Raw genomic sequence first — 72,089 nt, 5'->3', positions numbered from 1 at the left:
GATTTTATTTTTCCTTACAGATAAGTAGAACTACATTGTATACATATATCACACTCATTATCCAGTCATCAGTTAGAGACCATTTATATTGTTGCCATTTTCTCGCTGTCATCTATAGAGCATCAATAAACATAAACCACACAGATGTGTGTGGTGTAGGAGGTCACGTCCTTTAGGCACCTGCCAAAGAGTGATATAGCTTGTTCACATAAAAGATCTACTCGAAGCATTTTGGAAAATCTTTACACAGGTTCCGGTAATGGTTCCACCAGTATACAATCATGCCAGCAGCAAGCAGGGATTCCTTTTCACAGCATCATCACCACCATTTGTTGGTATTTATTTACTTGAGGATAATTATTCTGACTGAGGTAAAATGGTATCTCAAACTAGTTTTAATTTGCATTTTCATAATTGCTAAGAATGCTGAATACCTTGAAAGATACTATTCACTTGTATTTCTTCTTTTGAGAATTCTCAGTTTAAATTCATAGGCAATTTTAAATAGGTTTCTTGTTTTCTTGATGCTTTCCTTTTTGAGTTCTTTACATATTTGTAGATGTTACTCACTCATCAGACGAAAAGCTGGATAAGACACTCTTCCACTCTGTGAGTTTCCTCTTCATTCAATTGACCATTTGCTTTCTTTTTTTGTACAGAAGCTTTTGAGCTTAATGAGGTAATTTTCAGCTGTTGCCCTTCATTCCTGAATAGAAGGAATCATTTTAAGACAGTTCTTTTCTATACCTGTATCTTATGTGATGCTTTCTATGGTTTCTTCTAGTAGTTACCATATTTGTTCCTCATTGAGGTCTTTGGTTCATTTGAACTTGACTTTTTCCCCACAAGTACCAACAATTTTATTTTTCCTAGTCTTCTTAGACAATCTAAGACCAAAATTCCCAATGCAAGAAAAAGATTATCTCATAGCCATAAGTTACATATTCTCCAAAAACAATCACCGCATTGACATATTCTTCAAGAACAGATTAAAATCATTACACAAAATGATATTACAACAGGATGATTGATTATGTCTTCTTCTTTTTAAACATTCGTAACTAAACATTTTCCATTTATCTTTCTCTCCATAAGTTCATTTTAATGCCAAAGCAATAACTCTTTTGTCAATGATTAACAATGTTTAAGCAGCTCAAGTCTGTAGTAGAATGTTGTTGCCTAGGTTTATCTGACAACAATTTGTATGTACTAAGAAATATCATCATCTATCTTGTGTTTTATTTTTGAAATCTTGTTAAGGTAAACTGGCTAAAGACCTATTCTCTCTTCTTATACTCATAATAGAATTATTTATGCTTTATTCATAACTCTTGTCTTTTCATGGTGCACACAGAAATGTGTGACCACATCCTGAGACCACAAGATCAAGCAACTCAGAACCAATATAAAATGAATCTTTTCTTTGATCATTAACTTGTCCTAAACCTATTTTTTCTCTTCCAAGTACAATTACAGCTTGAAACACATAAAACCTCACTGTACTCCAGTCCTAACTTATGCATCCCTCAGTATTCAACAATGGAGAGGGTATATTCTACTCAGTTCCAACATTGTTATATTTTCTGACAAAAAACTATCTCCTTAAACTTTCTATCTACTACTCTAAATTCCTAAAACTATTTAAATCAAAGCATGAATTCTATAAAATCATGTTCAGTACCATAATCCTAGCTAACTTCTTTGGTTGAAGAGGCCATGGAATCTAAAAAGAACCTACTGTTTGTCTCTTTCACATGCCAGCATAATTTCTTGCTGAGTGATAAATACTTATCATACCTACAGAGAAGTGTAGCTCTCATCCTTCATGAAAAATGTTTCTTTTTGCAACAGGTAGAGACCATTACAGAAAACCACACTGGTCAAACTCTAGAGAAATAACTTTAGGTCACCCATCCCTAGTCAATACCTCTACAATACAACCCCTACCCTTAAGGCCTGGAGAATATCATAGACAAGGGTATAGAAATCTTAAAAGAGGAGAGACACATCATTTACTGTGAGATTATGACATTTATATATGAAAGGAAAATTACATCCATGAAATCTCATTAGTATGGTTGTCTAAAGAAGACCCAAACAGTGACAACATCAGTTGACCTGAAAATACTGATGAAGATATCACTATCTACCACACTTGACTCCTGTAAGAGGGAGAATCAGTCTTTCTCAGGGACAAGGTCCTTAATTGATTGTCTAATACCGCATTGTTAACCGTACAACACATACATGCAAGAAATACTAGCTGGACTCTTCAGGTTGTATTTACACACAAATACACAGACATATACATATGAGTCATGAATTTGAGAGGTTGTGGAGGAGACTACAGAAAGCTTGGAAAAAGTAGAGGGAAGGGTGGAGATTATGTAAATACAGTATTTATATAAGTTTCAAAAGTTATATGTAATAGTGAACAATTTACTATATATTATGATTTTTATTATATAAGAGAATATAATAAGTAAATCTATTTTATATAAAATATATACAATCGAGTTTATGGCATAGGGCTGTATAGTAGTTAAATGTAAGTGCGATTCTATTTTTTAAATTTATTTAAATTTTTTTTACTTAATTCACTTTACATTTTGTTTACTGACCCCCCTCCTGATCACTCCCTCCCACAATCCTTCTCCCATACCCCCCTTCCCCTATCCTCTGAGTGGGTGGGACCCTCCTACAGTAAGTGCTATTCTTGCTAAAGCTGCAAGTTTGGTTCCAGCCCACTTTGGGTGGCATACAACCAATTGTATCTCTAATTCCAGGTGATCCAACACCAACACCTGGCCTAGGAGGTCTCTGTACTCTGTCAGTGTCCAACCTCCACACATGATCAGAGTTTTCAACTGGAAGCAGGGATATCTGGAAGGTGCATAATAAATATATGCAGACTAGTTTTTGGGTACAAACTGACAGGCAATTTCAAGACTTAAAGTTGCTCTCTCTTCTCTCTTCTAGTCTCTCTCTCTCTCTCTCTCTCTCTCTCTCTCTCTCTATATATATATATATATATATATATATATATATATATATATATATATCTTTCTCTCCTTCCAGTTTGAGGCTGCACACACTCTACATTCTCTTGCACACTCTCAAATTCTAGCTAAAAATTTTCTTAATTCTCTATCAGCTGTGTTGGCACCAATTAGTAGGAGTTCATGAAAGTGTTTTTATTTGCGTTTCTATGTGATTATTTTGGGGTAAGAAGTCTATTTGATTTTGCCATCTTGGGACCCTGTCTTCTCACTAACCTTAATCGCTAGAGTTCTTTTGTTTCTAACTTCCAAAGGCACAGCAGAGTTAGATAAAGAAAATAACTTGATCTAGACTCGTTTTTAGGCAACTAATTGCCTAAGTACTCAGCAATGTTCTTTCCTACTTTCTATTTTACTTTTTAAAATTTTACTTTATTTTAATTTTACAGTCCAGTCTTTGCCCTCCTCCCGGTCTGCCCTCCAATAGTTCCTCAGCCCATTCCCCTCCCCTCTGTCTCCAAGAGGATGTTCTTCTCACAACACTTACCCAAGTCTCTGCACTCCTTGGGGTCACTAGCCTCTCAAGGGTCAAGAACCCCTTCTCCTCCCACTGAGGCCAAACTAGGCAGTCCTTTGCTGGTCCAGGCAGGGGCTTCAGATCAGCTAGTGTATTCTGCCTGATCGGTAGCTCAGAGTCTGATAGATCTCAGGGGTTTGGGTTCATTGAGATTGCTGGCCTTAATATGGGGTCTCCCTCTTCTTCAGCTTCTCCCAGCCTTTCTTAATTCAACTACAGGGGTCTCTGACTTCAGCCCAATAGTTGGGTGTAAGTATCTACATATGTCAGCTGTTTGTGGGGCCTCTAAGAGGAGAGACATGCTAGCTCCTGTCTGTAAGCCCATTATAGCCTCAGTAATAATGTCAGGCCTTGGAGCATCCCCTTGAGATAGATCCCAAGTTGGGGGTGTCACTGGACTACCTTTCCCTCAATCTCTTCTCTCTATTTTTGTCCCTGCAGTTCTTTCAGACAAGAACAATTCTGGGTCAGAGTTTTTGACTGTGGGATGGCAACCCCATCTCTCCACTTGAAGCCCTGTCTTTCTACTGGAGGTAGCCTCTAGTGGAGTTCCCTTTCCTCATTGCTGGAAATTTCATGTAAAGTCCCTCCTTTTGGGTCCTGAGAGTATCTCACCTCCCAGGTCTCTGATACTTTCTTATGGGTCCTCCCACCTCTCACCACCCCCAAGATTGTATATTTGCATTCATTCTGGTGACCCTCAGGGCTTCTCTCCTGTCTCTTCTCCCATGCCTGATCATGTTCCTCTTTTCTCTCCCCCTCCCCTTTCCCACCCAGGTCCCCCCTCCCTCTGCCTCCAGTGATTGTTTTCGTCTCCCTCCCAAGTGGGATTTAAGCACCTTCCCTTAGGCCCTTCTTGTTAACCTTCTTGAGTTCTGTGTATTGTATCATAGATATTCTGTACAATTTTGTCTAATACCCACTTATTAGTGAGTACATAACATGCATGTCCTTTTGGGTCTGAGTTACCTCACTCAGTATGATATTTTCTAGTTCCATTCATTTCCTGCAAAACTCATAATGTCCTCATTTTTAATAGCTAAGTAGTATTCTATTGTGTAAGTGGGCCACATTTTCTATATCCATTCTTTTGTTGTGGGACATCTGACTTGTTTCTAGCTTCTGGCTATCACAGATAAGGGTGTTATGAACATAGTGACTTCACAAATAATACACAGGTCTCCCCCACGGAGCCACCTGCCAGCTGTGCTATACTCTCTTTGCACTCTTCAGATTCTGCAGGGATTAAGAAATTCATTTCCACAGAGACACATTATGGTATAAAACACTAGTCTTCCCAGGCTGAATTACCACAAACATCCTATCCATGAGTTCTGTGTCCATCTCATTACATGGCTCCAGGTAAGCCTATGGGCTTAGGATTTTGTACTGCCAGTTGGAGGAGCAGGGTTGTATCACGGAAACATGCATTTAATACCCTGGGATGGTAGTGGATCAAATACAGTTGATCATTTTAGCTTTAGAAATATTTTCAGTCATAGGATTCTGTGTGCCTTGGAATCTTTCAGAAACTGTTTATAAAGCATGAGATAACAAAATTAAAGCAGTATTTTGCCAACCAGAGGAGCCTGAGAGAGCACAAGTACGTGGTTAAAAGAGCTTTATCATGTTTAGACCTGAGAAGAATTGTGAGAAGTTACAGGGTCGCCAGGAGCACTACTTCTGCAAATATCTGCTATTTACTGATGCAGCAATGTGTTTTAAAATCATTTCTAAGTATATTTGTGACCTTTGTTCAATGTGTTTGTGGATACTATTCATATTTTGCCTGCTTTGCAAATGAATAATTTATTAACTAGATCCAGAATTTGAAGAATAATTTAGATGGTCTGGTCCAGCTACAGATTTTAAGCAGTTCACTCTTTGCCTTACGGGAAATGTCTGTGATGGGAATGTGGATTTACAATGTTCGTGAGGAATAAAGAGGACATAATTTGAAACTAATTATAAAGAGTATTCATGTGACTTGAGAGTGGTCTTGCAATGAAGAAGATTGCACCAATAAACAAAGGTTTACTGAGGTTGGCAGATATCACATGGTGAATATCAGAGGGGTAGGTTTAGGGCAAAGAGATCCTTGAGGTAGTATGGAATGAAAATTAGGCTTCATAGGAGTTTGAATTTTGATTCTTAAATTTTTATAACCTTGGGCACTGGAAAAATACAGATTTAAGACAGGAGCTCTAAGGAACACTGTGTTTTAGTATATTTCTACAATAAAGAGCCAAATTGTATTGCATATACAGGTTCAGGTGTATCAATGTGTATCATTCAAAGAAAGGCTTTTCTTTCTTCCTTTAAATGTGTGTAATTTGTCACCACACAGTTATTTTCTAGATTGCCCTTTTTCACCTTGTCCAGTTACTCTTAACCGGAGACCATCTCTTCTCCTCATCTTTCTGTTTCCCCTGCAGTAGTCTGCAGCTCTCACTGACTTGTTTCCCAGTCTACCATCCAATCCTATGCAATATTGCATTATTCCATCACATCCCCTGTGCAGTAAACAACTGTCAAGTGTTATTTCCATTGATACCACATTGTAGCTATGTATATTGGCCCACATCTAGGCTAGCACTTGACAGGGACAGGAGGGTTAATACAATTTCTAATTAGTCTTATTTGCATAGCAAGTTTAGACCAACCATAGCTATAGAGCTAGAAACTGTGACTTGCCCCTCACTCTCCTCACCCTCACATTTCAGAGGAAATTGGTACTAATACCACAATCTGAATAAAGAAAGCAATTTAAAACATACACCATATATGCAGAGTAATAACATTTAAAATATCTTTATTGAGTTGTATATGATATTGTATGAATTCCAAACAACAAACCTAACATTGATCTATTTAAAGATAGAATAAATGAACTCTTTTTTTTCAAACATTTCAAAGAATATTTGGATTTTATGGAGAATGCCTGTTAATAAAATGTATTAGTAGTACATACAATTACAACTTAAGTGTATTGACACTGCCTTCTACAGTTTAAAATATTGAATAAAGAAAACATTCTGTGTAAGAAGATTCAGAACGAAGAGTCTCTGTGAGAGTTAGATAAACATGAAAGAAAGGGATGCAGTCTGTTTTCTTTCGGATGATCTGAGAAGGAGGCCACCTTTCTTTATAATGTAAGAAAAGAGCAACAGCTAACATATTTGCAGAATGGAAGGTAGAGCGTATTTACCTGATGTGTCTTCTTATTGATTTGCTGTATTAGTCCATCCTAATAGCATTTAATACTTAAAACCATCTCAGGAAACAAGTGTGTGAATTACTGACAAGGAAATAAACATCCTTTCTAAATCATTTAATACATTACATCTTGTAAAGTGGAATTATTTCCTGCAGATCTTATAAATACAGGATTCAAGTAACCGTGAGGTAAGACACCCACACCTCTGGGTACATGGCAGATAAAGGCCTTCTGCACAGAATTATGTCTTTAAGCCTGACATAGTGTCCTAAGTGAGAATTATTAAAGTAAAGAAGGAGAATAAGGGCCAGAAAACTAGTATGAAAATTGTCTCCCAGGAAAGAATGGAAAGGCAAAAAAAAGTCATTTCCATAGAAATGTTTTCTCCTGTAGATAAAGGATATATTAAAACTTTAGAAATTCCTCTACATAGAGCTTTTAGTATTAGTCAAACACCTAGGCAAAAATGTATGGTAGACTTAGGTAGGTGAATTCGTGACTGAAAAACAAGATGGATAGCAGAGGTTGCAGGTGGGGATTTGTTAAATATAAATGATGGGCAAACGCAGAAAACAAAAGATGAGTACCACCTGTGGCCAAAATAGAAAAGACAGATGAAAACACCAATGGCTCATGCTGTAAGATTGACAATCTACAAATGGGACCTCAAAATTACAAAGTTTCTATAAGGCAAAGGACACTGTCAATAGCACAGTGGAAACATCATCCAACAGACTGGGAAAAGATCTTCACCAATCCTACATCCAATAGAGAACTAATATTCAAAATAGACAAAAAACTCAAGAAGTTAGACTCCAGAGAATCAAATAACCCTATTAAAAATGAGGTACAAAGCTAAACAAAGAATTCTCAATTGAGGAATATCAAATGGCTGAGAATCACCCAAAGAAATGTTTAACACCTGTAGTCATCAGGGAAATGCAAATCAAAACAACCATGAGATTCCACCTCACAATAATCAGAATGGTTAAGATCAAAAACTCAGGTGCCAGCAGATGATGGTGAGGAGGTGGAGAAAGAGGAACACTCCTCCAATGTTGGTGGTTTGTAAGTTGGTACAACCACTGTGGAAATCAGTCTGACTGTTCCTCAGAAAATTGGACCTAATATTACCAGAGGACACAGCTATACCACTCCTGGGCATATACCCAAAAGATGCTCCAACATATAATAAGGACACATGCTCCACTATGTTCATAGTAGCCAGAAGCTGGAAAGAGTGGATACAGAAAATATGGTACAATTACACAATGGAGTACTATTCAGCTATTAAAAAACAATGACTTCATGAAATTCATAGGCAAATGGATGGAACTAGAAAATATCATCCTGAGTGAGGTAACCCAGTCACAAAAGAACACACATGATATGGACGTACTGGTAAGTGGATATTAGCCCAAAAGCTCGGAATACTCAGGATACAATTTACATACCGTATGAGGCTCAAGAAGAAGAAAGACTAAAGTGCAAATGCTTCAGTCCTTCTTAGAAGGGGGAACAAAATACAGGAAGAAGTAAGAAGACAAAGTGTAGAGCAAAGACTGTAGGAAAGGATCCAGAGACTGCCCAACCTGGGGATCCATCCCATATACAGTCACTAAACCCAGACATTATTGCAGATGCCAAGAAGTGCTTGCTGACAGGACCCTGATCTAGCTGTCTCCTGAGAGGCTCTGACAGATCCTGACAAATACAGAAGTGGAGGATCCAAATCACCCATTGGACTGAGAATGGAGTCCCCAATGGAAGAATTAGAGAAAGGACTGTAGGAGCTAAAGGGGTTTGCAACCCCAGAGGAAGAACAACAATATCAACCACCCAGACACGCCAGAGCTCACAGGGAACAAACCACCAACCAAAGAGTTGACATATGGGGGGACCCACGGCTCCAGCCACATATATAGCAAAGGATAGCCTTATCAGGCAACAATGGGAGGCGAGACCCTTGGTCCTGTGATAATTTGATGCCCCAGTGTAGAGGAATGGCAGGGTGGGGAGGCAGGAGGGAGTGGGTGGGTGGTCAAGCATCCTCATAGAAGTAGGGGAGAGAGGATGGGATAGAGGGTTTCAGAAGGGGAAATGGGAAAAGGGGATTACATTTGAAATGTAAATTTAAAAAAATATAATAAAATTAAAAATATAATGGATAGGTTCTCAGAGAATGGGAAGAAGAAATGTAAATAAACAGTTGAGCTTGAGGAAAATAATGAATGTCTAAAAGAATAATTTGCATAAGATGTAGTAGATCCTTTTAGAGAAGGACCAGACTATAAAAGACCCCTAACACCAGTTGCTGAGTGAGAAACACAGAAGATCTTCCTGACAAACCTGCCCCAAGAAAGCTGAGTAACTTCCCACACTGGTGGATTATTCATGTCCAGATATTGATAAGTTCAAGATCTTATACTATCTTCATTCTGTGAATTCCAATTGCAGAAACACAAGAGCACATAGAGGACCAGTATCAAGCAAAATGCATTTTTGATCAAAGACTTTTGGTTCTGGAGCAGAATTAAGCTATCTACTGAACTTAACTTTCAGAGATGATCTAGGTAAGGAAAAAGTGTTATTAATATTTAATTCCCTTTGGGGAAAAGAATGGTTGGGGGTGAAGAAAAGATGATATGCTCCTAAGCTACATAGAGTTTATTTTGCTAATGAATTAATTTCTCTTATATTTAATGCATCTAGTTTTAGTATGGAACTGAATTTGAAGCAGCAATATCGCTACAACTTTCTACTGGCAGGTTCACCATGATCAAGTTCAATGGCTCAGTCTTCATGCCTTCTGTACTAACATTAGTGGGGATCCCTGGCCTGGAGTCAGTGCAGTGCTGGATTGGGATTCCATTCTGTGTCATGTACATCATTGCTATGATTGGGAACTCTCTAATTTTAGTTATAATCAAAAGCGAAAAGAGCCTCCACATACCCATGTATATTTTCTTGGCCATTTTGGCAGTCACGGATATTGTCCTTAGCACGTGCATTCTTCCCAAAATGTTGGGCATCTTTTGGTTTCACATGCCACAGATATCCTTTGATGCTTGCCTGCTGCAGATGGAACTCATCCACTCATTCCAGGCCACAGAGTCAGGCATTCTCCTGGCCATGGCTCTGGATCGCTATGTGGCCATCTGCAACCCCCTGAGACATGCTACTATCTTCTCTCCACAACTCACGACTTGCCTTGGAGCTGGTGTCCTACTCAGGTCTCTCATTCTCACATTCCCAATGATATTGCTCATCAAATGTCGCCTCGAATACTACAGAACTACCGTTATCTCCCACTCTTACTGTGAACACATGGCTATTGTGAAATTGGCAGCTCAAGATATCAGAATCAACAAGATATGTGGCCTCCTTGTTGCCTTTGCTATCTTGGGGTTTGACATAGTCTTCATTACCTTCTCCTATGTGCGAATCTTCATCACCGTCTTCCAGCTGCCCCAGAAGGAGGCTCGATTGAAAGCTTTCAATACCTGCATTGCTCACATCTGTGTCTTCCTACAGTTCTACCTTCTGGGTTTCTTCTCTTTCTTCACACACAGGTTTGGGGCTCACATACCCTCCTATGTGCATATCCTCCTGTCAGATCTTTACCTGTTAGTGCCACCTTTTCTGAATCCCATTGTTTATGGTGTTAAAACTAAACAAATCCGTGACCAAGTCTTTAAAATGCTTTTCTCCAAGAAACCTCTGTGAACATTAGTGACTCCCTATGCTTCAGTGTTGTGTTGTTTCTAATTAGAACTTGAATGAGTTAAACTCTAAGTCTTCTACAGATAGGAAAGTGTGTGCAAGCATGTGGATTTCACATACTGTAAATTTAAGGAAGTATGAGTTAAATAGAACAGCCTTGTTTATCTCTGTTTAATTTCAAATGTTTAATGCACTTTTCTGGTTGGAACTATGCATATAGTCCTGTGTGTTCTTTCCTCATACCATGTAATCATATTTAAAAACAGGATTCAAAGTTAGCATTTTCCTCAGGTAAATTTCAGAGTAAGTGCTATAAATCACCATTCTGAACCTTCTTTTACCCAACAAAGACTCATAAATTTGGGTATGTTTTCCTTTTTGGTATTTCCTTTTAAATTGTAGATTGCAATGGCTAATCAATTATACATACTTTCTATGAGTAACAATGTAGTGATAATATATAATAAAGAATTGATAAAAAGTTATTCAGTGAAATTCAAAATCTATTAAAGATACCAAGGAACACAAATAAAGAAATTCCAAAAAATGAATAATTAGTATATTCTCAAATGAACTTTTAGAAAACTGAAGTAATGATATAATCGTATATATTTATTAAACCCTCATATGTAATTATTTCAATGTACATTTGACTTTTACATGTTCTTCACTAAAATTTAGAGGTTAAAGAGTAATAGAATACTGAGGTAAAAGTGCTGTATTTAAAAATTGCCTACTGCCAGCATCATCAGAAATTTGTCCTACCCACCTTTGTGTCACAAATTTTAGAACACACTGCCTGGATCTTATTAGAATACAAATAAATTTGCATGTATGGTGTTAATATAATATGCAAATCAACAATACACAAATATCTATGCATTCAGGAGTTTATTCTACTACTATTAAGACAATGGAAGAACTCAGATCTGAAAGGATAATTCTATTATTCTGAGGTTTATAAGATCTACACTGGTTATGAGCAAGGACTCTGCACTTATCTTTACAATGTTCACATCCTCTTTATATCTTCATGTAAAAGTAACTGTTATTCTCCTGATGTAATTGTTGTCTCTGAGGGTTACTGCTGAATAAGCTCACCCTTTCTAGTTGTTTTTCAATTCTGGCTGGCTGACTCAACTGAGCTGTTCAGGCTCAAAGGCCTCTATAAACTGACTGATTTAATCTGGCTTCTCTCAGCTTCTCATTGAGTTGCTCTGCTTGGCCTCAAACTAATTCTGGAAATTTGATTTAATCGTCTAGCACCTGCTTATTCTCTACCTTTGACTGCCTTTGCTGACCTGCAATGAACTGTGTGAATTCACAAATGAACTAAACTCTGCTGCACTGCACTCACTACACTGAGTCCCAAGTCACTGCCTCTCTCTCACTGTGCTATTCTTAAAAAGCTTTTGACTCCTGTGCTGTTCCTGTGAGACTATCTCTGACTATCTTGTAAGACTTGTGAGACTATCTCTGACTTTTGCTGTCAAATCTTTCTCTGACTTGTCATTTTCTTTACTCTTAAATTAGACATCACTCTCAAATATGGCTGCTTCTTTCTATAAACTAATTTTACATTAAAGGCTTATTGTAAAAATGTGTCTGTTTTCCAAAAAGAGGGATTAAAGACGTGTGGCCTGTCTACATTCTGGCCAGATCACACAGACCTAGGTCCTTGGCTATGATCCCTAGTCAGAGAAACCATGTTGCTGGATTAAAATTCCTTAAAATTTCTCTATGTTATCAATTTATTATTTTGATGTATCTATGTATATCATGTCTAAATTTTATTCAACAAAAGAACAAATCTTAGAATTAATTAGTTGATTATAAGCACACACTAAAAGGAGCATTGTGGAATGGGAAGTCTCATGGATTTCTTATTTTGGAGAAACAAGTGTTTTAATAAATAGGAGAGAAAGACAGAGAAAGATACAGAAAAAGACAGAGACAGAAAGACATATGCAATCACACAGAGATTGTTAGACACAAATAGACATATGTGGAGGAAATCAATCAATAGGTAGATTAAACATTAATTTTTGAGAATTTTTCTTTTTTAAAATTTAATTTATTTTTTTTAATTTATTCACTTTATATGACACTCACAGTTCACATCTTGTTCCTCCCATAATCCTTCCCTCATCTCCCCTTCCCTTCTTCTCTGTGTAGGTGGGGCTCCCCCTGGGCATTCCCCCTTCCCTGGCACTTCAAGTCTTGATGAGGCTAGGTGCTTTCTCTCTCACTGAGGCCAGACAAGGCAGCCCAGCTAGAAGAACATATCCCAACTACAGGCAACAGCACAGCTGCTACATATGTGTGGGGAATCCTAGGTCCAGTGTGTGTATGTTCTTTGATTGGTGGTTCAGACTCTGGGAGCCCCAAGAATCTAGGTTAGCTTACTCTGTTGATCTTCCTGTGGAGTTCCTATCTCTTTCTGGTCCTGTAATTTGTCCTCCTATTCTCACATAAGAGTTCCCAAGCTTATTCACTGTTTGGTTGTGTGTATCTGTACTTGTCTGTTAGTGGCTGGCTGAAACCTCTCGGAGGACAACATGCTCTTGTCTACAAACATAAGAAAGTATCATTAATAGAGTTAGGGGTTGGTGCTTGCCCATGGGAAGGATTCAGGATCAGGTGTGGGGAAGGACAGGAGGGATGGCTAGATGATCATGAAAATGAAGGATTTTTCACAGAAACAAATAGAAACAAATTATTAAGAGATTTTAAAATAAAATTTCGTAGGTCAGAAGAAATGACTCAATAGTTTAGCATTTGCTATTCAAGTCCAGAATTCAGATTTCCAGAAACCCATATAAAATGCCAAGTGGTCATGACAGACTGTGTGTAATTTTCACTTGAGGAAGATGACAACAGGACTTCCCAGAATATGTTGGCTAAGAAAGATAAGCCACTTAGGCAAGCTCTGGTTGCGGTTGACCTATCCTGTTTCAGTGAGTAAGGTGGCAGAAGAACTAAAAGTGATTTTTGTTCTCAAAGTCAGGCCTTCATCTTGCATATGCACATGTGCATATGATGCACATCAGCTCATTTAAGATCTTGTAAATGCACACTCATGCATCCACCATACACATGAAATATAAAAAATATGAAATCCATTTATTATGTAATAACTAAAACAGTGATAAAGTCAGAAAACAGTGTTTTAGTTTTGATAGACAATGCAAAAAAGGTGTTAAATAAGATAATAGAAGTGACTATTTTAATCCTGACTTGGAGACACATGTTTGTGACAGGTACTTCAGAGCAATTAAGCAATATGAAATTCACTTAAAATAAATACAATGAAGGCAGAAATTCCACTAGAGATATAAATTAACAAATATATAGTATAGATTATGTATTCCTAAATATAGAACCAAAATCTAATAAGACATGAATTAAGTAACTTAAAATTTAGGTAGTAGATATAAAAATGTACTAAGTACACATATTGAATTAGACTAGCATTTGTTGTTAACATAAGCAAATGAAAATGGAAAAACGTAGCCTAATTGTTCCAGAAAAAAGTTAATGTCATTTCTCTTTATGATATTATGGATTCACTCATTATAATCCAAAGAATAATAAACAATAAAAACGTTACAGTACACACCAAAAACAATTTTTAGTTGTATTTTGATAGTCAGGATCAAGGCCTTTGTGGATATAATTAAGCACAATTGCAGGGGGTAGTTTAGGAAGAATTTTCTGTGTATAAAGTGGGTTTGGCAAAGGAAAATTATTAAGGGAGCAAACAGTTCAGAGGGCATAGTCCTCTTACATGACTTGTGTGAGTTTAGTCTTTGATGTTGGTGATCTGAAACAGGCAAGGAGTAATACAGCCTTTCATCATTATTTCATATATATAGTTCATAATAGGGAAGCTGTCAGAAAGCCCACCAGCTAGAGAAATGAGCCACTCCTGACTCCCCAGAGTTCCTGTAAGGCTCCAGTTATTACCATACATGTCTCCTTTTCCCCATGGAAAACCTCACTGAAACATTTACTATAATTGCCTGCATTTTTCTTTTTCTCTTTATCTACAGTATGTGCAAAGTGTTAGTCCTACATTGCTCTTTTGATTGCTTAACATTTTGTGCAAATTGCATCACACAATATATAATTTATATAGTGGACAAAAGTGGATTTCCCCCAGGTTGATGATTGTGAATCTCTTCTAATTTCTCTCTTGAATAAGATACATACCACAGTTTGCTTACTATCCTATGTTGATGTGCTCTAAAAGTAGTGAATTTCATATGATCAATGCTTCTACACGTGTATTCATGTACTCAGAATATTGATGTCCAGGTATAAGAATCAAATTATTAATTCATGGGACACTAAAATTCTTCAACATTGGTAGATGTTTTAAGAATTTGATATGCACTTCTATCAACTAAAATCATCAGCAAGACACAAGGTGCTTCCATTGGTTGATTACTAATGCTTGAAGGCATAAATTGTTATTTTGATCATGTGGTTCATAAATAGTGTTGGAACTCTGTTATCTTATTCAGCATTTCAATGAAATCAGAAATACATGATTCTATGTATATATTCTAATTGGCTAGTATTTTTTTGAAATTAAAGACTATTCTTCACTGGTCACTTACTCATCTGTACGAGTTTCTACTAACACGTATATTAAGTGTAATCCTTTCTCATATTGTACATATTGTGGATGTATTCAACTTTTCAAAAATATGCTGGTGCACATTATAACAACAAATACCTTTATTTTGAAAGACCTAGTATTATCTAACTCAAAATAGAGCCTCGCATTTTCATACCTATCCAAAATTGCCTAATGTGTGTTTATTAATATATTTCCCATGAGTATTGTTTTTTTCTACACCCATTGAGAATTAGGGCAGGAAAGTGAGCATAGATAAGTCTGTATGTCTTCTAGCTGTGTGTAGAACCAGAAAAATATGATACTTCGTGGATTCAAGAGTTTCAGCTTCCAACAAACAAACACTATACCATCTTGGGTGACAGCCCGTAATTCTTGGCCAAGATAGTCAGAATTTACCTGGCCTACATCATATATATTGCCTTGCTGCTTTCCTTTCTAGTGCCCACTCTATTTCTCCCCTAAAACACAAACATTACAATACAGAGAAAACATTGTCTATTTTATTTTGTGAAGGGGCTATCAAGTCATTGCATATCTAGGGCTGATTCTTTCCTAGTGGGCATAGAACCTGTGGCCTATGAGAAGAGATCAATTACTATGGACAAGAATTCAGGTTATGTCTTTTTAAAATTTTATTTATTTTCTTTCTTTAATCCCTTTTTACAATCCAGACCTCATCCCCCTCCAGGTCAGGCTCTCTGACTGCTCCCCATTCCATACCCTCCTCCCACCCTGTCTCTAAGAGGATGTCCTCATGTCTCCCTAAACCCCTGAACCTCCATCAGGCCTCTGCACTCCCTGAGGCCTCAAGCATTTTTTGGTGCATTGTCTCTCACTGAGGCCAGACCAGGCAGTCCTCTGCTATATATGCGTCAGGGCCTCATGTGTATGCTGCCTGATTGGTGACCTAATGTCAGAGAGGTCTTAGGGGTTCAGGTCAGTTGAGACTGCTGGTCTTCTCAGGAGACTGCCCTCCTCCTCAGTTTCTTCCAGCTTTTACCCAATTCGACCACAGGGGTCACCGGTTTTTTTTTTTTTATTCACTGGGTGCTGCACTCTTTCAGCTGCTTGTTGGGCCTCTTCGAGGGCAGCCATGCTAGGCTCCTGTCTGCAAGCACACCACAGCATCAGTAACAGTGGCTGGACCCCAGGCCTCACCTTGAGCTAGCTGCATCCCAATTTGCAACTGACACTGGACCTCCTTCCTCTGTCTGTTTTGCATTTTTGAGCCTGCAGTTCCTTCAGACAGGAACAATTCTGTCAGAACGTTTGACTGTGAGATGACAACCTGAAACCTCCACTTGATCCCTTGTCCCTCCACTGGAGGTGGACTCTACAATTCACTTTGCATTGTAGAGCACTTTATCCAAGGTCCGTCCCTTTGAGTCCTGAGAGTTTCTCATCTTCCAGGTCTTTGGTACATTCTAGAGTGTCCTCCTACATCCTATCTCCCAAGTTTGCCTGTTTCCATTCTTATGCTTGCCATCAGGGCTTTAGACCCGTTCCTGTGCAATATCCTCCTCCCACAATGTTCCCTGTTCCCGAAATGTTCGCCATTCCCCCTCCTGTCCCATCTTCCACCCAGATCCCTCCCTCCATCTGCCCCTGTGACTGCTTTCTTCTTCCTCCCAAGTGGGATTGAGACCTCATCACTTGGTGCCTTTGGCTTGTAAACATTCTTGAGTCCTGTAGGTTGTGTCCTGGGTATTCTGTACTGTTTTTGGCTAATATTCACTTATTAATGAGTACGTACTATGCATGCCCTTTTGGGTCCAAATTACCTCAATCAGGATGGACCTCAATGTAAAACCAGATATACTGAGTCTAATAGAAGAGAAAGTGGGAAAGAGTGTTGAACTCATTGGCACAGGGGGAAATTTTCTAAATAAAACTCCAATGGCTCAGGGTCTAAGATGTAGAATTGATAAATGGGACCTTATAAAACTGGAAATCTTCTGAAAGCCAAAGGACATAGTCAATAGAACAAATAGGCAACCTACAAATTGAGAAATAATCTTTACTAACCCCACATTCGATAGAGGGTTAATATCCAAAATATATAAAAATCTCAAGAAGCTAACCTCTAAAAAAAAAAAAAAAAACCCAAAACAAACAACCCAATCAAAAATGGGATATAGAACTAAAACAGAGAATTCACAACAAAGGAATCTTGAAAGACTGAGAAGCAATTAAAGAAATCTTCAAAGTCCTTAGTGATTAGGGAAATGCAAATCAAATGACCCTGAGATTCCACCTTACACTGATCAGAATAGCCAAGATCAAAAACTCAGGTGACAGCACATGCTAGCAAGGATGTGGAGAAAGAACACTCTTCCACTGCTGGTGGGATTGCAAACTGGTACAATCACTCTGGAAATAAATCTGGAGGTTCTTCAGAAAATTGGAAATAGATATACCTGAAGACACAGCTATCTCAGTCTTGGGCATATATCTAAAAATTGCCACACCAAGTCACAGGGGCACATGTTCTACTATGTTCATAGCGGCCTTATTTGTGATAGCCAGAAGCTGGAAACACCAGATACCCCAGGATGGAAGAAGACTGGGTAAAAACCATGTGGTTCATTTACACAGCAGAATACTACTCAGCTATGAAGAAGGAGGACATCACTTCACCTTGGGAAATACTCTCTCAGATCCCTGTGGATCATCACAACTGATTTGCAACAATTCTAGGCTTGCAGCACCCTCTAGAGATAGAAGAACTACATATCAATAGTAGACTCATTGAAAACATGACTTAGAATGTTACATAGGCTAGGGAAAAATAAACTGTTTTACAGTTTCAAGTCATTGGAAGGATACAGCAATAAGAAAGGCAAATTATGAAAATTAAGATAAACATCTTGATCATCAATAAACCTACAATCAACATATGCCAACAAGTACCAAGCACTTTCATGCAACTAAGATGTCATTTAAAGAGTAAGTTGACATAGTGGTGACAATAAGGGAAAAAACATAGTATTTTCCCCATTCACATCGGTATGTCTACCATTGTTTTCATATTCACGTATATATAAAACAGTTAATAACAATGTGGCCATGAATTTGAGAAAGAGCAAGGATGGATATATGGGAGGGTTTGGATGGAGGAAAAGAAAGGGAGAAATAATGCAATTATAGTATAATATCAAAAATGAAAAAATAAGAACAAATAAAATTACAGAATATGACTACATAGAAACTCAATTCAAAAAGAAAGTTAAGCTGATTGTTTAAAGAAAGTTCAACAAATTTCAAGAATACACATAACAACAATTTAATATTTTCTCTTTAAAAATGAAAGAGATAATTCATGAAAGTAAAGAGATACTCTCAAGTCGACAATCATACTAAGTAAAATTAAAATTAGAAAGGGGGCATTGAATGTTGTAAATGTTCTAGACAGATAAAGAATTAGTGAGGTCAGATACTTAAAATGGAAATTTTTGAGCAGACAAAAATTAAGAATGTTTTGGGGGCAGTATGATTAGGGTATATTTTCAATTGTTAATTTTTTAAGAACTTGAGAATGACAAAAAGAGATAGCAACAAAAAATTCTGTAGTCTTAGCATCAGACACAGATATCCATGTCAGTCAGTCAAATCCATGTCAGTCAGTCAGTCAGTCAGTACATCAAGTTTGCCTCAAGATACAATCTTTCCAAATTCTTCAAGGTTAGAGATAAATGAGTTAATCTCAAGCAAACAGGAGAAAAATGAATAAATAAGACACATGAGCATCTTATTTTGTCTGTGACTTCTTAGAAGAAACCTTATAGTTAAAAATATATACTGAAGAGAATAACACATTCAAAGTCATCCAACAAAATCTCCAATCAAGAATACAAAGTGAATTTAGCTGTCAAGCTAAGTGAACTTAATACCATCAGGTTGGTTTTCTCTTCTTCTTCTTCTTCTTCTTCTTCTTCTTCTTCTTCTTCTTCTTCTTCTTCTTCTTCTTCTTCTTCTTCTTCTTCTTCTTCTTCTTCTTCTTCTTCTTCTCTTCTTCTTCTTCTTCTTCTTCTTCTTCTTCTTCTTCTTCTTCTTCTTCTTCTTCTTCTTCTTCTTCTTCTTCTTCTTCTTCTCCTTCCTCCTTCCTCCTCCTCTTCCTCCTCCTCCTTCTTTCTTTTTTTTGAGCAATATGTCCAGAGGAGTTCTTAAAACCTGTTTGAAGAAATACAAGTCATAAAGATGAAAATATTCAGTGGTAAACAAAATAAACTCACCCCAAAGAATAACATCATAGAAAAATTTAATTATGAGTGTACTGTCTTCAGACACACCAGAAGAAGGCATCAGATCCAATTACAAATGGTTGTGAGCCATCATGTGGTTGCTGGGAATTGAACTCAGGACATCTGGAAGAGCAATCAGTGCTCTTAAGTACTGGGACATCTCGCCAGGCCATTCCCCATGTAGGGGAATGCCAGGGTGTTGAGGTAGGAGTGGGTGGGAGTAGATGGGTGGGAGTGGGAGTAGGAGCATCTTAATAAAAGAAGGGGGAGGGCCATGGGAGGGGGAGAAAAGGAGATAACATTTGAAATGTAAGTACATAAAATATCCAATAAAAACAAATAAATAAAAAAGGAAAATTTAGAGTCCTCTAACTTGTGGGTTTTTTTTAAATTATTATTCTATTTATTTACATTTCCCTGTTTCCCCTCTGCAATTCCTCTGTTCCTTCTCTCCCCCCCCTTATTTCTACGAGCATGCTCCACCCACTCACCCACCCACTCCCCTATACTGGGTATAGATTCCTCACAGAGCCAATGGCGTCCCCTCCCATTGATTTCAGAAAAGGCCATCCTTAGCTACATATGAAGCTGATCCATAGGTCCCTCCATGTGTACTCTTTGGATGGTGGTTTAGTCCTTGGGAGTTTCAGGGAGGGTCTGGTTGGTTGATATTGTTGTTCTTCCTATGGGGTACAAACCCCTTCAGCTCTGTCAGTCCTTCCTCCAACTCCTCCATTGGGGTCCCTGTTCTCTGTCTGATAGCTGCAAGCATCCACATCTAACTTGAACACGGTAAATAAACTATTAACATAAGGAGTGTGAAAAGCAAAATACTTTCAAACGATAGCCATTAATATGAGGTGTAAAATACAAAGAGATGTAAAGTTGGAGATAAAAAATTAAAAATGTGTGGGGAAACTGAAGACAAGTCAAGATTTTACTGGATTTTAAAAAATGTATTTTGAGTTTCTTTGCTAAATTGCTATTATTTCAAAACACCTTGTCATCATCTAAAAGTATTATTATTTTCAGTCTTCATGATTAATCAAAAAATAAATCCATAAAAGATGTAATAAAATATTATAAAAGGCACCATAAACACACTATTAGAATAAAACTTTAAACCAGAAAAATAAAGATTGAATTAAAATTCCTAGTTAAAAGATACAGTAATGAAATAGATTTAAAAGAAGAAAGCCACATACTGATTATGAGAAACAATTTTATTCCGAAGGGCACGTATATATTGAACGTGACTAAGATGAAGTAAGATATTCCCAGAAAATGGAATCTAGCACAAAGCAGAAATAACTACATATTTATGAGAAAAATAATGTGTAAATAAAAAGCAGTAAAAAGAGACAAGAATTTCACTATATAATGATAAGGAGATTATACAGAAGATTAAATTTAAATGTGTTACACTCAATATCATAGCACAAAATACATATAATGAACATTAAGAGACCTAAAGTGACTGACAAAATACAAAGTAGTAGTTAATAGAAGACATCAATACCTTCCTTTTGAAATAATAATATCATAATATCAGAATGATGTCAGTCAGTTAAGCACTCAACAACAAAATGGAGTTAACACTTCACTTTGGACCAGTGGTACCCGATAGGCATGTGAAAGACTATATTCAGCAACTTCAGAACACATATTCTTAACAGAAGATCTAATGAAGAAGATTCTGCAGGATGGATCATGTGGTAGATTCAAAACAAGTCATAGTGTATTTTTAAAAATATTAAATTATGTCAAGCAGCATGTCTGATTAGAATTCCATAAAACCCCAAATTAAGAACAAGGATAAAACACTCTGAGAACTATACAGAGATGCAAAACCAATGAGCGACCACACAAACAAGGAATATGTATGTATATATCTATATCTATATCTATCTATAATATATACATATATTTAAATGGCAATGCATAAAGAACATAACCAATACATTCTTATGGAACTACATCACACACAATTCTAAGAGGCTAAGAGAGAAGATTATAAAATCAATGGTCACATTAAAATAAACAAAATTCTATTAAAGAGCCAACATATTAATCTATCTTAAGAAGCTAGATTAGAAGGACTAACCAAACTCCAAATTAATAGAAGGTAAAAAAAAACTGCATATTGTTTATTTTAAATCAAATAGAGAATAGAAAGTAAAAGTATCAGGTATTGCCCAATTGAAGTATTTGATGTAAGGGTCAGAGCAAGTTGTGTGTGTGTGCGCGCATGTGAATGTGTGTGTGTATGTCTCTGTGTATACACACACATATTTTATATACATATAGCATGTGCATATTTATATACACACATATATTTGTATACAAATTTGTATATGTATTTGATAGTCTGGACAGAGAGGATAAATAACTGTTATTTCTTTTTTGTAATATAGTCATAAATGAGTTATTCATTGAGCAAATGTGTTATATATTGTTAGAATAAAACACTTAATCTATTTTCTTGGGTAGAAATAAGTAATATATATTTATATATGTTTATATACATTTGCCTGCTTATCAGACATATACACAAACACACATAAATATGTAGATCTATCATATATCTATTTAGCTATCTTTCTAGCCATCTATTTTTAGATGAAAATTTAATTGCAATTGCTTGTCTTGATGGATGTTAGCAACAGTAAGACTATACAAGAGGTCTGAAAGACTCCATGTGGAGAAGGTTACATAATAGATCCATTCCCTTTTTTGGAGGGAAATGAAGACACCATGAGCTAAAGTGTGGAGTGGATGGCATCTCAGGACATTAAGTACTTCAATATACGTTTTTCTGTGCTCTCTTTGTTTTCCATCATTGACTTTCTCAGGCCAAACCCTAGAGATCAACATATTCCATTATGGTCAGTTATACAGTGATGAATTTCAGAGCTGAATCAATCCTGCTGTTCACATGTGTATCCCCTTTTCTTCGGTGTGGTCTAGTTACTATCCTACTGTACTACTGTAAGCAGACACTACTATATTCAACCACCTAGCGGGACATTCAAAGCTGAGCTTATGGGCTGAAATTACCAGACAATTTGGCAGAGATAGGATAAAGAACTGTTATTTCTTTTTGGTAATATTCATGGATGAGTTATTCATTGAGTGAATGTATTGTGTAATGTTAGATTAAATAGACTCCATCTGTTTTCTTGGTTAGAGATAAGTGGAATATTAAGAAAAGTGGCACTTTGAAAAATCAGATTTCAGGCATGAAATTGGGTTTATTGCTAAATGATTTTGGAGAAGGAATTCCAAATAACTGAATCATATTATACCTGCTATCACATAGAACTTAATTTAGGAAGCTTTAGCTCTCAGATATAAGCTCTGTGCTTTTCCACAACCTAGACCACATCTAAAACTTTTCACTGTTCTCATGTTCTTGGGGTAAACCCATATCTCATTACAGGTTGCATCACATCAGCTTTTCCAGACACAGAGACAATACATATTTAAAAATCTCGAGAGAATTCATTATCCATTACACTTAAATTGTGACATCCTGCCACAATCCTGATCTGGTTGGTAGTAGTACAAAAAATTGAAATGTAGGCACTGACAGGGTTACAGCCTCTCCTGCATGTATGCTGGATCCTCTGTAAGGACTACAGGGGGCCTTATTAATTCATTCTGCTTTCTTTCAGAGTAGAATGGTCCTTCATAGGGAGAAGAACTCTTCTACAAAGTATGTGAGGTTGGGAGACATATAAATGGGAGGATACAAGAAAACACAGAAAGGGTGTTGAAAAGCAAAAGGGAGGAGGGAAGGTAATAGAAATGAAGACTGCCAAGAGGAAATATTAGATAATTTTAGTGATTTATTCTCTCTCTCTCTCTCTCTCTCTCTCTCTCTCTCTCTCTCTCTCTCTCTCTGTGTGTGTGTGTATGTATGTATGTACTATGCAAAGTGATTAATTTCATCAAGGAATCTTCATTAAAACTTTTCTGTCATTCACTTTCCTTCTCAGTTGCTTTCCTTCAGTCAGTATCCAAGCTCATTCACATTCTTCCTCAGTTAATACCAACATCTACTTTCATATTGTTGTATTCTGCTGTTTTTTAAGGTTCCCTCTTCTCCTAAGATCTCTTCTCTCACCCTCAAGATCAGAGGGTCTTTAATAGGCTTGCATTTGGGAAGTTGAGTGGAAGGAAGGCCTCGATGGCAGCAAAGTACAGATATTGTACTTTGATGTTAACTAACAATGAAATGAAGATGATGAAGTAGAAATGAAGAATGGATAGAGGAGTAAGTATATATAAGCACTGAAGTCTTTTTAAAATTATTGCTCTTCTCACTGGCTGTCCTCTCCCTTTACTCCCTGACACAGATCTACACATTAGAGAATAGCCGTGGAATTGGATTGTGCTCTAACAATCAGCCCAATGGCAACCTCAAACTCCAGCACAATTGTGTCCTCTACATTCTACCTCACAGGCATCCCTGGCTATGAGGAATTTCACCACTGGATTTCCATTCCATTTTGCTTTCTTTACCTTATTGGAATAACAGGCAACTGTATGATTCTGCATATCGTGCGCACAGATCCCAGGCTCCATGAGCCCATGTATTACTTCCTTGCTATGCTTTCACTCACTGACATGGCCATGTCCCTGCCCACGATGATTTCACTTTTTAGGGTCTTGTGGTCTATTTCTCGAGAGATCCAGTTTAATATTTGTGTGGTCCAAATGTTTCTGATTCATACTTTTTCCTTCACTGAATCCTCTGTGCTCTTAGCCATGGCCCTTGACCATTATGTGGCTATCTGCCATCCCCTGCGATATGCTACCATTCTCACGCCAAAACTTATCGCCAAGATTGGAACTGCTGCTCTGCTCAGAAGTTCTATTTTGATAATTCCACTGGTGGCCCGTCTCGCCTTCTTTCCCTTCTGTGGCTCCCATGTCCTTTCTCATTCCTATTGTTTGCATCAGGACATGATCCGCCTGGCTTGTGCTGACATCAGATTTAATGTCATATATGGACTAGTACTCATCACATTGCTGTGGGGCATGGACTCCCTGGGCATTTTTGTATCTTATGTTTTAATCCTTCAGTCAGTGTTAAAAATTGCATCCCGTGAGGGTAGACTTAAGGCCCTCAACACATGTGCATCCCATATTTGTGCTGTGCTCATTCTATATGTGCCCATGATAGGATTATCTATTGTTCATCGTTTTGCCAAACATTCCTCTCCCCTCATTCACATCTTCATGGCTCATATCTACTTATTGGTGCCACCAGTGCTCAACCCAATCATCTATAGTGTGAAGACCAAACAGATCCGACAAGGAATCCTCCATTTGATTTGTTCGCCCAAAATCAACTCTATTACAATGTAAGCAAGTCATCAAGACAAGACAGGCATTGGCACTTGCGATGTGAATCATGGTAAGTTGTTTGTTCTAGCTATACTGCATATAGAAATGTCAACAAAAGCAGAAACAAGTCAACAAATCATCACAACAAGGTTCTGGAGGAATATGCTCTGTCTACTGTGTTTGGAAAGCTTGTTTCTACATATGCTTCATAAATCTCCCTCAGTTATGGATATCTTAGAGGGCAAGTGTGCTGGAAATCAGTGCCAATTATTCTCTCCCACTTCCATGCCCAAACTTTGTTCCAGATGATTTATCTATGAACATCATGACTTGATGTTCCTTTGCCTCTTGATACAATATCTTCTACAATTATTATGTATGTAAATATGTCTATAGTGAATTGTTATCTAGAATATCACAGTAGCTTAGAGTAGGCATTAATCAATACTCATGGAATTAAAATATACACACACACACACACACACACACACACACACACACACACACACACACATATATATATATATATATATATATATATATGTATATGTCTCTTCCCTATCTGACTTTCAGTTTCTTAAGGAATATACAGGGCAGCCTCAAATTTTCATCATTTAACCTTTGTTTTCTTTCTTTCTTTATTTCTTTCTTTTTTTCTTTCTTTTTTCTTTTTTATTTATTTTTTTTTTTTTGATGCTTGAGACCAAGCCTAGGTCCTGGTACATGCAAAGAAACACTATTAACAGTAACCTAAATTGCTAGCCAGTAAGTTCAATTTTAAAGAAAGCTGAGAGTGACTTTTGACAATTTTCAAGTTGTCATGTGACTATGTGAAATGAATATGGTAGTCCATTGAATTAAATATGTCTTAATAATAATTTAGAGTAACTATTAAAACATATGTAAGCTCTTACAAGGTTTTCTTAAAACAGGAAACAGATAGCATGGGTCTTTAAATATTCATCTAGACCTCTCTGCAATGTTCAAAGCCATTACTTTTTATAATTTTGAAGTTGTTTAGTCTGTGTTGATGTATAGATTAGGATAATAGTACTTTCAAAGTTTATTTGGGATTTCTTAGGTCATTACCCTAACAAAAAAGAGGCATACAAGCAAGCAAACAAGACAGAAAGGTAAGTTAAAACTCAAGTCCTATGAATCACAATTCATAATGTGACAATGTATTTTCATATACATTTTCTAGCTATTAAATAGGAATCATTGCAATTGGATTATGCTTGTTAACGAGGACCTAAAGTTACTGTATGTAAAATATTGTGAAATAAATTAGTACTTGAAAAAATACTCGTTTTTATATTCATTTTATTATCTATAGTTGTCAAGTAGCCACATTTTATATAATAAAATCTACTTTAATAATTTAAAATTAAAATCTTCAAATTTAAGCACCTGATGTTACCCTGAAATACCCCAAAATTTTGTTTGCACCTTAATTTTGGTGTGTTTGCCTCTGTTTACCCTATTTGTTCTTATCTTAGTCTTGCTTACTAGCCCATCCTAAAAATATTGATCTTGACAACTGGAATATAAAATAAAGCAAGAGATACAAATTTCAAAATGTAATGATTCACTTTGTAATCTGATACATCTTTAAAATCAAATTGACTTCATGAAGACATTTTAAAAATTCTATTTAGTTTTATTTGATGTGTATGAATGCTTGCCTGCCTGCATGAATATACATCACATGAGAGGCTTGTGCCCACTGAGGCCAAAAGAGGATATAGATTTCCCTGGAACTGTATTTACAGATAGTCATGAGCCACCATCTGCAGTCAGGGAATCTAACCTTGGTCCTCTGCAGAAAAGTTAGCATTCTTAACTGCCGTGCCTTCTCTCCAGCTCCTTTAAGAATATTATTTACAAAGAATATGAGCATTATATATGGGATCAATAATATTTTATAATAGTCATGACAAAAGTAATGCTTTCAAAGGCAAATTTTATTTTTAAATTGTGTATGTTGAACAGGTAGAATAGAGGAAGACGAAGCAAGATATGACCGTACACATTGAAATTACTTCATAGTAGTATGCTATAAGGCCAAAGTAACAATAAATACAAACATTAAAATACTCTGAGTTTCATAACCTTGATGAAATTATTTTCTTTCATGGACATCAGAACTAAATGTTGCTGACCCTGTATAAAATCTGGGATATCCTGTAAATTTTAGGATTTATATTTCTACCAAATTTATCTGTTAGCATCCATATAACATTGTATATAGTTTTAGTCTTTAATTTATACTCCACTACCGTTGAGCAGCGTGGTACTCTCTCTAGAGAGTGAGCATACGTTGTGAAATGGAAGCAGATTAGTTCAATTTTCATACCAGCATTGGGGAATCTATAGGGCCACATGTGTGCTTTTATATCCAGATGTTTCCACATAACTGCAACTGGTTTTTTTATCTCCATGTGTTTAGACATGGAATCTCTGTGTCTTCCAAACAGCAGTAACACAACTACCCATCAGTTTAACTAACTGTGGAGCTACCATGACCACCAACTTTTCTACCGAGGATTTGGTGTTCCAAAGCCACAGTTCTTGTATATTTCAACAATTCCTAGGCCAATGACGTTGTGTCAACACTGTAGCAATCCTTTAAAGATTTATGTGGAATACAATTTATTTTAGTTACTATGCATTATGTATGACAACATAGTTGAAAGAGAAGTGAGAAGAACATTTGTAGATAAATATCACAACTATATGCTTTAAAAGTATTTAGTGTTCATCAGATTTAAGAAACTAATTTAATAAAGTTGTTAATTAATTCACTGTGGTAGAGCTCTATATCTGTATTTAGCACAATAGGATTTATTAAAATTATGGAGACTCTTAGCACTAACTAAAAGCCGGTATTTGAAAACTATCACTTACAATAGTAGCAAACACTGTCTAGGTGCTTACTTCCTGCTATATGCCCCACAAAACGTTTTGTAGCAAGAAACTCTGTAGGTGTTTGAAAAAAGTATTTTTTGAGGTTTCCTCATTTTTTTATTATCTTTAATCTTTCCTCACAGTCCAGTTAATATGAACCTTTTGTTCTGACCTCCAACAGTTCCTTATCTCATTCCTCCCTGCCCCGTGGCACCTTCCCACTGTCTCCAAGATGTCCTCGTAACCCCATTCATTCTGCTGACCCTTCAAGCTTCACAGCTGATCCCCCCAATAACTGACCATGTTCCCTTTTGCTCCTTCCCCTGCCCCTCCCCTTTCCACTCAGTTCCCTCCCTACCTCTGCCCTCTGGTTTCTTCTCCTTCCTAAGTGGAATGGAAGTAATGGAAGGATCCTCACTTGGGCCCTTTGGCTTGTTAACCTTCTTGAGTTCTGTGGATTGAGTCCTGAGTATTCTGTACTTTTGGGGCTAATACACTTTTACTGAGTACATACTATGTTTGTCCTTTAAAGTTTGAGTTACCTCACTCAGGATATTTTCTAGTTTAATCCATTTGCCTGCAAAACTCATGATGTCCTTGTTCTTAACAGCTGAATAGTATTCCATTGTGTAAATGAGCCACGTTTTCTGTATCCATTCTTCTGTCGTGGGACATCTGGGTTGTTTCCAGTTTCTGGCTATCACAAATAAGGCTGCTGTGAACATAATGGCGCTCTTGTGGCATGGGGAGGCATATTTTCAAATATTTGCCCAGGAGTTGTATAGCTGGGTCTTTAGGTAGATCTGTTTCCAACTTTCTGAGGAACCTCCAGATTGATTTCCAGAATGGTTGTACAGTTTGCAATCCCATCGGCAATGGAGGAGTGTTCCTCTTTCTCCATGTCCTCACCAACATGTGCTGTCACCTGAGTTTTTGATCTTGGCCATTCTGATTGGAGTAAGGTGGAATCTTAGGGTCTTCTTGATTTGCATTTCCCTAATCACTACGGAGTTCCAACACTTCTTTAAGTGCTTCTCAGATCTTCGCGATTCCTCTGTTGTGAATTCTCAGTTTAATTTTATATCCCAGTTTTGATTGGGTTGTTTGTTAGTTAGTTAGTTTGTTTGTTTGTTTTGGTGGTTAGCTTCCTGAGTTTTTTATATATTTTGGATATCTGCCCTCAATCAGATGTGGTGTTAGTGAGGATTTTTTTCCAAATCTTTCCATTTTCTGAGGTCTTCTATTTTTTTCTTCTGAGACTTGAAGTTCTTGTCATACAGGTCTTTCACTTGCTTAGTTAGAGTTACCCCCAAGATATTTTATATTATTTGTGACTATTGTGAATCGTGTTATTTCCCTATTTTTGTTCTCAGCCTGTTTATCATTTGTATAATGGGAGGCTACTGATTTATTTGAGCTCATTTTCTATCCAGCCACTTTGCTGAAGTTGTTTAACAGCTGTAGAAATTCTCTCATTGAATTTTGCTTATGTAAAATATCATATCATCTGCTAATAGTGATTCCTTGAGTTCTTTGCCAATTTGTATCTCCTTGATCTCCTTTTGTTGTCTCTTGCTCTAGCTAGAACTCCCAGTACTATATTGAATAGATAAGGGGAGTGTGGGCAGCCCTTTCATGTCCCTGAAGGTTTTAAATGTAAAATCTTGTTCTCTGCTATTTTGTTTTTTAAATTTAATTAAATAATTATCATTACATCTCAACCACATTTTCTCTCCCTCTGTTTCTCCCAGTCTTTCCTCTGCCTTCCCTCCCCCCATGTACTTCTTCTCCCTTTCTCTTCAGAAAAGGGCAGGCCTCCCACAGCATATCAAGTTGCAGTAAGACTAGGCACACCCTCTTACTGAGGCAGCACAGTAGGAGGAAAGGGTCCCAAAGGCACATAACAGAGTCAGAGAAGACTCCTGCTCTGACTGTTAGGAGTCCTACTTAAAGACCAAGAGACACAACGTAACATATGTGCAGAAGGCCTAGGTAAAACTCATACTCTGTTATTCTAATGTTGGTGAATTTTAATTCATTACATTTGGCAGTCATCGATAAAAGCAAATCTTGAAGCAATGATTTCAGTTCCCTTTGGTATTTGTACATGCAGGTTTACACGCACATGCACATGTGTGTGCACGCACACGCACACACACACAGAGACACAGACACACACAGAGATATGGACACACAGAGAGACACATACACACACACACAGACACACACACACAGACACAGACACAGATACAGACACAGACCCACATACACACAGAGAGACACAGACACAGACACAGACACAGACACAGACACAGACACAGACACACACACACACACACACACACACACCATAATTTAAAAGTCCCCTAAAAAATAAAAAATAAAAGAAGCAAAGAGATAAGTATGAAACAATGACCAGAGTGCAAACCTCAAAGTTTGGTGGCACACATCAACTGCAAGGCTCCAGTTCTGTAGCCCCTCCGAATAGTGACAGTCTCTGAATAATCTCTCAGACAAGGCAGCGGGTGACATATTGCATCCAAGTCATAATATACTTATAAAGGCAAAATTAAACAAAAGTTTATAATTTATAGGATTAAAGAAACATGAATGAATCTGAATTGTCATAAAAACATAATTTTTTCTAATAAAAACTATAATGAACAAAAAAACAATTTGCATGATATTTTGATGATTATGGTATAAAATGGATATAGAAAATCTAATCTTTTCACACACCAAATCTTTAATCTCCACTTTTATGATTTTTACTCATGTATTTGAGTGTATGCCACACGTATGCAGTGCTTTTACAGGCCAGAAGAGGGTATTGGATCCCTTAGTGCTGGAGTTATAGATGGTCGTGAGCCTCTCTATGTGAGTGCTGGGAATCAAATGCCAGTATTCTGGAATAGCAGTAAGAGCTCTTAACTTTTTGAGAATTTTCCAGGCTTCAGATTATATTTAGTTAAAATGAATGCATAAAGAGTCAAGAAATAAACTAAAAGTTGAGGTTTGGGGGCTTGAATTTAAAGACTGAAGAGGTATCTGGTACATAAAGCAATTATTGAGTCTCATTATAGATTTATTCAGATTATTGTTCAGCCTCATTGACTGAACAACCTCTTAAACCTATAGTCTCTAAAGAAAAAGGACGTAAACATCCCCATGCCCCCCATCAGAGTTCTGAGGAGATTACAAAGTTATTATAGCTATGCCTAAAGATGGCCTCTACCTATGTCACCTCTGTCCCAAGTATCCATTTCTTTGGTCCCAGAACACGCAAGAGAAAGAGCAGCTGAAGAAGCCAACAAAAGAGCCAACATATATAACCATATTCACGGCATAGTCAACACTTCTACATCTTGTGACAACCTAGGATAATCACCATCTTTTTCCTTCTAAACTGAAACTGCTGGCTTGGTTCCTCTACTTGATGTGTGGACCTTTTCTTCCCAAGACTTTCTATTCTGTTCCACTTAACTCAGTCTCACCATATCTGTCTTACATTAGTTGCTTACAGGTAGTATAAGAATGAAAGTAAACGATGAATAGAATTAAAATTTTATTTTTATTATTTAATCCTGTTTTACAGTCCAGACTGCACCTACCTCCTGGTCTACCTCCCGACTACTCCTCATCCCATAAGTCACCACCCCTCCAAGAGGATGTCCCCACTCCCAACCCCTTCACTACCAGGCCTCGCTACACCCTGGGACTTCAAGTCTCTTGAGAGTTATTGCATCTTCTCTTACAGTCCTCTGCTGTCTGTATCAAGGGCCTCATATGCTGGTGTATGCTACCTGGTTGGGAGCTCAGTGTCTGAGAGCTCAGGGATCGAGGTCAGCTGAGAATGCTAGTCTTCTCATGGGGCCTCCCTTCTCCTTAGCTTCTTCCAGCCTTTTCCCAGTTCAACCACATGGGTACCTAGCTTCTGTCCATCGTTGGGTGCTACTATCTCCCTCTGACCCTTTCAGATGTGTGTTAGGCTTCTCATAGGGCAGCCGTGCTAGACTCCTGTCTGCAAGCACACTACAGCATCAGTAATTGTGTCAGGACCTGGGGCCTCCTTTTGAGCTGGATCCCAATTTCGGTCTGTCATTGGACCTTTCTTTCATACTTTTCTCTATTAATGTCACTGCAGTTCCTTCAGACAGGAACAATTCTGGATCAGAGATTTTAACTGTGCGAAGAATGTCCTTTCTCTCCACTGGAGGTGGAATTTACAAGTTCCCCCTCCCCACTGTAGAGTACTCCATCCAATGTATCTCCTTTGAATACTGGTAGTTTCTCACCTCCCAGGTCTCCAGGACATTCTAGAAGGTCCCCCCACCTCCTACCTCCCTAGGTTGCCTGTTTCCATTCTTTTTGCTGGCCATCAGGGATTCAGTACTCTTTGCCCCAATACCTGAGTATTTTCCCTCTTCTCCTCCCTGTCCTTTCTCCCACACAGTTCCTTTTCTCCCTCTGTCTCCCATGACTGTTTCTTCTCCCTCCCAGGTAGGATTGAGACATCCCCACTTGGGTCATTCAGGCTTGTTAACCTTGAGTTTTGTGAATTGTGTCCTGGATATTCTGCACCTTTATCGCTAAAATCCACTTATTAGTGAGTACATATCATGTATGGCCTTCTGGGTGTGAATTATATCACTAAGGATGATATTTTCTGATTCCATCAGTTTGCTTGCAAAACTCATGATATATTCCTTCTTAATAGCTAAATAGTATTCCATTGCGTAAATGAACCACATTTTCTATATCCATTCTTCCTTTGTGGGACATCTGGGTTGTTTTCAGCTTCTGGCTACCATAAATAAGGCAGCTATGAACATAGTCGAGCATGTGCCCTTGTGGTATGGTGTGTCATCTTTTGGATATATGCCTGATTTCTATAGCTGGGTCTTCAAGTAGATCCATTTCCAATTTTCTGAGGAACCTCCAGATTGATTTCCAGAGTGGCCGTACCAGTTTGCAGTGCCACTGGCAATGAAGAAGTGTTCCTCTTTCTTTTCATCCTTGCCAACTTGGGCTGTTACCTAAATTTTTGATCTTAGCCATTCTGAATGGTATAAGGTAGAATCTCAGAGTTGTTTTAGTTTGCATTTCCCTAATCACTAAGTAGTTTGAACACTTGTTTAAGTGCTTCTCAGCCCTTTGAGATTCCATTATTGTGAATTCTCAGTTTAATTTTATACCCCATTTAAAAAAACTGGGTTTTTTGGTTTTTTGGAAGTTAGCTTCTGTATAATAGACCTCTGCTGGATGTAGGGTTAGTGAAGATTTTCTCCCAATCCGTTGGTTGCCAACATGTCCTATTGAATATCCCCTTTGCCTTACAGAAGCTTTCCAGTTTTGTGAGGTCCCATTTAACACTTCTTGATCTCAAAGCCTGAGCCATTGGAGTTCTGTTTAGGAAATTTCCCCCTGTGCCAATGAGTTCCAGGCCCTTTAGTACTTCCTCTTCTATTAGAGTCAGTGTATCTGGCTTTATGTTGAGATCCTTGATCCACTTGGAATTGAGCTTTGGGCAAGGTGACAAATATGGATCTATTTTTATTTTGCTACATACAGACAGTCAAACCAGCACCATTTATTGAAAATTTGCTCTTTTTTCCATTGTATATTTTTGACTTCTTTGTCAAAGATCAAGTGTTTGTAAGTGTGTAGTTTTATTTCTCTGTCTTCAATTCTATTCCATTGATCAACCTGTCTGTCTCTGTATCAATATCATGCAGTTTTTATCACTATTGCTCTGTAGTGGAACTTGAGGTCAGGGATGGTGGTTCCCCTAGGAGTTCTTTCATTGTTAAGAATTGTTTTCACTATTCTGGGGGTTTTGTTTTTCCAGATATATTTGAGAATTGCTCTTTCCATATTTTTGAAGAATTGTGTTGGGATTTTGATGTGGATTGTGTTGAATCTGTAGATTGCTTTTTTGTATTATGATAATTCTATCCATGCACAAGCATGGGAGATCTCTTGATTTACCGAGGTCTTTTTCAATTTCTTTCTTGAGAGACTTGAAGTTCTTATACAGATATTTCATTTGTTTGGTTAGAGTTTCCCCAAGTTATTTTATATTATATATTTATATTATCAATTGTTGTGAAGGGTAATGCTTCTCTAATTTCTTTCTCAGCCCATTTACCTTTTGTATAAATGAAGGCTACTGATTTATTTGAGTTAATTTTATATCCAGCCACCTTGCTAAAGTTGTTCAGCTGCAGAAGTCCTCTGATAGAATTTTTAAGCTGCTTATGTGTACTATCATTTATACTTTAACTTCTTTGTCAATTCATATCCCTTTGATCTCCTTTTGTTGTCTTATTACTTTGGTGAGAACTTATGAGTACCATATTGAATAGATATGGGGAAAGTGAACATCCTTGTCTTGTCCCTGATTTTATTGGGATTGCTTCAAGTATCTCTCCATTTACTTTGATATTGGTTATTGGTTTGCTATGTATTGCTTTTATTATGTTTAGGTATTGGCTTTTATTTCTTGCTCTCTCCAATACTTTTAAAATGGAGGGGTGTTGTTTATTGTCTAATGATTTTTCAGCATTTATTGATCATGTAATTTTTTCCTTTGAGTTTGTTTATATAGTGGATTACGTTAATGGATTTTTCAAATGTTGAACCAACCTTGAATCCCTGGAATGAAGCCTACTTGGTTGTAGTGAATGATAGTTTTGATGTATTCTTGGATTCTGTTTGCCAAAAATTTGAGTATTTTTGTATTAATATTCATATATATAATTGGCCTGAAGCTTTCTTTCCTTTTTTTCTTTTCTGTTGTGTCCTTGTGTGATTTAGGTATGAAAGTAATCGTGGCTTCATAGAATGAATTAGGTAGTGTTCCTTAGGTTCCCTTCTGTTTCTCTTTTATGGAATAGTTTGAGGAATATTGGTATTAGGTCTTTTTTGAAGGCCTGGTAGAATTCTGCACTAAAGCTATCTGGCCTTGGGCTGTTTTTGATTGGGAGTGGGGGTTTAATGACTTCGATTTCCTTAAGGGTTATGGTCTGGTTTAGAAAGTTTACCTTCTCTTGATTTAATTTTGGTACATGGCATCTGTCTAAAAAACCATTTATATCATCTAGATTTTTCCAGTTTTGTTGATTTAGGCTTTTGTAGTAGAATCTAATAATTTTTTTTAATTTCCTCTGTTACTGTTTTAATATTTACCTTTTCCAAACTAATACTTTGTGTATCAATATCAGAGATATGAACTTGGATGAGTCAGTAGCCCTTCCTCATTTACAGCTTCCAAGGTGTGATATTATAGATATTATCATGAATAAACTTTATGTTCTTCCCTAACCAAATCCTCCTTAAAAATTCATATCTCGGTAATATAACATAGGGAACAAAAATGAGTGAGTTTCAAGAAACCGAGATGAAAAAAGGGTGAAAATACCAGATTATAATTTACTAAATACTTAAAGTTCAGTTTCAAATTTAAAATGACACATTTTCCTATAGTGTAGCTTTAAATGTATCGACTTTTAGTAAAAATTATGTCTATATTATGTATATGATGGTTTTACCTGCCTGTATATAGACATGCTGCATTCATGCCAGAGGCCCAAAGAAACCTGAGGGAGTGTCATATCTCTGTAACTAGAGACTGTGTGTCTCCATGTGGGTGCTGTGAACTGAACCCAGGTCTGCTGCCAGCCATTGCTGTTAGGTGTTGAGCATCTCTCCAGATCCTGAATGTATAAAACTGAAAGAAGCAGCCACAGTCCTAGAGTAATCTCATCCCTCTGTCTGGGGAAGTGGCACAAAAGTCTAAGTCCAATTTTAGGGAATGATGTTCATTAATTATCTATAAGCTTTGTGGAATTCACAGGGTTAACATGGCGGTGCAGAGGAACATTGTGCTTTTCCATGTTTTCTCCTGTTCATTCTGGTTTCTTTCATCTTTTGTCTCTAAAGACCATCAGTTCTCCAAATCCAAGGAGCCTCCTGGGAAGTGGACTAATATATTACAAACCAACTATAGCCATCAACCTGACTCAGAGTCTGCACTGTATGTTGAAACAGTTCTTTCTAAATAACCTCTGCATCATAGACATTAAAGCAGTGTTCAAGATGAAGAAAAGTCAAATAGGAAAGAAAGAACTACATATATATGAATGGTATTACAGAGTTTAATAATTTGACTTGGCAGAGAAGTAGAGTATTACTTAATATATTATTATTAACAGAAGGACCTTCTTAATTTGCCACAAGACTATTTCAGTTCATTAATTTATGACAGAAATGATTTGGAAAAACATATTCCAAGAAGATTATTGAAGTAAATGGTGTTTAGACAATAACTGGATGAATGAGTCATTTATAGAGAAGTAGAACCTTTAAATAGAAGGTAAAATGTCCAAGAAATTATTATCCAAGTATCTAGGATGCAGAGAATCCTAGGAATTTATTGTGACTTTGTTAGATTTCTGTAAATCTTTTTGTTGTATAAATCTTAGGAATGAGACTGAAAGCAGATTAAATCAAAAGGTAAGAGCCAACCTAAAAATTGGAGGGATACATGGTTCCAGATACTTATGTAGCAGAGAATGACCTTAACTGGTATCAGTGGGAGGGGAGGCCCTTAGTCCTGTGGAGGTTTGATGCCCCAGTGCAGGAGGATGCTAGAGCAATAAGGTGGGGGTGGGTGAGTTGGTGGAGAAGCATTCTCATAGAGGCAAAGGGAAAGATGATGAGGGAGATGGGATGGGGTAGTGAAGGGATAACTGAGGAGGGGGATATCATTTGAAATGTAAATGAATAAAATGATTTTTTGAAAAAAAGAATTCTAGCAGAAATAGAGTTAGCAGCTGCTGAGGGGAAACTGGCATCAAGTAAAGTCAGAGATAAGTTTCTGAGTAGCTTGTTCTCCCACAGAAGAAAATGTAAAGTGGTGTTAGGAATGTGAGATTTATGGAACTCAGTAAGGGTTATGCATGCTTTTATAATACATTAAGGTAAACTTTATATTAGATTAAAAATATACTTTTGTCTTTTAATTGACTCTCAAAGAAGGAGCTCCAGGTAAGGAATTTGATTCAGTGACTGAGAATCAGTACAAATGTGTGTGCTGGGAACTTGGTATGAAAGTAATTCTTGTGTTTGTGTTCTAAGAAAAGAGAGAAAGTGTGTATATTTGGATGAGTGCACAGTGGGTGGAATAGGGTAAAGGGAAACTCACCAAAATATATTGTAAAAAAAGTTTATTTTCAGTAAAATAAAGATTGTAGAAGATGGGAAGTAGTTGAATAATTGTGTGAGCAGAAATTTAGAGGTGAGTGCAGTCCATGTACCACCCTCTCTACTGCCGCTGCTGCTGCTGCTGCTGCTGCCGCTGCTGCTGGTGATGGTGATGATGATGATGATGGTGATGGTGATGGTGATGGTGATGGTGATGGTGATGGTGATGGTGATGGTGATGATGCGAATGATCCTCCCACAGTAAATGACTGTCTCCAGATTCCACTGGAAGGGAACTTGGGTGACAAAGATGATCTTCTTAGGACATTGATGGTCAAAGCAGACCATATCTAGGTCTGCAAAGACACTTATCCCAGTGGAAATCACTTTTATTTTTTTTAAATAGATTGCGCATATTGTCTTCATGCAGGTAAAGTAATCAGAAAGAAAATACCTTTTTAATTGCAACAACATGTATTTGCCAAAGATAAATATACTTATTTACATTTTAGCAAAGTTTCCTCTCTATGTTGTATGGCTATATTTCTAGGTGAGCTAATCTTCTTCTCACCATCACAAAACACCATGCATCAGCTTATGTTCTGTGAGTTACCATTAGCTTCATGTGTGTTTGATTCTTCCAGGGACAAAGAGCAGAGTTGATAACAACTCACTCAAAGGACTAGGTCATACACAGGCTTACAGATTAGAAATTGTTTAGTGAAAACTGTAGTAAAACATATTATAACTTGCTAAAGACTGCTATAGACATGTTTTTGCATTAACTTTTTCTATTTATGTATTGCTGTAAGCCTCATCTGCTGTGTGGTAGTATAAAAATATGTTTTCCTATTATGATGAAAATATTTTCTAAGGTTTTTGATGTATTTGATAAGCCCCTGATAATTTTTCAACTCCTCCCCCAAAAGTCCTCAGAAAATAATTTGCATTGGTCCTGGGGAGCAAATGATTAAGCACACATACAGACATAAATACTTCCCATTGAAAATATTTGAAAAGATGGGTTAGGAAGACTTCTAGTTAATATTCCAGTTTGACTGGTAGGTGGAAATTAGAACCCAAGAATGGCAGACAACTATGCTAGACACTTCAGAATATAGTCAGGAAAAGAGTCCTAAATAGTTAGTACTGTTCCAGAAAGTAACACTGAATTGCTGGGTCTTTGATCCCCACTCTCACTACAAAAGTTGCATTCCAGAGCTGGAGGAAGGGCCTGTACCTAGCAAGTAAGTTGATTATATTATTTTTGGCTAACTTATAAACAATAATTTGAGCTTATAAACAATAATTTGAGACTATATCAGTGCACAAAAATAAATAATTGTTATATTATTTTTATATTTTCTTTTATAAATAATTTTATATTTTTATAGTAACTTGTCCATCAGGAAATCCTCCTATGGAGTTAATACTGTTAAGGAAAAATTTTGAAACCAAGATCTTCCTGTGCTCCAATCCTAGATCTCTTATGATAAACTTCTGAGTCATCAAAATGAATGCAAGATTAGGTAGATATCTGACCTTCAAGAAATAAGTAGTAGTTAGAAGGCTCAGTGGGGAAAGGTGCCTACTCTTTATATTACATCTCATTACAAAAGAAATGTGGTGACTTAATGCCAACTAATAAGTGATCTGTCTTCCTGTCTTCATCTTCTTTTTAAAAATTGAGTATTTTATGTATTTACATTTCCCCTTTCCCCGTTTCCCCTCTGAACCCCCCCCCACATCCCATCTCTCCTCCCCCTGCTTCTATAAGGGTGTTCGCCAGCCACCCAACTAATTCCACCTCCCCACCCTAGAATTCCCCTACACTGGGGTATTGAGCCTTCACAGGACCAAGGGCTTCTCCTATTGATGCCAGACAATGTCAGACTCCATTACATCTTCTAAAAAATAGTACTGAAATAACCAATCGAACTTTATTTTGTTTCTTTCTTCATCCTGTCTTGGCATAGTTTGAGCCTCCTCTGCTGATGAGATATTCATTCTCTTTATACCATGAAGCATCACCAGCCCTGAAGTGGAAGATGAAATAAAGAAGATCCTTTAAATCTTCACAGTGGTCACTTTTGACCTAAAATACATCAAACTTACCTCTGATGGGTTACGAAGCACCTATTTCTATAATTGAATTCTTACATCTGAAGGGTTATGAAGCACTTATTTCTGTAATTGGATTTTTTTTAATTCTTATTAGATCTTTTTGAGTTTCAACAACTGAGCTAGGTTTCCTAAGGATAAAAGTCTCCTACAGTAAGTGAATTCTTGAAATGTTTGCCAATTGGTGTGTTTACATTCTATGTTTATGCTTATAACTCTTCTATTAACTGCCAGTGTAACAGCAAATGGAATATTTGTAATAAGATTAAATTACATGATCATATCAGGAAAAAAATGAAGTAAATGCAACATTTTCCTTTGTGAACGCAGATCCTATGCCTCCGAATGTAGATCTTGTGCCACTAAAGGTTGAATTTTTTTCCTGAGGGTTTACAAAGGTTTTGAGAACAGTGTGAGCTTCATAGTGAGTTGTATAAAGTGATTATAATAGATTGTCCAAGGAAGGCATTTAAAATTAACCTAGCACTCATATTTTCTGTCTGTTGGGCATTTTCCTGGTTACCACATTATTAAGCTTGCACTTACAACATCCCTAGTTCTTCTCTTTTTTAAACATCCCTAGTTTAACATGGCAGGCAATGCTTCACATCAAATTGCATCTTTCTTCCTGGTCGGTATACCTGGTCTGGAAAACTTTCACTGCTGGATTGGCATCCCTGTCTGTCTCCTGTTTGTCCTGACCCTGCTGGGGAACAGCATAATCATTGCTACTGTCAAGCTGGAGTCAAGTCTCCACCAGCCTATGTATTTCTTCCTTTGCATCCTGGCAATGAATGACATGTGTCTTACCTGTTCTACAGCTCTGAAGATGCTCAACATCTTCTGGTTTGATGCACATTGGATTGATTTTGATGCCTGTCTAACACAAATGTTTTTTATACACACATTGTGTATCATGGAGTCAGCCATCCTAGTTGCCATGGCATTCGATCGCTTTGTGGCCATCTGCATCCCACTGCGTTATGCATCAATCCTGACAACACCCATGGTGATTAAAATCGGTCTAGTTGGCCTAAGCAGAGCTATTCTTTTGATTATGCCATGTCCGATTCTCGTTAAAAGGCTGCTGTACTATACTAAATATGTCATCCATCATGCCTATTGTGAGCACATGGCTGTGGTGAAAATGGCTAGTGGTAACACTCAGGTGAACAGAATATATGGAATCTTGGTGGCCCTTTCAGTGACAGTATTTGACCTTGGACTTATAGCCACATCCTACATAAAAATTCTCCAGGCAGTATTTCAGCTCTCTTCCCAGAGTGCCCGCTCTAAAGCCTTGGGCACTTGTGTTGCCCATATGTGCACCATTCTTGCCTTCTACACACCTGCATTGTTCAGTTTCCTAACTCATCGCTTTGGCAAGAATGTGCCTCCAAGTATCCATATAATTTTTGCAATCCTTTACCTGCTAGTCTCCCCCACAGTCAATCCCTTGGTGTATGGTGTTAAGACCAAACAGATTCGTGACCGAGTAGTAAGTCTTTTCTTTTTTTCTCAAAAACAAAAATTTTGAATAATAAAACATTTTGATGCAACTTTTGTTGGAGGAATGTGGTTTTCATAGTAGTGGTGTACTAGTCTTATTTGCCACTTTCCCCTCAAAATGCTATTTAATAAAAGATATATTACACATGTATATTTCTGTGTTTATCTTCAATATTTAATTTTATCAAAATCACTGATAAAATTATTTGATATTTCATTGGGAATTTTCAAATTTCACTGTTCTGGTTTCTCTTTGAGACAGGGTCTTGCTATGTATGCATGAGTGTCATTTGACTTGCAGAGATCCAATTGCCTCTGCTTTCCAAGTTTTGGGACCCAAGGTGTGTGATAGTATGCCTAGCTACATTTATCCATTGCTATCTATCTTCTTGTCTATATTGCTATGTCTATAATATAGATGAATGTATATTTATCAGCATATTTTAAAGTAAAATAAACATGGTGATGATGATTTTATTGTAGTAAATCTGTAAAATACTATCAATAACTTTATGAAAGTATAAAAAAACCCCTAAAATTCAACAACCTTCTCCGTTCATCAAAGAAATGAAGTTACATGGGAAGTTGCTGCTCCAAAATATAGGGAGAGGAAATAGAATCATTGTCAGTATGAATTGAGCGGAAATAGAATTCTGGTCTTAGAAGAAGTTACAGAACAATGCTTCTGAGATGTGGAAATTAACATAGGTCAAAGAGACAAATTTATGTGAAGTCAGTCAGAAAGGAACACAGCTAAAATATTGACTTCATTTTTTATTATGTAATGTATGTTGCACTACTCAAAGAACTAGTGATATTGAGGCAGTATGTAGATATCAATATGATGAGCTAGCAAAGGAAAGGCATGCCTTGTGATAAATTTTGATGCATTGATTTTATAGAGAGATACAAATGAAGGCACAGCCATTAAATTGAAATTTTATTTATTAATGATAAATGGATGAGCATATTTGTGGAAGAAATTTAGTTCAAATACAGAAATTTGTGTTATAAAATAGACACTAAATATTTTGTTTTATTTTTTAATACACATGAATATGTATGTATACATATTCATATACATTCTTTTCTTGCTCTATTGCTCTGGCTAAGAACTCAAGCACTATATTCTATATTATATAAAAGTGAGACAGTAAACATCTTTCCTACAGTTATGATTTTAGAAGAAATAATTTAATTTTTGCCTTTTCCATTAATTGTAGTATTTGCAACTTTTACTATACATATCTTTTCCTATGTTAACATAAGATCCTTCAGCTCATAGTTTCAACAGGGCTTTTTTCATGAAATAGTTTGAGTTGTGTTAAAATATTTTTTCACCTTTCGATATGAAATTATGTTTAATTTATCTTCATTTTGCTTTGAGAATTTCACACTTACATACATTGATGTGAGCTTCTCTTCCTCTTGTATGGAATAGTTTGAGGAACACTGGTGTTACTCTGGTTTTAATTTTTCTTGAAGGGTCTAGTAGATTCCAGCTCTGGATTCAGTTTGCAGTAGGTTTTCTTTATTTTAGAACTCTTCATCACTGCTTGACTTTGGTAGGTTACCCATGTTTGAAAATTTATGTATACCTTTGTATTTTCTAATTTAATTGAACACAATTTTCATACATTCACCAATGATCCTATGGATTTCATTTTGTATCTCCTGATACTTCCCTTTCAAACTTTATGTTATTAACTTGTATTTTATCTGTTTAAAGTTACTTTTGCTAAGTGATTTTTATTTTTTTCTTTACAATTAACATACTATTTGTTTTATTAATTCTTGGCATCATTCTCTTAATGTACAATTCATTAATTTCTATTATATTTTTATTTTTCATTAATCTATTTATTCACGGATTGTACCCTCCTCCCTTCTATCCTCCTACTCCCACATTCCTACCTGCTTTCCTGTTTCCCTCTTCCCTTCTCAGAGTACCAACCCACCCTGTCACATGAAGTCATAAAGTTGCATCAGGGCTAAGCACATCTCTCCTACTGAAGCTAGGCAAGGCAACCAGCTACAGAAAAGGGCTGCAAAGGCAGGCAACAGAGTTCCCGAGATGGCTCCTTCTCCAATTGTTAGGGTACCCACATGAAGATCGAACTGGATATCTGCGACATATATGTAGAATGCTTAGGTCCAGACCATGTATGCTCTTTGGTTAGTCGTTCAGTCTCTGTGAGCCCCCATGAGTTCAAGTTTGTTGGCTCTGTAGGTCTTCTTGTGGTGTCCTTTAACCTCCCTGCTTTCTTAATTTGTCCGTTGATTCTTCCACAAGACTACTTGAACTCTGCCTAATGTTTGGCTGTGGGCCTCTGCATTTGTTTTCATCAACTCCTAGGTAAATCCTGTCAGAGCACAGTTATGATAGTCTCTGTCTACAGGCATAGCAGAGTATCATTAGTAGTGTCAGGGGTCGGCTCTCTCCAATGGGATGGGTCTCAAGTTGGGCCAGTGATTGGTTGGCCATTTCCTCAAAGTCTGCCCCATTGTTATCCATGCACATCTTATTGGCAGGGCATATTTTTGGTTGAAGGTTTTCTGGGTAGGTTGGTGTCCCTCTCCTTCTACTGGAAGTTCCGCCTTTCTATATAGGAGGAGGCCACTCCAGACTTCATAGCATCTGCTGCTAAGAGTTTCAACTAGGGTCACATCCGTATCCTCTCAGGAGCCTCTGCCATCCCAGGTCTCCAGCTTGTCCCAGATCCTTCTCTCTCCCTGTTCTTAGTCTTCTCATCCCAACCCCCTTTCACCTCATCATCTCCTCTCCCATCTAGTACCCTCTTCCCATCCACTTCCAAGGTCTATTTAATTTCCCCTTCTAAATTCAATTCAAACATCCTCCCTTGAGTCATCTTCATAACTTAGCTTCTTGATCTGTGTATTATATCATGGTCATCTGTACTTAAAGTAGGTACATACCCTCTGTGTCTTTCTGGCTCTAGGTACCTTACTCAGGATGATATCTTTTCTGTTCCATTGATTTACCTACAAAATTAAATATATCTTTGTTTTTAGTGGTATAGTATTTGATTCTTTAATTTACCCCATTTTTATCCATTATTTTCAATTGAGGGATAGCTGAGTTGTTTCCAGTTTCTGGCCATTGCAAATAAAGCTGCTGTGGAGATAGTTGAGCAAGTGTCCTTGTGGTACAGTGGAACATCATTTGGGTATATGTTCAGGAGTGGTATACGTGAGTCTTGAGGTAGAACTATTCCTAATTTTCTGAGAAAACACCACATCAATTTCCAAATAGTTGTATAAGTTTTCACTCCAAGCAGCAATGAAGGAGTATTCCCCTTGCTCCACATCCTTGCCAGCATGTACTGTCACTTGAAAATTTAGTCTTGTCCATTCTGACAGATATTAAGACAGAATCTCAGAGCCATTTGATTTGCATTTCCCTGATGACTAAGAACAATGAACATTTCTTTTTTTTTCTTTTTTTTCATCTTTATTAACTTGAGTATTTCTTATTTACATTTCAAATGTTATTCCTCTTCCGGGTTTCTGGGCCAACATCCCCCTAACCCCTCCCCCTCCCCTTCTGTATGGGTGTTCCCCTCCCCATCCTCACCCCATTACCACCCTCCCCCAACAGTCACGTTCACTGGGGGTTCAGTCTTGGCAGGCCCAAGGGCTTCCCCTTCCACTGGTGCTCTTACTAGGCTATTCATTGCTACCTATGAGGTTGGAGCCCAGGGTCAGTCCATGTATAGTCTAAGACTTTTTCTTGATATCATCGTAGGGTAAACACAGCCAAAGTCTGTTTTGACTTCTGTGTGGCAAAACAAAGCTCCTCTCAGTCTGCTGCAGACTTTCTCTGGAACTACTTTAGGGGCTCCCCTGCCCCCTAACCTGGGGCATTTTGACCACAGGGGCAGGAACTGACTGCTGTGGGGATAGTACTAAAGATATCATTAATAAGAGACCAATAACTGAAGGCAGCAACTGGAAATTTTTCAGGGTCAAAAGTCTTATAATCATCTTTAAAACAATCACTAACTCTGCACTATCCTTTTGCGTCAATTGTTCCCTTCTGGGGGATTGTTGGAAAAATATTTCCTGCAAAATCTAAGAATTTCTTTAAATCTTTTTTCTTAACTCTATTCCTCATGTCTTGAACGACTCCTTTGTGTCCTATCACAAAAGGTGACTGTAGAATGCTTGTCCCATCACTCACCACTGAGATCTGCATCGTATGGGAGAAACTCACCAACTGGCTGAACCAAGGACACAAAGAGAAGATTTTGATTGTAGATATGAGGGATTGGACAGCCAGAAGCATCTGGAAAGTACAGATATGGCCAGCAGAATAGACTAGGCTGTAAGAGGAGAGGAAGAGGAGGGAAGGGCAAGAGCAGAAGAAAGGAGGGAGGTAAAAAAGAGAAAAGAGAGTCCATGGTTGGAATAACTGGATTACATAGGGAAGATCAGCTGACTGAAGGGAGTGAAGCTCAGGAGCTACAGAAATTTGAAGTAGGGTCCTGAAAGAGAAGTGCTGAGAAGAGCCAGGATGCTCTGATGGGTATTTGCAATGCTGGGAGGTGCTGGAAGAAACAACCAGTCAGCCAGCATCCCCTTTGATATGTTAATAGGTCTCTCAGTTAGCCATTTGTCCTGGATTCCTTCAGGACCCAACATCATAAGATACATGAATTCCAGCCTGATTTCCATACTCTAGTCTTTCTGTTTTTTTTTTCAACTGTCAAGTGAATATGCAGAGAATTCTATTTTCTTAAATATTCAATTCATCATCAGCAGAGGTTGGTTTTATGCATCCCACCCAAAAAAAATCGTTTTTATCTTTTTTAAATTTTTTACTTCAGTGATTACCAACTAAGAACACTGAAGCAAACATGAGAGACAGTAAGACATTACTTATTAAGTGACACTTATATGGAAAAAGGGGTTTGACACTAAGTTACAATATTTTATATACTTGGAGATCTATTCAAATTACAAACGTGCACACAAATATTGATATAACATAGTTTGACTGCAGTTTGGAAGACAATGGATGTTGAAGAACAAAACAAAGCTCAAAAGGAAAACAAAAGGTTTGCATCTTGGGAGAAATGACAACAAAACTAAAGATAGGACCTAGTGGTTAAGAGCAGTGGCTGCTCTTGTAGAGGCTTTGTGCTCAAGTTGCAGCACAGGTATTGTGGCTATCAGCAGTTTGTAATTTTGGTTTCAGAGGCTCTGATATGACAATGTGACACAATGAAATCATAATCATGGAAGTATTTGAATTTGAGGACCCCCTATTTTATCTGTGAACTAATAATGTAATGTTTGCTTTCATTCTTATTTATTTTACCTTTATATGAAATCTTTGTGGCAAAACTAGCCTGTTGACTGCTGATCAGATTTACTCACATTGTGCCTTACCCTAAACACCTAAAAAGGTCTAATTATATATTAATTTTTGTAATATGAAGGTCTGCCATAAGCTACATCACATATGATCTTGAAAAGAGGAGAGTACAATTAAATATAAATGCATATTTTCAAAAATTACCATCAAATTAATTAATACTCATTTGTTGGGTATAGTTTTAAAAACATGCTACTGCCGGTGCCTGGGAGCTGCTGTGCTACCAGCTCACTCCTGGCTCCCTTTTGTTTCACCTGGCTGCCAGCACAGACCATGCTTCTCTAACCTAACTGCTTTGACCTGCTTGGCTCCCACATCTGCTGCTGACCCTAGATTAAACAGGCAAAGGACACACAGACAGCTTTATTATTTTAGAACTTGCCAGCTAGGCACAATTGCTGGTTGCAGAATCTCCTGCCTGGAAAGGCATATCCCTTATCAATTATCATCTCTCTTTCTCCTCCTGAGCTAAATTTAGTTGCCTGAATCAGCTAGCCCTCATGAACCTCCTTGGCAGGCCCTAGCTGGCTCAAGACCTTACACAAATGCTGCTTTCTACTAGTCCCTTTGTCTTTTCTGCATCTTCTTTTCTTCTTGGGACCCAGAAGTTCCACCTCTACCTTCTGTCCGGTAATTGCTCCTGGTCTTCTTTATGGACAAACCTAAGAAACAATTAAGGAGCTAGACCTTAGCATAGGCACCTCCCCGTATCCTCATTTCACAAGAATACAACTAATGAGCTACATTTAATCCTAATAGTGATTCTGAGTGTGATTAAAAAATTGAAACCAAGAGATAAGTACATTCCAGTGAACTACATGCATAGTGTTATCAATACCATTTTATACTTTTTAGAAGAACTTAAAATGTTTAACATGTATAGTTACTATTTTGGAAAGTGTTCATATTAAGAGTTTAATTTGTAAATAAACATAACTGTCTTTTATGATAAATTAAGATTGAACATGATTAGATTTGTTTCAACTACACCTATAACAGAAATAGATTGAGTTAACTAGGATGTAGTCAAAGTTTTACCATGCTGTGAGAACAAATTTGAACTAAAATTTGGTTATCTGTTCAGAGGCAACTAAATTTAACACTCATTAGGAGCAAGAGTTTGGAGTTGTCAAGGGAGCTCAGTTAAATGCTTACTGCTCAACCAGGAATTCAATAACTAGAAAAACTGGACACAGAGGCACGTATTTTAGACAAGAAAGGTAAGTGAAGACGTCCCTGCAAGGGCAAGCTGATTGTGAATCCCGAGCCATAAGAGGCCACTCAAGATAAATGCATAATACCAGCAACAACCACCAAGGTAACAAGGTGGACTGTATCTTGACTTGTTTTTTACATGTTCTTACACACACACACACACACACACACACACACACACACACACACACACAGAGAGAGAGAGAGAGAGAGAGAGAGAGAAACAGAGAGTGAGAGTGCAAAATCAAAGAGGTTTGAGTGAGATTTGCTGTTTGAAACGAAAGTAAATAAATAAAAAAATAAAGAATAATTACAATACAAAATTTTGGACACTTGGTCACGAATTTGTTTGGTCTTCACACCATAAACAATAGGATTGAGCAAAGGCGGGACAAGTAGGTAAAGGTTGGACAGGAGAATGTGAATGTAGGATGGGATGTGAAAGCCAAACCTATGTGTAAAGAAGGAGAAGAAGGCCAGAAGGTAAAACTCCAAGAAGACACAAATGTGGGCGACGCACGTGTTAAAGGCTTTGAGTCTTGCTTCCTTTTGAGGGAGCCTGAAGACAGTTATAAATATTCTAATGTAGGAGAGTGTGATGAAAATGATGTCCAGTCCAAGGATACTGAAGGCCACAAACAGACCATAGATCTTGTTGACACGGATATCTTCTGCTGCCAGCTTCACAATGGCCATGTGCTCACAGTATGAGTGCGACACAACAGTGGTCCAGTAGAGTCTCAACCTGCATTTGATGAGAATGAGACATGGAGCTACAAACAGGGCTGCTCTGAGTGTGACTCCAACTGCTATCTGAGTGAGGAGTCTCTGGGTAAAGACGGATGCATGTCTTAGAGGATCACAGATGGCCACATAGCGGTCCATGGCCATGGCAAACAAGATGCCGGACTCAATACATTGGAATGTGTGTATCAGCCACATCTGTAAGAGGCAGGCATCAAAGTATATGGTTGGAAGGTGAAACCAGAATATCCCTAGCATTTTCGGTAAGATGCACGTACTGAGAGCAATGTCTGTTGCGCCAAGCATTGCTAGGAAGAGGTACATGGGCTCATGGAGGCTTCGCTCAACTTTGATGACAACTAGAAGCAGAGAATTCCCCAAAAGTGCAATGATGTACATGACACAGAAGGGAATCCCAATCCAGAACTGCACAGACTCCAAACCTGGGATCCCAGTCAGAGTCAGCACTGAAGGCCTGAAGATGGTGCTGTTGGGATGAGGCATGCTGCCTCAGCCTGCAGGCATATGGCTTCTCAACTAGACTGGAGCTGGTGCTGGGGATGCTCCTTCTGTGCTCTGCTCTCACCTAAATTCACACAATCAGAGACGGAATGGGATTTCATATGGCATTTTTCAGATACAGAATTTTACTGATAAGACTCTTATGTAGAACTGAGAATGTCTATATATCTCTTCTATGTGTGAATATTTTATTTCTTCTCTTTCTGTGTCTATCTCAATCTATCTCATCACAGACATACACCATAAATATACACAGCAGACAGAAAAACTTTCCAAATAAAAAAGCTTTTGCATATAATTTATAAAGAAGACATATTTCTGAATACTTTTGAGAAATATTCAGTTGAAAGTGCGATTTTTTTCCTTAGGATAGTTTATGTATGTGTGTGTATACATTCTTTGTTTTATTTACATATGCACATGTTCTTTTTAAGTACTTGTCAGGAAATATTTATGTACTTAATAAAGGTGTCAGAAAATGAGCAATGAAGTATGTGTTTACTATTCCAATAGAATATATATATATATATTGAATGAGATACACTTATGTGATAAAATATACATTTTCATAGGTTTCCTATTAATGCAATAGTTATGTTCAGCCTCCAATCTAATATGCTTTTCAATATAGTGAGGGAAATTGTCTTTAAATTCTAACCTAGATCAACTTGAAAAACCATGTAGGGTAATATCTTTTTGGATGAAATGATATCATAATTGAGTAAGAGAAGGAAGAAATGTAATTAAAATTCAATATCAAAACAAACAAAATTTTAATTGTAAAATATTAATATTACAGGTGTCATTACTTCTATCAAGGTTACATAATTTTAGAGTTTGGAGAATTTATCTTTTAATTCTGTACCATATTCAAAATAAAACATGTATTCTGACTCTTGTGCATTCCTTTTGTATTTTACCTAACATATTAGTTTCTTATTTAAGTCCCAGCTCAAATGTCTTTGTGAATTCATCTAGTTTTCAGTCAGAAGTTAAATTTTGTCTTATCTAAATTCCAGGTAAAATCTCTATGAATTCTTCTACTTTTAATTAGAAGTTAAATTATTAAGAAGTTAGTATTCCTCTGTTTTCTCATTGAGGGAATATTTAATGATTCTAGTCTTTTCGAAACCTCTAAATAAACTGAAATATACTTTTCCCTCAATTGGTTAAGTTTTGGAATAATGTTAATTTTTGTACACATCACATTATTGCCAGTTGAGCACATGCAGGGAGGACTGGAGGCTAGGATTAGGAAAAGGAAAGAACCAATCTCAAAAGTGCTAAAATTCTTGGTTTCCTTTTGTGTAAGCATTGTGGGTTTTTACTACCACTTGCTGCTCCTCTAATGACCAAAAGTGACTTACATACCTGTATCCGTAATGTGTACAAGAAAAGATGGGAGAAATATTTTCTAGACCGAGAAAAATCAGCATTTCCTGTTAACACTCTGCACATCTCTGGAAAATGCTATGGAAATCTTTCCTTCCTTTACCTACTGTCTAGTGTGAGCTGAACTATAATTAGAAGTCACCTCATATGTGCTGGTGCAATTCCCATAGTGTTTTCACACATTACCTTAATGTTTCTTTTGGAAGTTCAGACGTTCACGTGGGAACACAACCATGTTTAATTTTCCAATCTCTTCATATGAGTTCACATATTAAAGACATTGTAGCTTTTCACAGTCAATGAAAGGACATGATTCATTTTTAGCATCCACTCAAAGAGTATGGTGCAATTCTCATGGGATGGATGAGTGACCAAATAATCTTTTCTATAACCCCCAATTTTACTGGATCTCTTTCTTAGTACTTACACAGATCTTACACATATGAAGTGATACAGTGGTTTATAGGTACTCTTCTCTCAAAAAAAAGAAAGAGAGGTGGGGAGGGAGTACTTTTGTAGTTTAAATGAATCTCACTGTTTAATACATAAGTACCAGGTACAGCCAGGTCCAACTCTAATACCACAGTGCCAATGCACTCAGGAAATCTCAATTTAACTTTACAAAGCAGAGAATGACTTTAACAACAGCTGTCTAAATATCACTGAGACAGAGCAAGCCTTTTTACTTTTCTCAAACTTACTACCAATCACTTCTAGAAAACATCTCCAGTAGTTGTGGGCTTTGGCTGACAGACTGGCAACCCCACTCAATGATCTTTTCCATATGGTCTGGCTCATGTCATAGAATCATTTTTCACTGCATAAGTAACCAATACGTGTTATTTTCACAATAGCATTTTCTTGAATTTCAATCTTCATATTTTTCATGAAAACTATATTATGATATTCTGAGGTATAAAAGATGGGGTAATACAAAGACTATACATGGACTGTCCCTGGGCTCCAACCTCATAGGTAGCAATGGATAGCCTAGTAAGAGCAACAGTGGAAGGGGAAGCCCTTGTTCCTGCCAAGACTGAACCCCCAGTGAACATGATTGTTGCAGGGAGGGCGGTAATGGCGGGAGGATGGGGAGGGGAACACTCATAGAGAATGGGAGGGGGAGGGTTTAGGGGGGATGTTGGCCCAGAAACCAGGAAGGGGAATAAAAATTGAAATGCAAATAAGAAATACTCAAGTTAATAAAGATGGAAAAAAAGATGGGGTAATAGAGCATGTAATGTTTTACATTAGAAAAGGGTTTTAATATATAAATAGTTCATTCTAATTTCTAAAGGAATATTTTTCACAAATTGAATTATTATTGACACCTATTTAAAACTAATAAATTAAGAAAAAAGCTAATGGACTATGAAGACAAATCTCTATATCCATCACAATGTTTTTAAAGGCAAAGCCTTAACGAATATGTAATTAACATATATTTATTTTTTCTTTATTTATGATAGCCAAAGGGATCTTGTCAACTCTATACATTCAGAAACAAATATACACCTTATTATCCATTCTTTGGTCTTGTTTCCTTTAAAATGACAATAAACTTCCTGAGTTTGGAACTCATGGATATTGCAACTTTCCAAAGCTTTCCCATGACTATGGATGAAAGTCTTCACTAAGCCCTCTAAACAAGAAATTAACAGAGTATGTGAAGCTGCTCAATTGTTGAAAGAAAGAGTGGCTAAATGGGGGAAGAATCTTTAATGTTTTCCATTCTTGTTAATATTAAATACAATTTTATTGTTAAGTATAATTACTGATACCAACTGAAGAAACAAGCCGCTGATATTTTTTAGATTGAGATTTTGGGTGGAATGAGAACACTGTAATAAAGGGAGAACAGCTTTAAAATTAAAGAATGAATGCAATCATAAAAGTTGAAGATTGGCTTTCCTCTATTTTGATAAACTATTGTATTTCTTAAAGGTACAAAGTATCAAATAGAAAATGTGACTGTTCTTTTTTTAAAAAATATTTTTGTTAATTTTTTGAGACTCTCATACATTGTATTTTGGTCATATATATTCACCTCCTCCATCCTCTCCAGTTAGATATATCACCATTATTTCATACCCATTCAACTTTGTGCCTTCGTTTTTTTCATCTATAAAAAGTCATCTATTCCCTTTAGTTCTGACCATTTCTCGTAGGTAGGTGGCCATCCATGCGATGGGAAAAATCAACAAAACAAACAAACAAACATACAAAAACAACATTCTCCTTTTTTCAGTATTAAGTTTTTCTTACTTTATTTATTTACATTATATCCAGACTGCAGCTTTACCTCCATTCACTTTTCCAGGTCCCACACTCTTCCTTCCCATCTCCTATATCCTCTTTCCTTTCTGTTCAGAGAAGATGGGGCCTCCCATGGTTATCAACCGTTTTGGGTATATTAAGTTGCAGTAGACTAGACTGATCTTCTCTTATTGAGGCTCCACCAGGCAGCCCAATTAGGGAAAAGGCACCGAAAGGCAGGCAGTAGAGTCAGAGATAGCCCTTGTTCTTGCTGTTAGGTGACCCACATGAAGGACGAGGTGAACAATTATTGTATATGTTTAGGGTACCTAGCTCTATACTATGAATATTTACTGGTTGGTGGTTCAATTTCTGTGAGTCACTATAGGCCCAGGTTAGTTAATTCTGTAGGTTTTCTTGTGATGCTCTTGACCTCTGGCTCCTTCAATCATCTTCCTTATCCCTCTTCCTAAAGATTCCCTGAGCTTCACCTAATTTTTGTCTGTGGGTCTCTGCATCTCTTTCTAACCACTGTTGATCAAGTTCTCTCAGGTGACAGTTATGGTATAATTCTGTCTACAATAAAGTACAATAGTGTTAATAGTGTCAGGCCTTGTTTCTTTCTCATGGCATGGATTGGGCCATTCATTGGCTGGTCATTGCCTCAATCTCTTGCACAACTTGGATGTAGGACAAATTGTGAGTTGAAGGTTTTGTGGCTTGTTTGGAAATCTTGCCTGGTTATAGGAGGTGGCCATTTCATATTCCATGTCCCCTATTGTAAGTAGTCTTAGCTACTGTCATCCTCATAGATACTTGGGAGTTTCCATTGTCCTACATCTCTGGAACATCCCAGATGACCCTACCCCATTGATTTCAGTTTTCTCTCCCAGTTCCTTCTCTTTCTCCATCCTTCCAAGACTTGAATCCTCCTGCTCCCTCCCCATGCTCTCTCCAACACTTTCCCTCCTTTCGTCTACCCCCAATGTCTATTTGATTTCCCCTTCTACCAGAGACTTAAACATCCTATCTTGAGCCCTCAATGTTACTTAGCTTCTTTGGGTCTGTGCATTGCAATATGGCTGTCCTGTACTCTATGGCTAATATCCACTTATAAGTACTCAACATAAGTACATATCATGTTTGCTCTCCTGATCTGTATTACCTCACTCAAGATGATTTTTATCTATCACTCTATTAAAAACTCAAGTCACTGTGGACCAAAGACCTCAACATAAAACCAGCACATTAAATTGGATACAACAGAAAGTGCGGAATAGCTTTGACTTCATTGGTACAGGGGACAATGTCCTACACTAACAGCTCAGATACTAAGATCAACAATTAATAAATGGGAACACACGAAACTGAAAAAATTTTGTAAGGCAAAGGACACCATCAATAGCACAAAACGGCAGTCAACAAAATTGGAAAAGATATTTACCAATCCTACATCTGACAGAGGGCTACTATCCAAAAATATATAAAGAACAAAGAAATTAAACACCAGCAAACCACATAAGCCAATTCAAAATGAGGTTACCCTGAAGTGACCCCAAAAGTTCCACCAGAGAACCACTAAGCCTGATAAACAACTTCAGCAATGTGACTGGATATAAAATTAACTCACACAAATCAGTAGTCTTCCTCTACTCAAAGGATAAACAGGCTGAGAAAGAAATTAGGGAAATGACACCCTTCACAACAGTCCCAAATAATATAAAATACTTCAGTGTGACTCTAACCAAGCAAGTGAAATATCTGTATAAAAAAAATCAAGTCTCTGGTGAAAGAAATTGAAGAAGATCTCAGAGGATGGAAAGACCTCAATGATCATGGATTGGCAGGATTAATATAGTAAGAATGGCCATTTTGCCAAAAGCAATCTACAGATTCAATGCAATCCCCATCAAAATTCAAACTCAATTCTTCATAGAGTTAGAAAGAGCAATTTGCAAATTCATTTGTGAAAACAAAAACACAGCATAGTGAAAAATATCCTCAATGATAAAAGTACTTCTAGGAGAATCACCATTCCTGACCTCAAGCAGTATTATAGAGCAATAGTGATAAAACAGTATGATATTGGTACAGAGACATGCAGGTAGATAAGTGGAATAGAATTGAAGACCCAGAAATGAACCTACACAACTGTCGTCACTTGATCTTTGACAAAGGAGCTAAAACCATCCAATGGAGTAAAGATAGTAGTTTCAACAAATGGTTCTGGTTCAACTGGAGGTCAGCGTGTAGAAGAATGCAAATTGATCCATTCTCATTGCCCTGTATAAAGCTTAAGTCCAAGTGGATCAAGGACGTCCACATCAAACCAGATACACTCAAAGTAATAGAAGAAAAAGTGGGGAAGAGTCTCAATCACATGGGCACTGGGGAAAATTTCCTGGACAAAACATGAATGGCTTATGCTCCTTGATCAAGAATTGACAAATGAGATCTCGTGAAACTGCAATGCTTCTGTAAGGCAAAGAACAATGTCATTAGGCCAAAACGGCAACCAACAGATTGGGCAAAGATCTTTACCAATCCCATATCTGATAGAGGGCTAATTTTCAAAATATAAAAAGAACTCAACAAGTTAAACTCCAAAGAGCCAAATAACCCTATTGAAAAAGGAGGTACAGAACTGAAGAATGAATACTCAAGTTAATAAAGTTAATAAAGATGGGAAAAAATTTTTTTCCTCAGTTTCAGTTGTTAAGTTTTCCCCTTTCTTTCTGGTTTTCCTAATTTGGATACTGTCTCCCTGCATTTTACTAAGTTTGGCTAAGAATTAGTCTATTTTGTCCATTTTCACAAATAACTTGCCTTTGTTAATTCTTTGTATAGTTCTCTTTGCTTCATATTTTTCTTTTATTGAATACTTCTTAATTTATATTTAAATGTTATCTCCTTTCCAGGTTTCCCCTCAAGAAATCTGCTCTCCCCTCTTCAACCCCCTGCTTCTGTGAGGCTGCTACCTCAACAACCTAACCACTCTCACCCACCTCCCCATCCTGGCATTCCCCTACACTGGGGCATTAAGCCTTCACAGGATCAAGAGCCTCCCATTGATGGCCGACAAGGACATCCTCTGTTACATATATGACTGGAGCCCTGGGTCACTCTCTGTGTACTCTTTGGTTGGTGGTTTAGTCACTGGAAGCTCTGGGGTATATTCTTGGTATATATTGTTGATCTTTTCATGGGGTTGCAAAACCCTTAGTCCTGATTTTGATTATTTTCTGACATCATCTACGCTTGTGTGTGTTTGCACCTTTTTTTATTATTGGATTTAGTTATTTACATTTCAAATGTTTATTCCCTTTCCCAGTTTTCAATCAATATACCCCCTATGCCATCACCCTTCCCTTATTCTACAAGGGTGTACCCCCTCTCAAAGCATCCCCTTTCGTGCCTCCCGACCCTGACATTCCCATACAATGGAGAGCTTTTCCTCTTATTTGTGACCGATTATATGGTCAACTTTGGAGAAGACACCATGGGGTGCTAAGAAGAAGGTATATCCTTTTGTTTTAGGATGGAATGTTCTATAAATATCTGTTAAATCCATTTGGTTCTTAACTTCTGTTATTTGCTCTATGTCTCTATTTAGTTTCTGTTTCCATGATCTGTCCATTGATGAAAGTGGGGTGTTGGAATCTCCTACTATTATTGTGTGAGGTGCAATGTGTGATTTGACTTTTAGTAAGGTTATTTTTATGAATGTAGGTGCCCTTGCATTTGGAGCACAGATATTTAGAATTGAAAGTCCCTTTTGGTGGGTTTTTCCTTTGATGAATATGGAGTGTCCTTCCTTATCTTTTTTGATGACTTTTGGTTTAAAGTCAATTTTATTTGATATTAGAATGGCTATTCCAGCTTGTTTCTTCAGACCATGTGCTTGCAAATTTGTTTTCCAGCCTTTTACTCTGAGGTAGTGTCTGTCTTTGTCACTGAGGTGTGTTTCCTGTAGGCAGCAGAATGCAGGGTCCTCATTGCGTATCCAGTTTGTTAATCTATGTCATTTTATTGGGGAGTTGAGACCATTGATGTTGAGAGATATTAAGGAATAGAGATTATTGCTTCCTGTTATATTCATATTTAGATGTGAGCTTTTGTTTGTTTGCTTTTCTTTTCTTTGTTTTGTTGCCATGACAATTAGTTTCTTGCTTTTTTAGGGCATAGCTTGCCTCCTTATGTTGGGCTTTACCATTTATTATCCTGTATAGCACTGGATTTGTAGAAAGATATTGTGTAAATTTGGTTTTGTCATGGAATATCTTGGTTTCTCCATCTATGTTAATTGAGAGTTTTGCAGGATACAGTAACCTGGGCTGGCATTTGTGTTCTCTTAGGGTCTGTATGACATCTGTCCAGGATCTTCTGGCTTTCATAGTCTCTGGAGAGAAGTCTGGTGTGATTCTGATAGGTCTGCCTTTATATGTTACTTGACCTTTTTCCTTTACTGCTTTTAATATTCTTTCTTTGTTTTTTGCATTTGGTGTTTAACTATTATGTGATGGGAGGAGTTTCTTTTCTGGTCCAATCTATTTGGAGTTCTGTAGGCTTCTTGTATGTTTATGGGCATCTCTTTCTTTAGGTTAGGGAGGTTTTCTTCTATGATTTTGTTGAAGATATTTACTGGTCCTTTGAGCTGGGAGTCTTCACTCTCTTCTATACCTATTATCTTTAGGTTTGTTCTTCTTACTGAGTCCTGGATTTCCTGTATATTTTGGACCAGTAGCTTTTTCTGTTTTACATTATCTTTGACAGTTGTGTCGATGATTTCTATGGAATCTTCTGCTCCTGAGATTCTCTCTTCTATCTCTTATATTCTGTTGATGATGCTTTTATCTGCGGCTCCTTGTCTCTACCTTTGGTTTTCTATGTCCAGGTTTGTTTCTCTTTGTGCTTTCTTCATTGCTTCTATTTCCATTTTTAATTCCTTCACCTGTTTGATTGTGTTTTCCTGGAATTCTTTCAGGGATTTTTGTGATTCCTCTCTATAAGTTTCTACTTGTTTATTTATGTTTTCCTGCATTTCTCTGAGGGAGTTCTTCATGTCTTCCTTGAAGTCCTCCAGCATCATGATCAAATGTGATTTTAAATTTAGATCTTGCTTTTCTGGTGTGTTTGGATATTCAGTGTTTGCTTTGGTGGGAGAATTGGGCTCTGATGATGCCATGTAGTTTTGGTTTCTGTTGCTTGGTTTTCTGCGCTTGCCTCTCACCATCAGGTTGTCTCTGGTGTTACCTTGTTCTGCTATTTCTGACAGTGGCTAGACAGTCCTACAGGCCTGTGTGTCAGTAGTGCTATAGACCTGTTTTCCCGTTTTCTTTCAGCCAGTTATGGGAGCAGAGTGTTCTGCTTTTGGGGGTGTATTCTTTCCTGTCTACTGGTCTTCAGCTCTTCCTGTGGGCCTGTGTCCTGAGTCCACCAGGCAGGTAGCTCAGAGCAGAAAATATGGTCTTACCTGTGGTTCAGTGGCTCAATTTGTTCATGGGGGACTGCTGTTGAGCTCTCCATGAGGGTAGCAACAAGGAGGGCCTGCACTACGTTTCCTGGGCCCCCCGTGTACTGGGGTCTCAATGGTATTAAGTGTTTTCCTCTGGAATCAGAAATGTGGGCAGAGTGTAGTCTCTTCTGGCTTCCCTGGTGTGCTGCCTCTCTGAATGTTTAGCTCTCCCTCCCATGGGATTTGGGTGCAGTGAACTGTTGATCTGGTCCCTTCAGGTCCAGCTGGTGTCTGGAGTGCAGGGGACCTGCAGCTCCAATGCCCCTATCTTCCGGTTCCCAGAAGCCCTATACAGTTTCCTCTTGGGCCAGGAATGTGGGCAGGGGTGGGCAGTGTTGGAGGTCTCTCCTGCTCTGCAGTCTCAGGAGTGCCCACCTGTCTGGGCGGTGAGCTCTCTTTCCCAAGGTCATTTGGGAGCAGTGAGCTGTGGGCCAGGATCAGGGAGGTTGGGGCTCCAGCTAGAAACTGGAAGTGTCCTGTCCCAGAGGAATTCTGCCTCTGTGTGTCCTGAGTCCACCAGGCAGGTCGCTTGGAGCAGAAAAGTTGGTCTTACCTGTGGTCCCGCGGCTCAAAACTGAGGAAATTTAAGGAATTATTTGGTCTTACTTCAAAAGCTTGCACTTAACAAAATAGAAAAATCTAAATGAAATTGATGTTTTTTCTAGACAAATACCACTTACCAAAATTAAATCAAGATCAGGTAAAGAGCCTTAGTCTCTAGTAATTGGTAAACTTGTGTAAATCTAGAAAACTGTGTTAAAATAAAATTTTTCATGATTTATTAAACTAATGTTTGCTTAGTAAACTTATAGATACCTATGTGAAGGTAGACAGAAGGTACTTGAGAGAAAAAGATTAAAAATACAAAATATTAGGAAGTACTGATTTAGGAGGTAAATATAACCAAGTACAGTCTGTTGGGATATGCTCAAAATTCAAATGAAGAACTTGGTGCAGTTTTTATGGTAGCCCATGAGCCCTGTGACATGCCTTGAAAATCTGTACCAGTTGAAGGCAGTAGAGTTATTTAGAACCTTGTGCTGTAGTGTTGACAGTGTAAGTCAACAAAGCTAATGCATGGGACACTGAGGACTGGAATTACACAGATTTAGCAGATCTTACCCCACCCTAGAGACAGTTCCTAATTAGAGAAGAATAATAAAGACATTAAAGTGTACATAATATGAACACTTTACATCTAAAATTGAAAGTAGCCTATATAGTACATTCAAAGTCACTGGAGTGGACTTTGAGAAGAGGATTCAGAGTTCAGGTTTCTTCTTCCCAGTGATGTTGACTATATGGCAGAGGTGGAAGGGGTATCTTATTTCTGAAGCTGAAAAAGTATCCTTGGACATAAAGGATCATAAGCCTGGGAGCCCACAATTCCACAGCCATTCATCACGCAGTAAAATGCCCACCATACATATAACATAACTGGATTTGTTTTCCTAGATGTTAATTAATTCTCAAAACCTTGAGTATCCATTGCTCCTTTGGGATGCTGATCCCCAGCTCCAGGTTTTGTCCTATTTGACTTCTTGACTTCTATTATGAAGATGAAGATGATTTGGAATACCTGGAATTTATTGGGAAGGGCAGCTGGGGGAAGGGAGTGAAGCTCAGCAGCTGGAGAAGTCTGAGGGAGGGTGCTGGGAAGAGAAGTGCTGAGACATCCAGGATGCTTGGACAGATACTTGCATTGCTGGGAGATGCTGGGAGAAGCTTGCAGTCAGCCAGCATGCCTTTGGATATGTTAATAGGTCCCTCATTTAGACATTAGTCCTGGATTTCCACAGGATCTAAGACCCTAAGGTAGTGATAAATTGCTACCTGATTTCCTTTACTCATTTTACAACTGTCAAGCAGATATGCGAACATTCTATTTTCTTCAATATTCTATTTATCAGCAACACAGGTAGATTTTAATCTATGCACATCCCCTAAAAGATGCCCTGCTTTAAATTTCTTTTCTCAGTGATGGCTATGTAGGGAACAACTAAAACAAGCATGAAAGAGTTAATCCAATGCATTATTTATTAAGTGATACTCATGAAATAAAAAGTGGGTGGCAGTAAATTACAATAGTTTATGTACTTGGATTTCTTCGGATTAAAAAATTGCCCCTAATTTTGATATAACATAGGTTGACCCCAGTATGGATGACAATAGATCTTGAAGAAGAAAAAAACAGAGCCCCAAAAGAAACATCCTAGGAGAAATGACAACATAAATAAAAATATATGTGACCGGAGATATGCTCTCTTTGTGAAGAGCACTGGCCGCTCCTGCAGAGGACTTTTGTTCATATCCTAGCACAGGTATTGTGGCTATCAACAGTCCATAATTCTGGTTCCAGGGACTCTGACTCCTGCCTCTGACTTCTGTGGCACCAGGCGTGTATTTGGTGCACAGACATGAATGCACGCTAACCATGCACACAAATAAAGTAACTTAAAAAAAGATAATTTAAAGAAACTAAACATCTAGTCTTGGAGAATAACACCATTTCACCAGTATCACACGAGGGCGAGGAGTTCCTGGCGGAGGACATACCAAGTGAGAGTGCGTGGAAGATGAGCATCTGAAAACGCTTCCTTAAGAGAACAACACGTTCAAGTGACGCCCAAGGAGAAAACAGCTCTTCAGCCCCACTGAAGCCACTGGATTTTATTGGGTTTAAAGGAAGTTTCACAGTAATTCTGAAACAAACAATAAATTAGGGAGGTCAGATTATCATGACTGCACATAAGAACAATAGTTCTCAGGACTGAAGAGGTTAAAAGTACTTTACTGCTCTTCTGGAGGACTGAGTTTCAAGTTCTAGCACCTACTGATGACTCAAAACTGTCTTAAACTGACCTCTATGTGGCACCAGGTATTAATAAGTTCCACAAACATACATGCATGCAAAACTCTCACATACATAAAATAAATAATTTTATAAAAATTAAAATAAAATAACAGATGAAATGCATGCATTTTGTATGGAGTCATCTGGAATCACATAATTAGTATCAAATACTTTGAATATGAACATGGCAAGGGAATACCAAAAGCATAACATAAACACATCATGACAAGGAAACAAAGTACAGAATGAGGCCTTCTCTAGTCTACATATTAAATACCACATGTGCCCAAATTTGCTACTATTTGCCTGTCTAATTAGATAGCTCATCATCTTTGACTCTGTCTGCCGATGTCTTTTTCATTTAAGCCAGGTATTTAGAGCATATCCAAAATCCATTGTTCTATCCAGTGCAAAACTCTTTCCAACAAATCTTACTCTAAGGAAAAAAGTGATCTAACAAACACACACGCTTCCTACTCATTATGCAAGTGTGGTAGTTATTCCAGATATTAGATCTATAGAAATGTAAAACAACGAAGAAATTATAAACACAAAAATAAAACCTATCTGATTTTTGAGGACCTCTTATTTTATCTGTGAACTATCAGCGTAATGTTTAATTTTATTTTATAATTTGTTATATGTGTGTCTGACATAAGCTATACCAGATATGATGTTGAAAAGAAGAAACTACAATTAAATGTTAACTGATACTTAAATTTTCATTGCCTAATTAGTCCTCAATTCACAAGGATACAAATAATGACTTATATTTAATCATCCGTACAGTGGTGCTGAATGTGATTAAATATTATAAAACAAATGACTACCTCCAATTATAAAATGATTTATGTGCATTTACATGAAGTTCATATGTAATGGTGTCAGTTTCCCTTCATTCTTTTACCTAGGATTTCAAGTGTTTAGCTTGTAGAGTTACCTTTTGAAAAGCTTTCATTATTAAAACTTTAATTTGTACAGAAACAGGAGTCTTTTATAGCAAATTATGATCAAATCTAATTAGAATTGTATTAATTACATCTATAACAGATAGCGAATTAATTAAGAAGCAGTAAAAGTTTTATCATGTGTGAGAGGAAATTTAAACTAAAACTTAGTCCCTGTTCCAAGGGAGCCGGATTAAACATTTATCAGGAGGTTTAGGTTGCCATAGCTCAGTTGGTTAAGTGCTTGTTGCACAAATATGAATTCAACCCTTTAGAATCTATGTGAAAAACTTAGTGTAATGGCACATGTTTTAGCTTGAGGGCTGGAAAGGTGAATGAAGACTTACTTGCCACAACAATCTAATTGTGAGCACCAGGCCATAAGAAACCACACTCAAATAAACAAAGAAAAACAAAACCTAAGTTAAAAAGTAAAATAAATCTTGACCTCTGGCTTTCACATGCAATTGCAAACAAAAGCATACACATCCTCTCTCTGTCTCTGTCTGTCTCTCTCTCTCATGCACACGTGCATATGCACATGCGCACATGCGCGCTTATACACACACAGAGAGAAAGAGAGAGAGAGAGAGAGAGAGAGAGAGAGAGAACCCACAAGCAAAATCAAAGGGTGTTGAGTGAGATTAGCTATTTGAAACAAAAGTAAAGAAATGAAAAATCAAGAAGAATAATTACAATACAAAATTTTGGACACTTGGTCACGAATTTGTTTGGTCTTCACACCATAAACAATAGGATTGAGCAAAGGCGGGACAAGTAGGTAAAGGTTGGACAGGAGAATGTGAATGTAGGATGGGATGTGAAAGCCAAACCTATGTGTAAAGAAGGAGAAGAAGGCCAGAAGGTAAAACTCCAAGAAGACACAAATGTGAGCAATGCACGTGTTAAAGGCTTTGAGTCTTGCTTCCTTTTGAGGGAGCCTGAAGACAGTTATAAATATTCTAATGTAGGAGAGTGTGATGAAAATGATGTCCAGTCCAAGGATACTGAAGGCCACAAACAGACCATAGATCTTGTTGACACGGATATCTTCTGCTGCCAGCTTCACAATGGCCATGTGCTCACAGTATGAGTGCGACACAACAGTGGTCCAGTAGAGTCTCAACCTGCATTTGATGAGAATGAGACATGGAGCTACAAACAGGGCTGCTCTGAGTGTGACTCCAACTGCTATCTGAGTGAGGAGTCTCTGGGTAAAGACGGATGCATGTCTTAGAGGATCACAGATGGCCACATAGCGGTCCATGGCCATGGCAAACAAGATGCCGGACTCAATACATTGGAATGTGTGTATCAGCCACATCTGTAAGAGGCAGGCATCAAAGTATATGGTTGGAAGGTGAAACCAGAATATCCCTAGCATTTTCGGTAAGATGCACGTACTGAGAGCAATGTCTGTTGCGCCAAGCATTGCTAGGAAGAGGTACATGGGCTCATGGAGGCTTCGCTCAACTTTGATGACAACTAGAAGCAGAGAATTCCCCAAAAGTGCAATGATGTACATGATACAGAAGGGAATCCCAATCCAGAACTGCACAGACTCCAAACCTGGGATCCCAGTCAGAGTCAGCACTGAAGGCCTGAAGATGGTGCTGTTGGGATGAGGCATGCTGCCTCAGCCTGCAGGCATATGGCTTCTCAACTAGACTGGAGCTGGTGCTGGGGATGCTCCTTCTGTGCTCTGCTCTCACCTAAATTCACACAATCAGAGACGGAATGGGATTTCATATGGCATTTTTCAGATACAGAATCTTACTGATAACTCTTTTATGCAGAACTGAGAATGCCTATATATCTTTTCTGTGTTAATGTGTTATTTCTTCTCTTTCCGTGTCTATCTCAGTCTATCTCATCACAGACATAACAATAAATATACACAGCAGACGAAAAACTTTCCAAATAAAAACCATTTTACATATATTCTATAACAAAGACATATTACTGTGTACTTATGAAAAATATTCAATTGAAAGTGAGAAATGTTTGCCGGATATCTATATCTATGTCTATGTCTATGTCTATGTTCTATGTCTATGTCTATGTCTATACCTATATCTATGTCTATGTCTATATCTATATCTATACACATACACACTCTTTTTATATACATATGTACACATATATATGTAAATATTTGTTTTTATGTCCTGGACAAGATGCATTTCTCCATTTACAAAAGGTATGAGAAAAAAGTGCCATGAAATGTACAACCACTCTTTCCATAGTATCAATAAGCACTGAGTAACTAATGAATAGTGAATAAGTTACTATACCTTAGTATTTCATAACATGAATATTCTCCTGTTTCTTCTGTCCCTTCTCTAAGTGTCTTCTTTTTCCTAACCTTCTTCTGCATATTCATGTATATATAAATATGTATGAACATATTATATATGTATATTCTCAATGATATATGTTTTCTATTAATATGATTGTGATTTTTATACTGCACTCCTATTTATTTGTTTCAATATGATAAATAAATTGTGTTTAAATTTTAGTATAGTTCTACATAAAAAATGTAGGATAAAAATTTTTTTCTTAAAATGATAACTGTATTGAGGAAATATAAGTGGGGAATGTGTTAATTAAGATTCAACAACTTAAATAAACAAAACTACTAATAAAGGTAATATTAGTATTACATATGTCATTACTTCAATTATTCTTACATACTTTTAGTGTTTGGGGATTTTATTTTTTAATTTTTCTTCATATACAAAATAAAACATTTATTGATATTTTCTTGCATTTGTCTTATAGTTTTCCTAACATATTTGTTTATTATTTAGCCCACAGCTCAATCATCTTCTCTATTAATTCTCTTTTTCTTTAATCAAAAGTTAAATTGTTGAGTATTTCTACAATTGCTCATTAAGGGAATATTTAATGATTCTAATCTTTTAAAAAATACTAGGTTAATTGTAGTTTATTTTTCCATCAGTTGGTTAAGTTTTGGAAATGTGTGTGTATGTGTGTGTGTGTGTGTGTGTGTATGTATATGTATGTTAATGTAGCTCAACTTCCTTATACGTTGTGCACATGCAGGGAGGACTGGAGACTAGGATTAGGAAAAGGAAACAACCAATCTCAAAAGTGCTAAAGTTCTTGGTTTCCTTTTGTGTAAGCATTGTGGGTTTTTACTACCACTTGCTGCTCTTCTAATGACCAAAAGTGACTTACATACCTGTTTCCATAATGCCTACAAGAAAAGATAGGAGAAATATCTTCTAGACTGAGAAAAATCAGCATTTCCTGTTAACACTCTGCACATCTCTGGAAAATGCTATGGAAATCTTTCCTTCCTTTACCTACTGTCTAGTGTGAGCTGCACTATAATTAGAAGTCGCGTCATATGTGCTGGTGCAATTCCCACAGCGTCTTCACACATTACCTTAATGTTTCTTTGGGAAGTTCAGATGCTCACATGGGAACACAACCATGTTTAATTTTCCAACCTCTTTGTACGAATTCACATATTAATGACATTGTAGGCAACTAAAGAACATGATTTATTTTTAGCATCCAAGCAAAGAGTATGGTGCAATCTCATGGGATGGATGAGTGACCTGTCTTAGTACTTATACTGATCTTACACTTATGAAGTGCTACAGTGATTTTTACAGGTCCTCTTCCCTCAATCCTTGGTGACTCCTGTAGTGTCCTTATCAGTTTTCAAAAGTAAACTTCAGTCTTAGCAAAACTGGGCAAAACTTTCTACAGATAACATAAAAAATCTGCAAAATAATTTTTGTATTCAAGAGGACTTGTAAGATTTAATGCATCAACACCAGGAGTAATCTGGTCTATTTCTAATACCACAATCCTATACATTCAGGAATTCTCAATTTCACTTTGCAAAGCTGAGAATGACTGACAACAGCTGTCTAAATATCACTGAGACAGAGTTAAGTCCCTTTGCTTGTGCAAAACGCACTCCCAATCACTTCTAGTAAACATCTCTGGTGGTCATGTATATTGACTGACGTGTAACAAATTAACTGTTCCAAATGTGCTGGCTCATGTTATACAGGCATTTACACTGCATAAATAATCAATAAGTGAAAATTTTCACAACAGCATCTCCCTGAATTGCAATCCTCTTATATTCTTCAATATGCATATTTAAAGCTATGTTTATTATGATGTTCTGAAGCATAAAAGTTTGTGGAATATAGCAGTTAACGTCATACATAGAAAAGGTTTTCAAAATATAAATAGCTCATTCTAATTTCTGAAGGAATATTTCCACAAAATGAATAGTTATTATCACCTGTTTAAAACTAATACTGTGAATATGGATCTCTAAACTCACTGTAATTTTCTTAAAAGCCAAGTCCTAATGAACAGGTAATTATCATGTATCTATTTTTCTGTATTTCTGATAACCAAAGTGATCTTGACAACTGTAAACATTCAGAGAAAAATATAGACATTATCCATTCTTTAGGTCTTGTTTTGCTAATAAAATGAGAATACGTTCTTGAATTTGAAACTTTTTATTACTGTAACTTTTGAATCTGCCTCAGAATATCATAAGGAACTTAGCTTTAAAGATGCAGATTGGTGAATATAAAAGGTCTACAATTCAGGGAAATGCTGTTGTGCAAAATAATCCAGCCTTGACATGACTATGGATGAAAGTCTACCCTAAACCCTCTAAGACAGGAGTGTAACAATGTATAAAGGTGCTCAACTGTGAAGGCCTGATTCCAGAGTGTTTTTCATTCCCATTCATTTTAAATACTTTTTTTTCATGCTAACCATAATTACTGATACCAACTGAAAAAAGAAATGACTGATATTCTTAGATTGAGATTCTCTATGGAGTTTGAGCATTAGTTTTAAAGGGGAAACAGTGCTAGAATTAAAGAATGAATGCAATTGTAGAAGTTTGAAGACTGGCTTTCCTCCATTTTGATAAACTATTGTATTTCTTAAGGAGTCAAAGCATCTAATAGAAAGTGTTCTTTAATTTTAAAAGTACTTTTATTAATTTTTTGAGGGTCTGATATATTGTATTTTGGTCTTATTTATTTACCTCCTCCATCCTCTCCAGATAGATACACCACCATTATTCTATACCCATCCAACTTTGTGTTTTTATCTTTAAAAGCTCATCTAATCCCTTTAGTTCTTACCATTACTCTTTAGGTATGTGGCGCTCTCTCTCTCTCTCTCTCTCTCTCTCTCTCTCTCTCTTTCTCTCTCTCTCCCTCCCTCCCCCTCTTTTATTTTATTTTGTTCTATTAATTTGTTTCATTTTAATTTATTTACTTAATACTCCAATCCCATCTACTTCCTTTCCTCCCAGTCTTTTTCTCTTAATTCTTGTCCCTCTGCTCTACTTAACCTTCCTCCTTGGAGAGGGGGAGCTTTCCCATGGATATCATCTTGCCTTGTCACATCGATTTTCCCTAGCATCAGGCATATCTGCCATTCAGTCTAGACAAGGCATCCCAGTTAGGGGAAAGAGATACAAATGTAGGTAGCAGTCAGAGATACCTCCTACCCCTGAAGTCAGGGGACCTGCTAGAGGCCAGAACCAGCATTCTGGCTCTCTCTGGAAGGTAGCAAAGGGGAAAGAGCTTGTTCCTTTGAGATATAATGTTTGCTTTTATTATTATAACATTTACCTAGCTTGATTCCACATTACTTTGCAGTGGTAGCTGGCCCACCTCACATCTTCTGAGGCCAGAAACCATAGTCTCTGGCATTTAGCGCCTCTTGGTAAAACAGCAGGGATTTAAGTAAAATAGCCTTTGTTCTTATCTTCACATGAACTTCATGGCTGGGCTGGGAGTTTATACAACTCCCAGTTTGCAAGAGAAAGTTGGAGGAAGAAAATAGAGGAACAATTTGAAAAGCGATTTTTATCTTTATTTCCAGGTTCCTTTTTACAATTTCTCTTCAAAAAAATTCTCTCTCCTTCTCCTCCTATTCTTGCTTTCTCACCCTGCTTTGATGTAATGATGTCATCATTGTAATAATACTAGTTTTTCATACCTTTTCTAGGAAATAAGATCGTATGGTTTTTTCCAAGCATTTTTTACTGGATATTTTATTAAATATCCAATTTTACTAAATTTTATTAATTTTTTTATTGGATAAGTTTTTATTTACATTTCAAATGTCATACCTTTTCCATGTCTTCCATCCATAAACTCCCTATCCCACATCTCCTCCTTCTTCTATGAGGGTGTTCCCCCTCCCTAACAATCCAACCCACCCCATATCATTTCCCTGACATTCCCATTACCCTACACGGGGGTGGGGGTGGGGATCCAGTCTTGACAGTACCAAGGGCTCCTCCCATTGGTACCCAACAAGGCCATCCTCTGAGATACATGCAGCTGGAGCCATGGTCCATGTGTACTCTTTAGGTAGTGGTTCAGTCCCTGTAAGCTCTAATTTGTTGGTACTGTTGTCCTCGTGGGCTTGCAAGCCCCTTCAGCTCCTTCAGTCCTTTCTTTAACTCTTCAAATGGGATGCCATTCTCAATTCAATGGTTTGCTGAGAGCATTCGCCTCTGTATTTGTCACACTCTGGAAGAGTGTCTCAGGAGACAGCTTTATCAGGTTACTGTCAGCATGCACTTCTTGGCATCAGCAATATTGTCTGGGTTTGGTGGCTGTATGTATATGGGCTGGATCCTCAAGTGGGGCAGGCTCTGAATGACCATTTCTGCAGTGTCTACTCCAAACTTTGTCTTCTATGAATATTTTTGTTCTCCCTTTTAAGATAGACTGAAGTGTCTGTACTTTGGTCGTCCTTCTTCTTAAGCGTCCTGTGGTCTGTAGATTGTACCTTGGGTAATCTGAAGTTTTGTGATTGGGTTACCTCACCCAGGATGATATTTTCTAGTTTCATCCATTTGCCTATGGATTTCAAGAAGTCATTTTTTTGACAGCTGAGTAGTACTCCATTGTGTGTCCATACCAATTATATGAAGTCCCATTTGTTGATTCTTGAACTTAGAGCATAAGCCATTGGTGTTCTGTTCAGGAAATTTTTCCCAGTGCCCATGTGTTCAATGCTCTTCCCCACTTTTTCTTCTATTAGTTTGAGTGTATTTGGTTTTTGTGGAGGTCCTTGATACACTTGGACTTAAACTTTTTACAGGACAATAAGAATGGATCGATTTGCATTCTTCTACATGCTGACCTCTAGTTGAACCAGCACCATTTGTTGAAAATGCTATCTTTCTGTATCCATTCCTCTGTTGAAGGACATCTGGGTTCTTTTCAGCTTCTGGCTCTTATAAATAAGGCTGCTATGAACATAGTTGAGCATATGTTCTTTTTATATGTTCAAGCATCTTTTGAGTATATGCCTAGGAATAGTATAGCTGGGTCCTCAGGTTGTACTATGTTCAATTTTCTGAGGAGCCTCCAGACTGATTTCCAGAATGGTTGTACCAACTTGCAATCCCAACAAAAATGGAGGAGCATTTCTGTTTCTCCTTATCCTTGCCAGCATCTGTTGTTACCTGAGTTTTGATCTTAGCCATTCTGACTGGTCTGAGGTGGAATCTCAGGGTTGTTTTGATTTGCATTTTCCAGATGACTAAGGATGTTGAACATTTCTTTAGGTACTTCTCAACCATTTGATATTTCTCAGCTGAGAATTGTTTTTTTAGCTCTGTACCCAATTTTCAAAAGAGTTTTTTGACTCTCTGGAGTCTAACTTCTTGAGTTGCTTGTATATATATTGGATATTAATCCTCTATCAAATGTAGGATTGGTAAAGATATTTTCCCAATCTGTTGGTTGCCATTTTGTCATAATCACAGTGTCCTTTGCCTTACAGAAGCTTTCCAATTATATGAAGTCCTATTTGTTGATTCTTGATCTTAGAGCATAAACCATTGGTGTTCTGTTCAGGAAATTTTTCCCAGTGCTCGTGTTCAATGCTCTTTCCCCACTTTTTCTTCTATTAGTTTTAATGTATTTGGTTTTTGTGGAGGACCTTGATACACTTGGACTTAAACTTTTTACAGGACAACAAGAGTGGATTGATTTGCATTCTTCTACATGCTGACCTCTAGTTGAACCAGCACCATTTGTTGAAAATGCTATCTTTTTACCATTAGATGATTTTAGTTTCTTTGCCAAAAATCAAGTGACCAGAGGAGTGTGGGTTCATTTCTGGATCTTCAATTCTATTCCACCAATCTACCTGACTGTCTTTGTTCCAACCCTGTACAGTTTTTATCATTATTGCTCTGAAATACAGCTTGATGTCAGGGATGGTGATTCCCCCAGAAATTCTTTTATTGTTGAGAATAGTTTTCGCTATCTTGGGTTTTTTGGTTTTACAAATGAATCTGCAAATTACACTTTCCCATTCTATGAAGAATTGTGTTGGGATATTGATGGGGATTTTACTGAATTTGTAGATTGCTTTGTCAAAATGGCCATTTTTACTATATTAATCCTGCCAATCCATGAACATGGAAGATCTTTCCATCTTCTGAGATCTTCTTCAATTTTTTTCTTCAGAGACTTGACGTTCTTGTCACACAAATTTTTCACTTGCTTGGTTAGAGTCACATGGAGGTATTTTATATTATTTGTGACTATTGTGAAGGGTGTCCTTTTCCTAATTTCTTTATCAACTTCTTTATTCTTTGAGTAGAGGAAGGCTACTGATTTATTTGAATAATTTTATATCCAGCCACTTTGCTGAAGTTATTTATCAGGCTTGGTAGTACTCTGGTGGAAATTGTGGGGTCACTAAAGTATACTATTATATCATCTGCAAATAGTGATGTTTTGACTTCTTCCTTTCCAGTTTGTATCCCTTTGACGTACGTTTGTTGTCTGATTTCTCTGGCTAGGACTTTGAGTCTATATTGAATATTTAGGAAGAGAGTGGCAACCTTTTCTAGTCCCCTGATTTTAGTTGGATTGCCAAGCATTTTTTTAAGACAAAGGCTCACTAAAGGTCAGTCATAAGTTGAATAAGAAGTTTACAACACAATATTTACATGTTTCCATTAAGATTAGTTATATAGCTAGAACTCCATTATCTGTCATTAGTTCTACAAGTCATTAAAAGTTAAAATTTATTATTTTTGTGACTAAGTTATCATCGAAGTTTTGCATAGATAAACCCAGTCAATATTTTATCTTTTGTCCTTGCTACCACAATAAATCATGTTTTTCTTTATGGCCTTTGGTTAATTGTTTTACAACCTTTCAGCATGTGTTCTACATTTTATATGCCTGATTTCTGTCTCAGAAAAAATTAACTCATAACACTTGAGGACTGGCTGAGTTCTCATTGCAGTTTTCACATCAAAGAAGGCTGATTCCAGGGACCAGCCTATCTATTTTTATGGCAATTTGTATTTTATTACTATTGCTCTGTAATATAGCTTTAAATCAGGGATGGGGATGCTGCCCATTCTTATATTGTATATGATTGTTTTTTGTTTTTTGTTTTTGTTTTTGTTTTGTTTTAGATATTCTGTTTGATTGTTTATTTGCTTTTGTTTTTTTCTAACGAAACTTAGTCTTTTTCTTACAAAGTCTATAAAAATTTATGTTGGAATTTTGATAGAAATTGTGTTTAATATTTAGATTGCTTTCACATGATGACCATTTTCTATGTGTTAATCCTATTGATTCAAGAGCATAGGAGATTTTTCATCTTATGATTTATTTTTTCAAAGATTTGAAGTTCTTGTCATACAGGTTTTTCATTTTTTTATTTGATATCATTTGTGGCTATTGAGAAGTGTGTTATTAACTTAGTTTCCTTCTTAGCCCATTTATTGTTTGTACATAGATGGGTTACTGGCTTTCTTGAGTTAATTTTGTATCTAGTCACTTTGTTTATCAGCTGTAGCAGTTCCATGGTAGAAGTTTTTGGGTTACTTATGTATATTATTATATCATATGTAAATATCAATACTTTGACTTTTTCTTTTCCAATTTGAATTCCCTTGATCTTCTTTGAAAATTGCAAAATTCCCTTGAAAAACTATAATATTGAAAAGAATGTGGAAAGAGTGGACAGCCTTGTTTTGTACCCAATCGTAGTGGAATTGCTTTAAATTTCTCTCCATTTCATTGATTTTGGCTATTGATTTGCTATTTAATGCCTTTACTGTGCTTAGGTTATGTGCCTTGTATCTCTGACCTTTCCAAGACTTTTTTCTTAGAAAGGATGTTGAGTTTTCTCAATGGCATTTTTAGTTCCTATGTATAGGGGATTACATTGGTAGATTTTCATATGTTGAACCACCACTGTATCCTTGGGATAGAGTCTGCTTGATGATGATGGATGATGTTTTTGATGTGTCCTTGGATTTGCTTGTGAGTATTTTTTCAACAATGTGCATGAGGGAAATTGGCCATTTTGTGCAGGAATATATCTAGTTGTACAAATCATTGTAGAAATAATTTGGACAAAAATCAAGTCCATTGAGGAAATTGAAATGAATGGATATTTAAACACCTTTGAGTAAATCATCATCTGTGGAAAGATAAGTGATTTAGAAACAGGGTGGAAAAATGTCTCAAATGCTTATGAGACTGAAGAAGATGCCAGACTTCTTATCTTTCTTTCTTGAATCTCTGTGTGGTTTAGGTATCAAGGTGACTGTGGCCTCATAAATTGAAATGGACATGTTCCTTCTGTTTGTATATTATGGAGTAATTTGAAGTGCATTAGTATTAGCTTCTCTTTGAAAGTCTGGTAGACTTCTATTGTAAATCCATCTG

The 72,089-nt window shown here is 37.2% G+C and overlaps 5 protein-coding genes across 5 annotated transcripts; 3 read left to right on the top strand and 2 right to left on the bottom strand.

Annotated features, from left to right (window-relative positions):
* The first annotated feature begins 9,568 nt into the window (after window positions 1–9,568).
* On the top strand, window positions 9,569–10,519 carry Or52a5b (olfactory receptor family 52 subfamily A member 5B). Its single transcript, NM_001000158.1, has one exon. The coding sequence runs from the start codon at window positions 9,569–9,571 to the stop codon at window positions 10,517–10,519; it is 951 nt and encodes a 316-aa protein (NP_001000158.1).
* A 13,296-nt stretch (window positions 10,520–23,815) lies between these two features.
* Or51l4 (olfactory receptor family 51 subfamily L member 4) lies at window positions 23,816–24,775 on the top strand. Its single transcript, NM_001000740.1, is given in 1 exon segment — window positions 23,816–24,775. A coding segment is annotated over 1 exon segment (960 nt).
* A 14,800-nt stretch (window positions 24,776–39,575) lies between these two features.
* Or52ae9 (olfactory receptor family 52 subfamily AE member 9) lies at window positions 39,576–40,523 on the top strand. The gene is given in 1 exon segment (NM_001000157.1): window positions 39,576–40,523. A coding segment is annotated over 1 exon segment (948 nt).
* A 5,598-nt stretch (window positions 40,524–46,121) lies between these two features.
* Window positions 46,122–48,356, bottom strand: Or52a20l1 (olfactory receptor family 52 subfamily A member 20 like 1). The gene is made up of 2 exons (XM_087603821.1): window positions 47,378–48,356; window positions 46,122–46,222 (listed from the first exon to the last, which is right to left on the bottom strand). The coding sequence occupies exons 1-2, from the start codon at window positions 48,354–48,356 to the stop codon at window positions 46,122–46,124; spliced, it is 1,080 nt and encodes a 359-aa protein (XP_087459947.1).
* A 13,661-nt stretch (window positions 48,357–62,017) lies between these two features.
* Window positions 62,018–62,968, bottom strand: Or52a20 (olfactory receptor family 52 subfamily A member 20). Its single transcript, NM_001000156.1, is given in 1 exon segment — window positions 62,018–62,968. A coding segment is annotated over 1 exon segment (951 nt).
* Window positions 62,969–72,089: the final 9,121 nt, after the last annotated feature.

Source organism: Rattus norvegicus, chromosome 1, assembly GCF_021556685.1.
Source record: "Rattus norvegicus strain SHRSP/BbbUtx chromosome 1, alternate assembly SHRSP_T2T, whole genome shotgun sequence".
NCBI lineage: Eukaryota > Metazoa > Chordata > Mammalia > Rodentia > Muridae > Rattus > Rattus norvegicus.
The sequence above is the reverse complement of the archived record's forward strand: the minus strand, read 5'-3'. Positions and strand labels throughout refer to the sequence as shown.

Bases quoted from the DNA above. Each gene is read 5' to 3' on its own strand.
- Or52a5b (NM_001000158.1), top strand. From the start codon at position 9,569: ATGATCAAGTTCAATGGCTCAGTCTTCATGCCTTCTGTACTAACATTA.
- Or52a20l1 (XM_087603821.1), bottom strand. From the start codon at position 48,356: ATGCCTCATCCCAACAGCACCATCTTCAGGCCTTCAGTGCTGACTCTG. The intron at 46,223-47,377 runs GCAAATCTCACT...TGTTTAATCTAG, and splicing joins ATTTACTTTCGTTTCAAACA to GGTCAGCAGCAGATGTGGGA.